This window comes from Phycodurus eques, chromosome 1 (assembly GCF_024500275.1).
Source record: "Phycodurus eques isolate BA_2022a chromosome 1, UOR_Pequ_1.1, whole genome shotgun sequence".
Taxonomy (NCBI): domain Eukaryota; kingdom Metazoa; phylum Chordata; class Actinopteri; order Syngnathiformes; family Syngnathidae; genus Phycodurus; species Phycodurus eques.
The window spans coordinates 10,013,254-10,085,342 of NC_084525.1; the positions used below are offsets into that span (position 1 = coordinate 10,013,254).

Sequence of the window (72,089 nt, forward strand, 5' to 3'; positions counted from 1 at the left end):
AGCCACCAGAAACAAAGGTCATGTTAGACAGCTGAACACAAGACAAGGGAGTGCTCGGAATCAAAAGAAAAGCAGTGTGTATGCACAAAGCATAAATGGTTTGAATGAGGGGAGGGAGGCTTCCCACTCCTCAGCAAACATGAACCTTTATTTGTTATAATGTGAGTGAGCAGCCTACCTCTGTTGGTCTGTCTCTGTCTCACACACACATTATAGGTATGTAAAACAATCACACCCTTCCTCGACTGCCTACATGCTCCACCCCAGCCCTCGAGGACACGCTTGACCCAGGAGGAGGGGATACCAGTGGGAGGCAGGGAAGGAGGTGGGGGAGGCAGGAGCTCAAATTCATTTGTACTGGTGCAGCTGAAGGCAGAGCACATTGGAAGAGCATTTACAAGTGAGGCACAAGCTGCTGTCGCTGCTGCCGGGACGCACATGGCTACCACCGGGGATTACAAGCATTTCTGAAATACTACAGCATTAGAAGAGAGGCAGCCACCTACTTTGTCACCTACACAGGGAAAAAACACTTATATAAAGATGCGGTGACATTGTTATTTATTTTGCATCCAACCTGAGTCATCGGAGAGCTGATGTTTTTTTTTTTAAACTGACCTGGATTGACCAGTCTATCATTTCTTCTTCTGAGATCTCTCAGACTGTTGCACAGCCAAAGTGGATCATACGTGAGTGTCTTTCATGTACCCCCCCCCCCACCCCCAATTATTATTATTATTATTAATTCGTTCATTAAAATATGGACTAAATCTTAAAGTCTGATTACTATAAGTGTTGGGGTATGGTTCAACTGTTCAAGGATTAATGTGGGTCATCACTCTGACAAACAAACTGCAGCTGACGTCTCCACGGGACACACACACATGCTTTTATTATGGGATCAATAATTCTGCCTTTTATTTTGATATTCAAGTACACAACACTCTTACTATTAAGAAATACAAAAGTATGCTCTGTCACCTGTGTGTAGTTTAATGCAAATTCCAATAAAAAAAATCACAAAAGTGTTTATTATCTTTCTATTATCTTTCTACTGTATGTAATGATCATTATTTCTTTTTTTATAATCACAGGGAAAAAAATTCTGATATCAAAGGAGACTTGCAAAATATTTACCCTCATAACACGAGCTTTGTTCCACCAATTACTTTTGCTGTCATTCAAGACGATTTTCTGCCTAGATGGAGTATGCAGTACAAAAATTTACCTTTTACACGGACCATCTAAGGAGAAAACAGCTGTTTTAAAAATTCACTTGGATTGATACTGTAGATAACAAACACACAGTTTGTATTGAACTATATTAAAACATACTAGAAACATCCCTCACCATGCTACAGCAGTCTACAACACTGCAACCACAAACACATTAATTAAGCCAATAAAATCCATCAAAAAATAACATTAAAATAGAAATGGAACAAAAATGAAGTGAAATGAAAACAAATCCAAATTATTTTTGTCAAGGCAGTCCTGATCAGCAAAATATTAACTATGTCTAGCATGGATGAGTGATAATGTGTTTAATGGCAGAGGTGCCTCAAGAGGGTTTGACTTGATTAGACGAACTCCAGGAAAGTGTCAGCTTATTTCTGTTAACCGCTGAAGCCTGAAATGTTAATGGCCTGTAAATGGTGACAGCACTAAAGCTTTGTCTAGCAGCCGCGGTGGCAAAACACACGTGAGGAAGAGCAGAGCAAGGTGAGAGGCAGCCCGTGCATTCGCAACAGGGTTGGATGTAATAATCGATGAATTCATCATTAAGAATTTTGTCAAATGGCAAAATGGACAGCGTGACTATGCGTGATTATTTGTTACTTCCTTGAAGTGAGACATGGAACACAAAAAATACATTATTCTTGTAAAACTGTGACTTTTCCCCTCAAAAAGGACTTTGAAATGAGTTTTTTTCTTTAATGTACAACTTTACTCAAAAATGCATTTTTCTTGAAACTATTCTTGATGGTACAATTTTATTATTGACTAAATAGGGAGTATACAGTAATTAATACAATGACTTTTTCATTAAAAAAATAATTTACCCTATCTTTCTCGCAAAAATATGACTATGAATACAACATGACTTCCATCCATCCATTTTCTGAGCCGCTTCTCCTCACTAGGGTCGCGGGTAGTGCTGGAGCCTATCCCAGCTGCCATCGGGCAGGAGGCGGGGTACACCCTGAACTGTTTGCCAGCCAATGGCAGGGCACATACAAACAAACAACCATTCGCACTCACAGTCATGCCTACGGGCAATTTAGAGTCTCCAATTAATGTATGTTTTTGGGATGTGGGAGGAAACCGGAGTGCCCGGAGAAAACCCACGCAGGCACGGGGAGAACATGCAAAGTCCACACAGGTGGGGCCGGGGATTGAACCCGGATCCTCAGAACTGTGAGGCTGATGCACAACATGACTTTTAAAGACTTAATTCATGTAAAATTATGACTTTTTCATAAAAAAAACTACTTTAATAAAAACTGATTACAACTTTATTTTGGTAATATAATTATTGATTTTCATTCCAGTGTAGCCCTACAGCTGTCGTGAGAAGCTGTGTTCTTGGTTTCTTTTACACTGACATGTAAGAAAATTGTATTTTTAGCCTGCTGTGTGCTTGCAGAACTTTCCAGCTGGAGTAATGGCAATTAATCCCAGAAATATCTTCAACTTGTCTGCTGAAAGAACACATAAAAGTTTGAGCGACTGACTTTTATTTTGGTGTGTTCACTAGATCATGCCTTCACCATTTTGCCTCACCCCTCCGCTGTAGTAAAGTGTTTGTTCAGGGCACGTGTTTGTGGTTAATGATATATAACCCCCCACCCCACCCAAAAAAAAGTAAACTTATTCAACTGGTGTACTGTATTGTGGAAATACACTGACACTGTTTGCGCCTGACACAAAGCGCAGGTGGCAGTGACAATGTGGGTGACTAATGAGGTGTGGTTACACACGATTAACATTTAATGAGCTGTTTTGGTGTGACAGTGAAAGAACAAATTGTTTACTTTTATTCATCGTGGCTGATGAATAAATCACAGGCTGATCACTGCTAATCCGCATTCATGTGTCAGAGCGTCCGCCTACCTGGCATTGAAACGCCTCATTCACATAGTGTAATGTGTTTGTGCTGCATGAGAATCTAATTTAGTCACAGGCAAAGCTTCAAGAAGAAAGCTAGGTCATGCAGGCTTTATAATGCACTGGTGACTCACGCAGCTCTTTGTAGTATTGATCAGTATGTAAATAAAGTCTCATGCCATGCTGACAACAGCAACACAAAGCTCACCACATTGTGCATCACAATAATATACTACTACCTACTCTCGGATAAATGCCATTAATCCGTTTCACGTAATATTTCCACAGAGCTGGCAAAAGTACTCACACTCAGTACTTTAGCACACATATGGGTAAGAGTAGAAGAACTGATTCAACTACTGTACTTAGTTTGCCATTTTCAAAAAACAAAACAAAAACAACACTTTTCGTCACATTTGTTCAAACCGTCATTCAGAGACAGAAGGTGTCAATCATTGTCGCACACTCGCAGGCATACTCATTGCAGGCGCACCGCAGCGGCCTCGCGTTGACTTGTTACCTTGTTACCCCAGATAAGCACCTTTTTCGTAATGGATTGTTAATGCAACATCAAATGTTCTTCGTTTGAAGTTTATTTTTTTGTGTGATGCTGTGGGGTGTGCCATAAGTACAAACACCAATTCCAATGAGGTTGGGATGTTCTGCAAAACAAATACAAAAAAAATATTTAATTGAATATAGTACAAATACAAGATATTTAATGTTCACATCTTTGCTGTTTGGTTTTGCAAACATTCGGTCATTTTAAATTTGATGCCTGCAACACATTCTACAAAAGCTGGGATGGGCAAGTTTACCACTATCTTTCATCACCTTTTCATTTAACAATACTCAGTAAGCCTTTGGGAACTGGGGACACTAATTGTTGAAGCTTTGTAGGTGGAATTCATTCCCATTCTTGCTTGATGTATTGGGATGTTTAGATTAGGGGATGTTGTCAATCATTACCAACTGTGGGCCTATGAAGCCCTTTGAGACTCTTTTGTAATCAAGGGCTATACAAGTAAACTTGACTTGACATGTACAACTTCAGTTCACTTCTTGCTCAACAGTCCAGGGTCTCCGTTGTCGTATTTTGCACTTCAAGCGCCCCATGCATTTTCAATGGCCATGGGCATAAACACACCACTATACCATCACAAATGCTGGCTTTTGAACTTTGCACTGACAACAGTGCAAAGATGGTCCTTTTCCTCTTTGGCCCGGAGGACACGATATCCATAATTTACAAAAGTAATTTGAAAATGTGGACTTGTCAGACCACAGCACACTTTCGCACTTTGCGTCAGTCCATCACAGATGAGCTCGCGCCCAGAGAAGCTGCCGGCGTTTCTGGGTGTTGTTGATTAAATATACATATATTCACTTTGCATGGTAGGTTTAACTTAAATTTGTAGATGTAGCGATGAACTATGTTAACTGACAAAGCTATTCTGAAGTGTTCCCGAGCCCAAGTGGAAAAATCCTTTAAACAATGATGCCGGTTTTCAATGGAGTGCCACCTGAGGATCGAAGGTCATAGGCATTCAGTGTTGGTTTTCGGACTAGCCGCTTACGTGCAGAGATTTCTCCGGATTCTGTGAATGAATCTTTTGATGATATCATGGATTGTAGGGCTGGGCAGTTAATTTTGATTTTAGCTTTTCCCAATCACAAAAATGTTATAATCAAAGAAAAATTATGAGTGTGCCGCGGCACATGTTGTGTATGTGTACGTTCCTGCGTTAAAAACGCACCTTTGTTTCTAGCAGCAAGTGTGTGACGGTTTACCAACATTAATTCTATTTGCTAAATGCCAGATTATTATTGAGAGGATTTTTTTATACAACTATACATAACAGACAATACAGTCACCCCACGTGTCCCAGTGTTTTTCGTCATGACTGTATTTATTTTAATTGTTTTTATTTCTATTGTTTATTATGTTATTATTTTTACTTGTTACTAATTTATTTTGGTTGGTGGTTGTTCTTTTAAATTATATTTAGCTGAGTTTTGGTAGTTAAATACCAGGTTTCGAAATCAATGAATAATTGTATTTATTCATCGTGATTTCATTATCAATCAAAATACTCGTGATTATTTTTTCCCATAATTGCCCAGCCCAACCATAGATTATAAAATCCCTAAATTCTTTGCAATTTACATTGAGAAATGGTGTTTCCTCAACTGTTGGACTATTTGCTCATGCAGTTGTCCACGAAGTGGTGCACTTTGCTTGTGAACAAGTGAACCTTTCGGGGATGCTCTTTTTATACCCAATCATGACACTCAACTTTCCCAGTCTTTTTTATTGTCCCTGTCCCAGCTTTTTTGGAATATGTCGCAGGAATCAAATTCAAACTGAGAGAATATTTGCAAAAAAACAATAACGTTCATCAGTTTGAACATTAACTACTGTAGCTTGTCTTTGTAGTGTATTCAATTGAATTTGGATTTGCAAATCATTATATTCTGTTTTTATTTACGTTTTACACAATTTCCCGACTTCATTGCAATTGGGGTGTGTATGTACTAATTTGAAGTCATAATAAGTGTTTTAACAACTATGACAAAAATGATCTTTTTGAAAATTGCAAACTCTCCTTTAAGTACAAATAAAAAATAATATACTCTGAAATGTACTTAAGTACTTAAAGTATAAGCAAATTTTTATATACTATACCCGTTGTGATAACTTGACACAACAACAACAAAATAATTATTTTGTTTTTCTCAGCCAAGAGCTAGCTAGCGTTGGCTCAGGCTTTTCATTCTATTAAAACAATGTGTTTCCATTGCTTTGCTAATTACACAAACTGACTGCTAAATTAGCTAATGAAAAAAATCCACTTTGTAATACAATGTATGTTTTTTCAGATCAAACCGCACATTTTTGAACATCAGAAATGTGTGGTATTTATGCTATCGCAAGATACAATGCATTAGCTACATATTATTCTTGGAGCCGACAATGTCAAACAATTCTCTTAAATAGGGCCATGGATAAGGAATATCTTGCTTCTCCAAGCCTGTTTCCACTGTGCTCAATCCTCCCTGGTTCACCTTTGTCCATGTCACTGCTTTAACTGTGTTTTATTTTTTTTTACCTTATAAGGTCCAATGATCTCAATTAACAAGGATGTCAAACACAAACGTCATTCCTTCTCTCTATTTTTGTCTTTTTACATTGTGCTGCCATCTGCAGAGGTTGAAAACAGTAATGATCCTATTTTGACAAAGTAAGTGGTAGAATGTAAAGTTATCTATGTTCAAATACAGGGGCAAAAAATAAAAAAGTTGTCAGAAAAAAGTAATCCAGTAAAGTACAGATACAACAAATCAAAATACAGACACTGTACTTAATAAAATCTACTTCATTACTTTCCCACCACTGTATTTCTGATGCTTTTTTCTTGACAGTTATCATAATTGACAAGGAGTTCTTAGGGACGACAAGAGAGAAGGAGTAAGTTAAAGTAAAAAACGGGAAGAAGATAAGAAATAAAGGGGAAATTAGTTTTAAGGGAAGCACTGCACTGAAGTGAAAATGTGCAGTGGTCCCACCACAGTCAGTTCCCACACACAAAGTGGTCCACTTTCACTAAATAAATAAATGGTCTCAACTTCCCGTTGTTGCTGCCATGTTGCACTTCTTCAGACCAGTGGTACGCAACCTTTTTGTGCCACAGAACAGTTTTACATGCCGGCCCGGCATAGAAACAAATAGAAACAAATTATTCAAAGTACAGCTCACCATCACGCTGAATGTAAGAGAATGTTGACTTAAAAATGTATCAGTTGTGCTTTTAACATAGAGCAATTTAGCATAGCGTAAATCTAAAACCTTTTTTTGCTATATGTCTTTATTTTGTTCGAGCTGCTCCGTTCATATTTAACTGATGGTCTCAGAGAGCTAATGGTGTTTGGCTGTGTGCATAGTTGGCTGATGACATCCTTTTTAGGGCTTTTGACCCAAACGTGTGCACAACATGTAAGCAGGACTGACATGCTGAAAGATTCTCTCGACCTGTAATATTTTATTGCGCACCTTTACTACCTGTTTCATGAAGCCTGAGGCAGCGTTACCAAGTCTGCCGAGCTCGGAGAGGATGAGGATGACATGGAAATTGATGGTTCGCATCAGTTTGCCTCTGGAGAGATACATGGGGAATGAGCAGACTCCTTCAATAATCTGAGTGAAAGCCTCAAAGAGAGAATGCAATGTAGTGCGGCTAAGGACTAAGAGCGATGTCTGCAGTCCATCAAATTAATCAAACTTATTTCTAAAGCACTTTTAAAACAACAGATGTCAAATAAAAGGGAATTATAAACTTTTAAAACAACAGATGTCAAATAAAAGGGAATTATATATAAAAATAAGGAACGAAATCAACCAAATTGAGTAAAATAAAAACACACAAAGGACAGACTCGTCATAAATAATAGATAATTTTTTTTATTGAATCAGTAGGACAGATATCATGACTGCGAAGGAAGTAGAGGAAAATGACTTCATTTAATCACAATTGCTTGTGCAGATGACAGGACATGCAAGCAGTTTTAAACTATGCGCGGAACAGTTGTAGCTGTGGAGCCATTTGAAAATCACCAGTCTTGATTTCCAGGATGCACATGGAATACAAACTATAGTATATTTTGAGGGGGGAAAGGAGCAAGCACAAAAAAGGCATTTGCAGTACACCTTCAACCAGGAACTACCAAATTTACCAGTTATAATATTGTCATTCCAAGATGGCGCCTACCCGTGTGGAAGCCTCAGTTACATCCTCTCGAGTATTGTTTTTGTGTTGTGTTTTTTGTTCGTCTTTGGACATTATGCGACTCACTTATACAAGGGGAGACTTGCTAAACATCAAGGAATCTACTCCGGACTTTCTTTCACCAACTTTCGCAAATCCGCTCAGTTTTTTTCCCCCCCGAGTTACTCACCGGAGCAGCGACTGCGGTCTTTGGCGCATGGAGACGAAGGCGTCACCACAGAGGGAAGCGCAAGAGAGGATACAGATTGGCGTTTCCGTCAATCCACCTCGCGAATCTACGCTCTCCAACCAACAAAATGGACGAGCTTCATCTTCTGATAAAGACCAGTAAAGACTTCGGACGTTCCGCCGCCCTGTGCTTTACAGAGACTTGACTTTGTGAGGCTGTACTCGATGGCGCCGTGATGCTTCCCGGCTTCCGTCTTCACCAGGCAGATCGCAACATCGAATCATCGGGGAAAACAAAAGGCGGTGGGATATGCTTCTATATCAACGAAAAATGGTGTACGGACGTCACGGGGCTCAGCACACACTGCAGCCCGCAATTAGAGTCGCTGTTTTTGAACTGTAAGCCATTCCACTCGCCTCGTGAGTTTGCATCATTCATTCTCGCCGGTGTCTACATTACGCCTCAAGCTAACACGAACGGCGCACTGCTAACGCTCGCTGAACAAGAAAACGAAATTGAAAAAAAATACCCGGACTCCCCCCTCATTATTCTCTGGGACTTTAACAAAGCTAAACACAACCACGAACTCCCTAAATACAAGAAGCACATCGACTGTCCCACCAGGGAAAATAAAATTTTAGACCACTGCTATACTACGCTACATCACGCATACTGTGCCATACCTCGTGCAGCCCTGGGCTTGTCTCTTCTTCTTCTTTTCCTTTCGGCTTGTCCCGTTAGGGGTCGCCATAGCGCGTCATCCTTTTCCATGTAAGCCTATCTCCTGCATCCTCCTCTCGAACACCAACTGCCATCATGTCTTCCCTCACGACATCCATCAACCTTCTCTTTGGTCTTCCTCGAGCTCTCTTGCCTGGCAGCTCCATCCTCATCATCCTTCTTCCAATATAATCACTATTTCTCCTCTGGACGTGTCCAAACCATTGAAGTCTGTGCTCTCTAACTTTGTTTCCAAAACATCGAACCTTGGCTGTCCCTCTGATGAGCTCATTTCTAATTTTATCCAACCTGGTCACTCCAAGAGCGAACCTCAACATCTTCATTTCCGCCACCTCCAGCTCTGCTTCCTGTTGTCTCTTCAGTGCCACTGTCTCTAATCCATACATCATGGCTGGCCTCACTACTGTTTTATAAACTTTGCCCTTCATCCTAGCAGAGACTCTTCTGTCACATAACACACCTGACACCTTCCTCCACCCGTTCCAACCTGCTTTGACCCGTTTCTTCACTTCCTGACCACACTCACCATTGCTCTGGACGGTTGACCCCAAGTATTTAAAGTCCTCCACCCTTGCTATCGCTTCTCCCTGTAGCCTCATTCTTCCCCCACCAGCCCTCTCATTCATGCACATATATTCTGTTTTACTTCGGCTAATCTTCATTCCTCTTCTTTCCAGTGCATGCCTCCATCTTTCTAACTGTTCCTCCAGCTGCTCCCTGCTTTCACTGCAGATCACAATGTCATCTGCAAACATCATGGTCCACGGGGATTCCAGTCTAACCTCATCTGTCAGCCTATCCCTCACCACTGCAAAAAGGAAGGGGCTCAGGGCTGATCCCTGATGCAGTCCCACGTCCACCTTAAATTCTTCTGTCACACCTACAGCACACCTCACCGCTGTTCTGCTGCCCTCGTACATGTCCTGTATTATTCTAACATACTTCTCTGCCACTCCAGACGTCCGCATGCAGTGCCACAGTTCCTCTCTGGGTACTCTGTCATAGGCTTTTTCTAGATCTACAAAGACACAATGTAGCTCCTTCTGACCTTCTCTGTACTTTTCCATCAACATCCTCAAGGCAAATAATGCATCTGTGGTACTCTTTCTAGGCATGAAACCATACTGTTGCTCGCAAATACTCACTTCTGTCCTGAGTCTAGCCTCCACTACTCTTTTCCATAACTTCATTGTGTGGAGCATCAACTTTATTCCTCTATAGTTGCCACAGCTCTGCACATCACCTTTGTTCTTAAAAATGGGCACCAGTACACTTTTCCTCCATTCCTCAGGCATCTTCTTACTCACTAGAATTCTATTGAACAAGCTGGTCAAAAACTCCACAGCCACCTCTCCTAGATGGTTCCATACCTCCACAGGAATGTCATCAGGACCAACTGCCTTTCCATTTTTCATCCTCTTTAATGCCTTTCTAACTTGCCCCTTACTAATCATTTCCACTTCCTGGTCCACCACACTTGCCTCTGCTACTCTCCCTTCTATATGATTTTCCTCATTCATCAACTCCTCGAAGTATTCTTTCCATCTAGCAAGCACACTGCTGGCACCAGTCAACATATTTCCATCTCTATCCTTAATCACCCTAACCTGCTGCACATCCTTCCCATCTCTATCCCTCTGTCTGGCCAGCCTGTATAGATCCTTTTCTCCTTCTTTAGTGTCCAACCTGCCATACATGTCATCATATGCCTCTTGTTTTGCCTTTGCCACCTCTACCTTTGCCTTGTGTCGCATCTCAATGTATTCCTTTCGCCTCTCCTCGGTCCTCTCAGTGTCCCACTTCTTCTTAACTAACCTTTTTCCTTGTATGATTTCCTGTACTGTGAGGTTCCACCACCAAGTCTCCTTCTCTCCTTTCCTGCCAGAAGATACACCAAGTACTCTCCTGCCTGCTTCTCTGATCACCTTGGCTGCAGTGGTCCAGTCTTCTGGAAGCTCCTGCCGTCCACCGAGAGCCTGTATCACCTCTTCCCGAAAAGCTGCACAACACTCGTCCTGTCTCAGCTTCCACCACATGGTTCTCTTCTCTGCCTTTGTCTTCCTAATTTTCCTCCCCACCACCAGAGTCATCTTACACACCACCATCCTATGCTGTCTAGCCACACTCTCCCCTACCACTACCTTACAGTTGGTAACCTCCTTCAGATTACATCGTCTGCACAAGATGTAATCCACCTGTGTGCTTCTACCTCCGCTCTTGTAGGTCACCCTATGTTCGTGCCTCTTCTGGAAAAAAAGTGTTCACTACAGCCATTTGCATCCTTGTTGCAAAGTCTACCACCATCTGTCCCTCCAAGTTCCTTTCCTGGATGCCGTACTTACCCATCACTTCTTCATCACCCCTATTACCTTCACCAACATGTCCATTACAATCTGCACCAATTACGACTCTCTCTCTGTCTGGGATGCTCAGAACTACATCATCTAGCTCCTTCCAGAATTTCTCTTTCTCCTCTAGGTCACATCCTACCTGTGGGGCATAGCCACTAATCACATTACACATAACACCCTCAATTCCAAAATTCAGCCTCATCACTCGATCTGATACTCTTTTTACCTCCAAGACATTCTTAGCCAACTCTTCTTTTAAAATAACCCCACTCCATTTCTCTTGCCATCTATACCATGGTAAAATAATTTAAACCCTGCCCCTAAACTTCTAGCCTTACTGCCTTTCCACCTGGTCTCCTGGACACACAATATATCAACCTTTCTCCTAATCATCATGTCAACCAACTCCCGAGATTTTCCTGTCATAGTCCCAACATTCAAAGTCCCCACATTCAGTTCTAGGCTCTGTGTTTTCCTCTTCTCTTTCTGCCGAAGAACCCGCTTTCCACCTCCTCTTCTTCTTTGACTTCGACCCACAGTAGCTGAATTTCCAACAGCGCCCCGCAGGTTGACGGCGCCGGTGGCGGACGTTGTTAACCTGGGCCACGACCGATCCGGTATGGAATTCTTTGGATGAACGCTCATATTTTTTTGGCAAGGTTTTAAGCCGGATGCCCTTCCTGACGCAACCCTCTGCATTTATCCGGGCTTGGGACCGGCCTACAGTTTGCACTGACTTGTGCCACCCATAGCGCTGCATTCCCTGGGCTTGTCTGATCACTGCTTAATTCACTTCTTTTTCTTTTTTTTTTCCTGTTTGGCTGTTCGGTCAAGCAGAATGGAAAATCTGTATCCCTTTTATGCCGGACCAGTTTTACAGTGTCACAGTGGAGTTTTTAAGCTTCCGCTGTGGTATTATAATTGAGGTTTATTGAGAATCAGACTTGATCAGTCGAACAGAACAACGTTTTTAGAAGGGAGAGAGAAACAAAGACAAAAGACAAAGCACTAATTGTAAACAGGATGAGAGAAGTAAATCTTTACATTATCTACAACAATGAAACATTAAATATGAGTGTTGCATGGGGCTATAGTGCTACACCCTGGGAGGGAAGGACAGGACAAGATAGAATAGGACAAGGACAGGAAAAGAAGCATGCAAGACAAGGATCGTGAATGATTCAGTACAACTGAAGTGTGGTGGCATTAATTATGCAAACTATAAAAGTCTACAGGATGAGAGTATAAGTGAGGGGATACACAAGCGATTTGCATATTAATAAGTTAATTGTTGCAGTAAGTGAGTGACCCCACACCCAGTGAAAGAGTCCTAGGGGAGCTGTGGTGCGGCCGACACAACCTGGAGCTACACACGCTCAAGACTGTAGCGATGATTGTAGACTTCAGGAGGCATCCTTCCCCACAGCTTGCCCTCACGCTGTCCAGCTGCCTTCTGTCAACTGTCAAAACCTTCAAGTTCCTGGGAATTATAGTCTCTCAGGACCTGAAGTGGGCGATCAACATCAACTCCGTCCTCAAAAAGGCCCAGCAGAGTATGTACTTCCTGCGGCTTCTGGGGAAGCACGGCCTGCCACAGGAGCTGTTGAGGCAGTTCTCCACAGCGTTCATCGAATCAGTCCTGTGTTCTTCCATCATGGTCTGGTTTAGTGCTGCTACAAAAAAGGACAAACTCCGACTGCAACGGACAATCAAAACTGCTGAAAAGATTGTCGGTACCCCCCTACCCACCCTTGAGGACTTGCACGCTACCAGAACTAAGACAAAAGCATGCAAAATCCTCTTGGACCCTCCACATCCTGGTCACCAGCTCTTCCAGCTCCTTCCCTCAGGTAGGCGCTATGGACAATGTAAACTAAAACTAGCAGACATTCCAACAGCTTCTTCCCTCTTGCCATCAACTTCTTAAATAGCCAACTTACAATTCCATTGCAACATGCTGCCAATTTTTTGTTTTGAGTTTGCTGTCACACACAGGCCAATTATACATTACTCGTACACTCACTGTAGTAGTCTCGCCACGCTGCACTATTTGCATATCTGTTGTTGACCAATACTGGCCACTCATGCCAGAGTAGCATCCACAACTTGCCCACTGATTGAGGAGTATCTGCAACATTTGCACAATCGACAATGTCCCAGAATATCGCACTACTAGTCACTTTAAACTGCGTGCATTCCTTGAAGCCTGGATGCCCTTTGCACAATGGTCATTGCACCACACTATTGTTATATTAGTCAGTCAAACTGCTCTAATTGCTAGAGGACTTTTTGCACAATTGTCAAAAAAAATAAAAAATAAAATATATTGTACCGGCATTACCAGATTACTAGCAACCTTTTGTTGCTCAGTGAGTGTTTTTCTCAATGTCTTTATGTCTCAAAAGTATTCTCTGTCTTTTGTCGTACTAGAGCAGCTCCAACGACTGGAGACAAATTCCTTGGGTGTTTTTTTGGACATACTTGGCAAAATAAAGATGATTCTGATTGTTAGCTTAAAAGCATAGTTGCCTGAGTCATATTTCAATGTTTAAAAAAAGAAAAAAAGAAAAACCCCACAGCATTCAAAAAACAAAAAGAGTCTAGTTGTGTCGATTCAAGAACAGATTAGAATTAGCTGGATGACTGAGAATCTATATAGACATGAAGAAAAAAAAAATTTAATAAATAAATAATTTTTTTTAGCAAACACATTGGTATTTTTTTTTATTGCTCTTGTAACAGTAAGTTAAATGGGATTTAGGCAATTGTACTATAAGGCTAATGATAAGGTGATTCAGCAAAAGTGTACGCCATTTTCTAAATTGAATTTTGAAATTAATGTGCACATTTTAATTCATACTTCGTGGTTTTGTTTCTGTTGTTGATGTTGACATAACACTTTCAGCTGGTATTAAACACTTTTTGCAAAAATAATTTTTGCAAACAAAGGACTGACTTGTCAATGACTTTGAGTCCGCCGCTTTGTGATGTTTGACCAGAAGATGCGCTGGGTGAAAATGCAGACTGTTATGTAGCGCCAACTGGCTTGCTGCCGTATGCTTGTCACATGTTTTATGTGGTGTTCTAATATTTGACATGACAGTGGTTGATTTTATGTTGTACTTGTGTTTTGTGTCACTGATGATGATTTAAAAAAAAAAATAATGTGTGACATTTATTACACCTCCTCCTCTATTAAATTTAAGAGGGTTTAAAGAGTGTTTGATTGTTTTTGCTCTGTAATGTTACTTGATCTGCTTCTAGGCATTAAATGTCAGTTACATGGTCATACAGTTGCCTACAGAGACCATAAGATGATACTGTATTGTAGGAACAAAGAATCCTCTATCGTGTAATTACAGAGAGGGGAGCAAGACTCCGAGTTCAAACGAAGAGAGCCCCGGAGTTCCCTTGAAGAAAAAATAAGACCTCCTTGTACCATTAAACCTTAATTAAGAAAATATAAGGACAGTCACTTACGTCACACTGTATCTATATGCAGGTATTGAGTCACAAAAGGCTACCTAAGCTGAATGTTGCCTTGGTGTGCCATCCATCCATCCATCCATTTTCTGAGCCGCTTCTCCTCACTAGGGTCGCGGGAGTGCTGGAGCCTATCCCAGCTGCCATCGGGCAGGAGGCGGGGTACACCCTGAACTGGTTGCCAGCCAATCGCAGGGCACATACAAACAAACAACCATTCGCACTCACAGTCACACCTACAGGCAATTTAGAGTCTCCAATTAATGCATGTTTTTGGGATGTGGGAGGAAACCGGAGTGCCCGGAGAAAACCCACGCAGGCACGGGGAGAACATGCAAACTCCACACAGGCGGGGCCGAGGATTGAACCCGGGTCCTCAGAACTGTGAGGCAGACGCTCTAACCAGTCGGCCACCGTGCCACAAGGACAAAATATATCAACAGCTAATAAGAACATTTAATATCAAAGGAGAGGTTTAATGGAAATGTGGAGTAATGTTTAACAAGAGAAGAGTCCCGTTCTCCCCGTCATACGCATGGTTCTGCCTTGGTGCTGGTCACAGAAGTCCATCTGGCAAGGCTTCTCACTCATTCCTCTGTCAAAGCCAGCATGCGACACTTGACAATATGTCATGTGACACTATTAGCAGCTAATTGGCCAGCACGTTCCCAGTGGAATAGTGAGAACCTCCCCCTACTAAGACACTTTTACCTCCCTATTTATAGCCAAACAGGATATTTCCAAACACCCATTCAATGCAAGACATCATGTTGAAAACATAAACTAGCTACAGTGGTACCTCCAATTTCCATTTAGTAAACTCTCTAAACAAATTTCCGATTGGAATATTTAAAACCTATATTTATTTTTGTTAGCAAACGAGGGATGAGCATTTTTTTTTTATTTTCCAATGAGAGCTATTCAGTTATAGTTTCAGAAAAGCACCTGAAGCCCAGGGTAACATGACACTACCGCGAGGCTGTGGGGGTGTACTCGCTTTGAGTGTGTCCACAAGTGCACGGCAATTGATTGACACCTCGTCAGTCATGCCTTCTGCCTGATCTGATTGCTTTTCTTCTGCCATTCTTCTGATTTATTAAAAATCAAATTACAGATACAAGATGAGACTAGAGAGAACAAATATGACCAAAAAAAGTGATTTTTTTCTTTTTTGGTGTGGAAATTTGCAAACTCCCATTTAACATTTTTAACAGTAACTGTCACATGAGTGTGAAAATCAATCACTAATGTAATGCTAAACGTGACAGTAAGTATCTCGTATGAGTAACTAATGTAGAAGTCTACATCTCAATGCTTCTTCTTGACAAACATCCCAAACAGATAAGGACTCAAATGCACTACACTGGACTGGACACACAAGAGCCAAATCAGAGCTTAGTTCACAAAAAGCTGATGGTAAAGGCAATGGAACCATTTTGTCACCTTGGATAGTTTTTTTTTTTTAAGTATTGAAGGTATTTCATCAATAAAATAATAATTGATTGATTGATTGATTGAACCAAACCAGAAAGTAGAAAGCCAGCAAAATAAAGGTGGTAACAGCGTTAAACATGTATTCAGATCAAGAGAGATCCACATGATTACTGGCAGCCCCAGGGAGACAAGCGTCACACTGTTAAATCCGTTGCATTAAAAGCAACCAAACTCAATATTTAGCCACCCACTCCTTTCTTATCATCATCTCTGACTCTTTGACCTGATCTGTGTTATTTTCTTTTCCTGGCATTTTTTTCCCACAATATCCTCCTCCTCCTCCCGGACTTTCTTCTATGGTCACGTTTATTTAAGCAAGACATGCACCCAGGCTCCAATCCTCAAATTGTCATGTCATTCATCTCTCTTGTAACGTTTGAGCAATTTATTTATAAGGAAAGAAAAATAAGCATGCCATTTATTGCACTCAAGAGTGACATGGGGAGGAGAAAAGAATCAGATGTACGCGATGAAGGGAGAGAGAGGGGGGCAGGGAAGAAAAACAAGGAAAAACAGCAATGCCCGGGGTAAGCATGGGATGATTGTGTGGAATGGAGGTAATGGGATAAAACTGGAGGGATAGAGGGAAAATCTGTCGATCAACCTTGAAAAAGTATGAAAGGGAAAATAAACCGCGCTGGACTTGCGTCAAACCGAACAGAAGAATCTGAGTGGTGGACAACCACACAAACACAGACACACACTCTTGACTCATTAAAAACAGCATGATTGCTACACGTCTGCCTTTTGTCTGTCACTCTGTCAAATTTGATAAAGTTGAGGCTGTTTGAAGAAAATGCAATCAGTGTTAATCAATCTCAAATATAAGGCTCAGGTGCTTGCCTTTCCATTGAGGGCAACTGTCAGGCCTTTGGAGAAAGGCAGACAAGATGTCAATCAGGTTAGAATAAAATAATGTGAAGATAACAGCGATCTCATGACCGTGTACCACCACACACCGAGCAACATTTTCATCACGTTTGATACGTAGTACACAAAAAAATAGATTTTCCTCCCCACATGACCATGTTGTTTGTCTTACAGGAATGGAAAGCATCAATGTGGAAACGGACTGGGATGCTTTAACCCTCTCCTCTCTGATCCTGACGGGAAGGAACAACCACTCTTTGTTTGAGTTCAACACCCTCAATGGCTCCCACAGCAGAGGATCTTTCTTTGGGATCTTTCCAGAGAATGGCTCAAACACCACCCCTTACCCATTTCCCCAGCCCAGGGTGAGGGACCAGGGCCTGGCCCGAGCAGAGATCGCTGTGCTCGGGGTAATACTGGCTCTTACCACCCTGGGAAACAGTTTTGTGCTTTGGGTGCTGCTCAGGAGGAGGAAGCACAATGCGCCGATGCACGTGTTCATGGTCAACTTGTGCGTGGCTGACCTGGTGGTGGGCTTCTTTCAGGTGACCTCATGATTTTTTTGACCTAATTACTTACAGTAGCCTATGACCTGCGTGTACTATAAAAGCCACAGTCTCGCTGGAGTGACAGGTATATATACATTCCCCTGGGGTGACTGTTCTCAGACGTATTTGCTAGGCTTCTACAGTAAAAATAATATAAACAATCTTATTTTGGGGTTACTTGATCCATGCATCCGCCATCCATCTGTCCATTTTTCTTAACTAAAGTTAGGGTAACCTCTCAGTATGAAGCAGCAGTGTCAATCCATCCATCCATTTTTTTCATGTTTCGGGGGCAGCAGCTTCAGCAGGGAAGCCCAGATTTCCTTTTCCCCAGCCACTTTGTCCAGCTCATCTGAGGGGATATTGAGGTCCCAGGCGAGCCGGGAGACAGTCTCTTCACTGTGTCCTGGGTCGTCCCAGGGGCCTCCCCCGGTGGGACCTTCCTGGAACATCTCACCGGAGAAGTGTCCAGGGGGCATCCTGACCAGACCTCTCGGTATGCATGAACAGTGCCTCACATCTGCACTCCTCCTGGATGACCGAGCTTAAAAAAAAAAAAGCTTAAAAACAAAATTTTTAAGCAACACCGACAGTATATTTTATTGAATCACAAAGCAAAAAGCGATTTGCCCTGACCGATGTGTTGTAGCTTTACATTTCTCTGTTAGCAGGGAAATACAAAGAGAGGAAAGGGCGAGAAGAGAGGATACAGTGGATAAAGTCCCACATATATTTTTATGATGATGAAGTGGAATTTTTCAACCCTATCACCAGGTTTCAAGATGGTGATCATGTATCCTTTGCAAATTTCACCAGAATACATCCAGATACTACATTGCAAAAAGTATTCACTCAACTGCCTTGACTCGCATATTAATTTTGTGGCATCCCTGTATACCCCTTAATCACAAAAGAATCTAAAAAACAGTTGACAAAGATTGACAACATCCCCTGATCTAAACCCCCCAACTGGGCAAGGAAAAACTCAAAAACCAATTTGGGGATCAAAGAAGAAACCTTGATAAGGAACCTCAGATGGAGGATCCCCCTTTCAGGATGACCAGGCTGCAATGGATGAATAAATGAAACTGAAATGGATGTTGAATGCATGAATAGTCCAGTTCTTTTTCAGTCTCAACTTGCTGTGCGCTCCAATATATATATATATATAAACTTGCTGTGCCCGTGCCTTCAAAGTCCAAACACAAGGTCACTCACTCACTCACTCACCCTGCCGTCCGTACACAGACCCTACCCCCTGACTCATTAATCCAATCACATTCAGAAACTCGCTCGTCCAATCAAATTCAGATACCTTTAATGTACAGTTAGAATTTTTACAAATCTAACACCAATTCATGTAGCACAACTTCATGGTTGAATGGTGTCCTTGAGTTCAGAGAAATGCACCTATGTCTAATATGTATTCTTATTATTATTATTATACAGTAATTACTATCTACTTATTTTATTATAAAACAAGCCAGAATATCACATTCCGTGTGCCTTCATCCTATGCTGGCCCGTAAGTGTGATCACTCACTCAACAGACAATAGGAAAGCGACAGGTTTGTCTAAACACATACTGTATGTTACAATGATACTTAAAACCATAGCTCCACAGGACTAACTTCTAACATCTACAAATAGTTTTTAACATCCTACATATGTCTGGCTCACTATTTGGGAATTTCTTGCCGTGAGCTAAAATAATCAACATCATCAATATCAACTTTGTGAAGCAACCCCAGTTAATCAAAGATATGACTCACCAGCATCAAGAGTCATCTCTCACAAATAGGAGTGATCAAGGCTCACTGCCAAACAGAGATCTGTTTTCCAAAAGTTCAATACTTGAGATTTAAAAATCTTGAGACTTTAGACTCAAGTTAGCAGCAGATCATCAGTCAACAGAGGCAAACAATAAAAAAGTGAGGGTTGAAATGAACATTGGAATGATAAACTGGAAATGGGATTTATATAAAAATAATGTGTGTGCGTGTGTGTGTGTTCTCAATGTGTGTACAGGTTCTTCCCCAGTTCATTTGGGACATCACAGATAAGTTCCAGGGACCTGATTTCCTGTGCCGCTCCGTCAAGTACTTGCAGATTGTGGGCATGTTTGCTTCCTCCTACATGATAGTCGCCATGACAGTAGACCGGCACCATGCCATCTGCTGCCCGTTGCAGGCTTACCGTAGCGGGGCAGTCTCCCGCTGGAACACCCCTGTCATGGTGGCTTGGGGCTTGGCCCTTGTCCTCAGCCTACCACAGGTAAGGGCTGTTGACATCATCTCTCCAACATAGACATACAGTATGTTCAGACAGGAAATGAGAGGCCAGGCTATGACTACATACCAGAGAACTCAATCTATTTTTAGTGCCATGAGGTCATTGCCAACGTAACATTCATGTCTGTCTGTTTGATGACCATCGCGTCTCTCTCGTCATTCTGTCAGGTGTTCATCTTCTCGCGCTCAGAAGTGAGTCCCGGGGAGTTTGAGTGCTGGGCTAACTTTGCTGCGGAGTGGGGACTCAAGGCGTACATCACCTGGATGACGGTGGCTGTCTTTCTACTGCCTGCCCTCATCATCACCATCTGTCAGGTAAAACTGGTTTCGGTTTTCATGCAATTTCTGGTACATCGACAAAAGCCAGTATATAGACTGATGCAATGAAGATGACGGTGATGTGCTCTCCATCACTGAGTCCATACACATCTCAATACTGGATACCTTTCATTTAATGTGCCCTGATGTGATACCAGTCATTGATCGTGTAGTGATACACTCGCCTGACTTTGGTGCAGGCAGCATGGGTTCAGTTCCCACTCAGTGGCGGTGTGAATGTGAGTGTGAATGGTTGTCCGTGTCTATATGTGCCCTGCAACTGACTGGCGACCAGTTCAGGGTGTAGTCCACCTTTCGCCCGAAGTCAGCTGGGATCGGCTCCAGCGTCCCGTGACCCTAACCAGGATAAGCGGTGTTGAAAATGGTTGGATGGATGATGTGATACCATCCATCTATTTTGTAAACTGCTTACTCTCATTAGGGTCGCAGGTAGGGATGGAATTTAGTAATTTAGTAATTCCGATTCATTATCGATACTGCATATTCCTTATTTTGTAATTATAAGCCTTTACATTACTGGGAGAAAATGTTTAATAAAAACTAGAGTTGCTTTTGGAAATTTCCATGATTACAGTTTTAATTAAATTTAACAAATAGTCGCTCAATTTTCTTTCTTTTCCTCCTACTAAAGGAGGAAAATATTTTTTCTTTCTTTTCCTCCTACTAAAGCTGACGCCTGGGATTTGCTTTCTCTGGTCATGTGCCCTTCTGCCAAAGTCTCAAACATGACATATTTTTCCAAATATCACCTCAAAGTGCCATCATGTGGTGCAATCTATTAGTTTTTCTGTGATTTTGAAAAAGTTACACTTTTGAACACATAATACACAACATAACAGCAATTAACTAAACACAACGGCAAAGTTAAAAACACAACAGCAAATAACTAATCACAACGACAAATAACTAAGCACAACAGCAAATAAAACAGCACAACAACAAATAGATAATCACAAAAAATAACTGAACACCACAGGAAATCAAAAAAAGACAGCAAGTATCTAATCACAGCAACAAATAATTGAACTCAACAGCAAATGAAAATTCACTATCATAAAATGAAATTAAGCTACCGGAAAAGGTAGGAACTGGTGGGTGTGATAAGATTCATCGATGATTGGACCACGCCGTCTGTGCAGCCATAACCTCTTTTAAACGTTTTGTCAAGCGTGCCTCTACTTATTTGAATGTCGTGATTAGTCTTGAGCATATCTATCCAGTATCACCTCATATGTAATGCAAGAAAGCTCGGCTGTGTGGATCTACGTGAAGAAACCCCGGTCCCCAAGCCTTAAGAGGGTGCTGGTCGCTGAATTATGCAGCCCAGACACTCGTCTCCCAATACATGACACGGTAGAAGTGTGGTTTTGAACCCCAGTGTGGTCGACCGCACAGGAAGTGTCGCTATAGTTACATAACCTAGAACACAACAAAGAGGCAAAAAATCAGATGAGTTACATACAGTGCCACGAAAAAGTATCGACCCCCTTCTCAAATTCGTATATTTTTGCATACTTTCACCACTTTGTTTAAGGTCATCAAACAAATGTAAATATCAGACCTGAACACTGACCTTAACTGAGGCAAGGGAGGCCTGCAGTTCTTTAGAAGTTGTGCTGAGTTCCTTTGAGCCTCCTGGATGAGTCATGTGCTGTTCTCTTAGGGTAATCTTTGTAGGCTGGCCACTCCTGGGAATGTTCACCACTGTTCAATGTTTTCTCCATGTGAGAAGAATGGCTCTCCCTATGGTTTGCTGGAATTATAAAGCTTTAGAAATGGCTTTTGTAAGCCTTTCCAGACTGATAGATGTCAATTACTTTATTTCTCGACTGCCAATCGCAGGGCACATACAAACAAACAACCATTCGCACTCACATTCACACCTACGGGCAATTTATAGTCTCCAATTCATGCATGTTTTTTGGGATGTGGGAGGAAACCGGAGTGCCCGGAGAAAACCCACACAGGCACGGGGAGAACATGCAAACTCCGCACAGGCAGGGCCGGGGATTGAACCCCGTTCCTCAGAACTGTGAGGCTGACGCTCTAACCAGTCGGCCACTTCTTCTGGCCATTTGTCAAGTCTGCAGTCTTCCCCAGATTGAACACAACTGAGACAAATTAATCAAACTGATTAATCAGTTTGTCCTGTTGATGCATTCATTCAAAATTAGGAAAAGTCATCAAAATTAATTCGCTGTAACTTATAACACTTATTAATTGAAATAGTTTCACTACTATTAAATTTTGAACAATTAAGTTATAACCAGCTACATTTCCAAAGTAATCTTCCCAACACTGAATGTCAGTGTGGCGTCTAAAGTTTACCTTGTCACACAAAAACTCACAAACCCATACACTCTTGGAGCGAATGCACGCTGCATGGACTCCATTTATTGTCCGCAAATGACCAGCTTTAGTATAAAATCCGTGCACCCTGATCTCCTGGCATGACCAGTCATCCCATGCTTAATCCACCTGTTAAATTAGTGTACAAGATGTATCCAGGGTAAATAAATTCTTCATGCCTGGAGAGTGAGCGCTCTGCATATTGGAAGTATTCCCCCCTTCGATGAAATTAAAGCTTTAAAACTTCAGAGTGCTTCTGCCTTGACGCCATGTTCAGAAGCAAAATATACTTATTGCGTGTGACGTCATATCCCATTTACGACATAAGAGGAATCCATAAACGGAATTGTCATGCAAGCAAACAAACGACTCATAAGAATTGGATTACGGAGGATAGGATCTTAAAAATAACCAGTTTTCAATTCCCATCGCTAGTCACGACTTGCGGGTGAGCTGGATCCTAACTCAGCTGACTTTGGGTGACAGGAGGAGCATATGCTGGACTGGTCACCAGCCAATCGCAGGTTCCATAAAGAAAAACAACCATTCACACTCACATTCAGATCTATGGACAATTTAAAGTCTTCAATGTACAGTGAATAGGTGAATTTGTGAATATCGACCCGCAAATAGGTTGTGGTTCACTATACTTGTCGTCTTGTCCAAATTGTTTTTTTTCTTATTAAATCCAAAAAGTAGACAAACACTGGGCTTGTGTGCACTTCTTTAGGACACGAAGCTCCGCCTCCACCATGACAGTTGCGCTTTGTTGACACTCACAGTAGTGTGGGATTTGGCTCAGCCTTTGATGCAATTTGAGTGCCAAGTGACAACAAACAAGAAGGTGATTTGAGATACAACAGATAATGAAGCAATCATAAATGAAATTATTGGAAGCGAACTATTTGTGATTTTGCAAGTCATGAAGCCAGAGGGTCTTTAATTGAGTCAATTACACATGAAAAACGTGCTTTACGTGATGCATTGCCATCTCAAATTGTATATGTGATGCAGGTTTTCAATTTTAATAACGCATCAATGCATATTAATTATTGGTCACATCTGTAATGTATAAAATAAGTTAAAGGTTGTGTTGATTTCATGAAGGGCACATGCGGAGGATTCTGTTCGATAACCTACAGGGCACGGTGGTCGGTGTTATGTAACATCCATTGTGAGCAGGCCTCTTGGGCTCTTTTATTTAAGGAAACATATTTTCAGAGTCTAGCTATTTCCATTAATTAACACAACACTTGGACGACCACAACTGTGAGAACTGCTCAAAATGCTGCCCACACATAGAGCTTCTTGCCAAAGAATGGAGATTGCAGCCAAACAGAATCGCTGAGCCTTTTTTATGATCTCATTACAAATTTCAGGCTTTTTTTAATGTGACAATTTCTGTAAAAGGAAATCCTTCTTAAAGTTTCAATGTACTTGACTGTTCAGCACCATGTCTTTTACAGAATGGCGTGGTGCTATATTCTGCAGTATATTGTTGCAAACTTTATGTATGTAGAATAAACCCCTTCCCGTTTGGTTTGCGCTAACTCAGTCCAGTTTTAAATAGGTAAAAAAGGTATTTTTTAAAGACAACTGAGTGAGGACAACAAAGGATTGTCAACAAACCAGCATATCCTCACTAGGGTCGCGGGCGTGCTGGAGCCTATACCAGCTATCTTCGGCCGAGGCAGGGTACACCCTGAACTGGTCGCCAGCCAATCACAGGGCACATAGAAACAAACAACCATTCACACTCACATTCACACCTACGGGCAATTTACAGCCTTCAATTAACCTAGCATGCATGTTTTTGAGATGAAACCGGAGTACCCGGAGAAAACCCACAAAGGCACGGGGAGAATATGCAAACTCCACGCAGGCGAGGCCGGGATTTGAACCCCAGTCCACAGAACTGTGAGGCAGTTCTAACCAGTCGGTCACCGTGCCGCTGGTATCTTTTTTAAAAAAAAGAACAACCCAATATAAATAATTTATATAATTTGTTATGCTGTGCCAAGTTTATTATTATTCTTTAAAACATATTCAATATGTGGATAAAAATGTTAGTCGAGTCAATCCAGACACCCACATATTTATACTTTGTACTTATCGACTTGCTGTTAGGCAGCAGTGCCTGGCAGCCCTAGCTAAGCTAAACTAAACTAGGCTACAACAAGCGCTTCCATACAAAAAGCGTCTCGTTACCATGGATATTGTCAAAGTCATTATGTCACTCAACATTTGCAACTACCGCTACATTCCTTTACACCAGTAAAAATGTAAACAATAAAAGCCAGGCTAAGACTCAGCCAATTTAGCCGAGTCACTTACTGTATTTAGTAGGCCTACCTAAACTAGCCAAAACTGCAGAAGCACCAAAGACTATCCATAACGCTAACATAAACAATCAATAAAAAACTCCAACTTAACAGTGATGTTGAGTGGATAAATATCAACATAGCAGAGAAGAAAACAGCAGCAACTCATTAAGTCCACATTAAGTCCCCGACATCAGCAAACTCACAGAAACTACAGATGGAGGAGAGGGTATGAAGGGCATGAAGGCACGTTCTGGATCCTTTTGAATGGAAAAGAGATAAAACCTACCATCAACCATAATACTAAATGTGGACAGGTAACTGAGGGAGAACTTGTAGTTTAGTTCATGGAGTTTTTTTCTTAAAACTTTCAAATACACAGTGCATCTTCAACAGATTAGGACTAATGTAAAAGTGTAAACAATATCCATTGTAGATGAGCGCATTGTTAACGTTTCCTACTGGCTGGACCGCAATGCAGAAAGAGAGCATAGAAGGTATTAGTAAAAGTCTTCATTCCTGAAAAGTTTCAACTTAAGGTGCTACTGATGAGTACATCAATTAGTAATGCATGTCCCAAAATAACAGACTAATTAACATAAAACACAAGGAATATCTTTTCACGCCCCAGAGTGCAGGAATCAGTTTGAACAGAAAGGTAATGTCATTGTAGACTTCTGCCGAGTCAATACATGAATGAAACGGAGGTTTCAAGATCAGCTTTGATTGATGACTTTCTCGACCAGGTAGGCATTTTGTTCCTCAAGTTGCTCAAGTTAAGTCTTATGATCTTCAAGATCATCTTCTTTTCAGCTGACTTGTTTCTCCAGCTCATCGGCTATGATTACTCAAATTGTTCAAGGGAGACTGTAGAGCAGTCCAATTGGTCTGTTGGGATCAATCTTCTCAGTGATATGAAGTTTAATGCCTTGTATGGCAAACAGCTCATTGAGTAATTTCTCTGGGATCTGCGCCATTGTGTCAGCGTCTGTTTAAAAACAAAAAAACAAAAAAAACTCATTTGAAAGGAACACATGTCAAAAGAAGCCAAAATTCAGCAGTAGAAGTTAGGATAAAAGAAATAAATAAGCTTGTAACGTTATTTTAAAGCTAGTAAGTCATGACAGACATGAGCGCTTGGTGCCTCGACCATCTTGATCATATACAGTATATAGCGTTTGGAATAGCAGATGCCCTAAAGTGTGGTGCGAAAGGGCTATGAGTATGAGTACTGAGCAATCGTTCTGTGCTAGTAAATGTTTATTGAGTCCATTCTGAACCCAAAAGAGAGAATAACAGAATTAAATAATGGTTGGCTGGTGTATGGCTGATGGTGAAGGCCAACACACACTCCTCCTTTTGTTTCAATTTCCTGCAGCACTTCAACCAGAAATGCTAGCAGGATAACTTGCAGCTGAATCTGGCATGTGCCCATCTTAAAATTTAATCCGGAGTCTTTTTGCATGAGCGAACGTCTTGGTGATGTAATTTCAACTGTACTAAATTAAAAAAACCAAACTATTGCCATCTTCCAGATAAGAATCTTCCGGGAGATCCACAACAACATCTACCTGAAGTCAGAGAGGATGGTGATGGCTGAGTTGAAGAGGAATGAAATCCTTTTCCGTTTCCACAGCTTTAAGAAGGAAGAGGAGCGGCCCAGGGAAAGGGGTCAGCGGGCGTCCGGAGGGGGAAGTTGGGCGGGGCTGCACTTTGAGCCAATGACCAACATACCTCCCAAAAACACTTACAATAAAAGTCAAGTGGCAGATGTGACAACAACAACCACACCACCTACAGATCTGCAGCAAGTGAGCAGTACTGACTGTCAGGAGTCCTGCACATCCTGCGAGATGGCCTCAGGTTCAGCTTGGTGTAAAGTCGACTATGCACCGCCTCACACACCAGCGGCACCACCACCAAGCATCACCACAGCCATGTCCAAAACAGTCCGAATGACACTGGTCATCGTGCTGGTCTACACCGTCTGCTGGTCCCCTTTCTTTATTGTCCAGCTGTGGGCTGCCTGGGACCCCAATCCTCCCAATCAAGGTCAGAAACATTAAACACTTACAAAGAGTTAGGGATATTTGGCTTTCATTTCTTTAATTTGACCTTCTCTAAATTCTTGAATGCACATGTCTAGGCCTGTCATGATTATGACTGTATCGATTTGAATGGACAGCCCATTTCCGAGCACTGGTGACGACACCACGCTTCTCCTCTTTTTGTTCTTTTTCTCCCCCAACACAATACACTGGTGCGATCCATTGTTGTTATCGTCGCCATGGTAACAGGTGTATCCGGACGCGTTCACCGGTGACATGTTTTCTGGTTCCGCCTCTCCAACAGTGTTTGATTTGAAAACATAATGCCCACTGATCGTAAAAGAAGGGATACGGTGCTATTGGAGTTGCCACTGTCTGCCCAAGATACGGCAAGATTTTATGGCAGTAGTCTGACGTGCAATTGTGAAAGACCAAATTTGTCTTGTAGTCTGATCCAGGCATACGTCACAGCTTTTCCCATCTGGAAGCAGTAGGGCGTGTTCTCCCGGGATACAGAAGCCAATCATAGCGTAGTAGCGGCTGTCTTGGAACCAGTAATATTGGAGCAGCGCGTGTCCTGCCTGAAAACTACTGTATGTGGAAATCCTAATAACGCACCACAGAGTGTCATCAGCAGGCTGCAGCAGAGATAAAAAGAGACTGGAAGAGTCACAGAGAGGCATAGTAGAGAAAGAATAAAAGGTTCCTTGAAATTCTGGTGGAACAGATTCACGGCTTATAATACCATTGTAAGGAAATATTCATTGCAACTACCCTCAAAAACACTAAAAAAAAATTTTCATTGTTTTAAAGAGTGCAGATGATAACTGAAGCTCTTAGTTTAGATCAACGAATGCCAACCTTTATTGATCTAATGCACATATTTTACATGAGAAAAATGTCATAGCACATGACCAAATACAAATGGCACAAAAATTACATACTGTATACTGAAATAATGATGATCTTATCTCAATGTACTCACAATTTTACTTACTGAGTGTGAAATCCTGTGTAGTTGAATGCAAAACTAAATGAATGTTGTTAACAGGTGGGTTGCCCAGGCTAGTTATGGAAGACCAATGAAGTGAAACTGGATCATTTCGCGAGGCACACCTGCTAAACAGTTGGCACACCTGATACACCCTAACTATTCCTGCTTTCGATGCATTTTTTTGGGAAAGTTTTGATTTTAAGGACAAAACAAAAGCAAGGTGAGCGTATGCAGCTTCAAGACGAGCCCAATAATATACAGTAGATGGTGTCCTGTGATCTGAAGCCAAAGACAAACAAGAGACCCCAGTAAATAACCTGTTTATATTCCCCACTGATTTTGCAACATGATCAGATGTTGAGATTTCATCAACAATGATCGGTGCCAGCAGCCTGCACACAGTCAAAATTACAGGCGGACACAAAGAGGACATTGTGCTCTCATGCATGCCTCACCTTTGTTTTGGAATTGACTTTTACTTTCAACGAACTAAATGTAATCTATTTAATGTAACCCCCCCGTCTCCCCACTATACACCCCCAAACCCCCCCACACACAGGGCTGATGTTTATTGCTCTGTATTCACAAATCTTTTTTTTCTTCATTGTTATCCACGGTGATTGCGCATAAGCTTGTTTCAGTTATTGCATAATACTTATTATTAGAACCAAAATGAAACAGGATGTGTGGTTTTGCCCAACTGTAATGTTTACAGTACTATTGGGGGAAAGTTAATTATAATGCTGGCTGGTCTGTATTTGGGGTTGAACAGACTGGTTGACAATTTGATGAGTCGACTTTACGACGCCGCATTGACATTTAAAACTCGAAATCAACTAATCGCTAATCACGTTTTTAGCATCTCGTAGTCCAATCGGCCAATTTACAGAAAACTTCGACTTGCCCATCACTGGTCAACACGGCAACCCATTCTTTATACATTTGCGCGGGTCTGAGAGTACGATCGCCGCTTGTCTTAAAATATTCATACTAGTGAGACCACGGAACTGGGCGAAGAACGAGGCCAGCCCCGCAAAGTGAAGCTCCATGATTATCGCCAAAATGTTATGTACAATGACACGCTGGCAACAACTTTGGCTCGACTTTCGTTTCTTTTGAATCGACTACAGTCGGCAGTTGTACAACCCCTATTCTATAATCAAATAAACTAACAATGTGATGTCCCCGCAATGACTTGATGCTGTTTACAGGAGTGGCCTTCACTATCCTCATGCTGCTGGCCAGTCTCAACTCGTGCACCAATCCGTGGATCTACACGGCCTTCTCTAGCAGCGTGTCCAGAGAGCTGCAGAACTTGCTGCATTGTCGGTCGCGACCTGGACGACGGGGCTCGCTGCCTGATGACTCAACTACCACGCACACCTCCACCACCAAGGACACCCAGTACTGACTGACTGAGACAAATGTGGGAAATTTGCATGTGCCCTTGCCCTGTCCTCTGAAGAACACAGGTGGCCTGCTTCCGCCAGATGTTCCCAACAACAAATGACAGCTAGGCCATCAACAGGAACTCCATCTGCATTGGGCCCCTCCATACAAACAGAAAAGGAGCGTGTTATTGGACGTGTCAGTGCATGACAGAATGCGCAGTGACAGTAAGTGCGAGGCATGGTGGCCACACCTCAGCTTTTGAGTGACACGTTTCTTCCCACATGAAGTTCTGTCAAATAAAGATGAGAGGGAATGCAAGGTGTGAATCGCAGCGGACGTAATCGAGGACGAAGGGCTTGCCAACATTCCAACATCAAGCCAACATTAAAGATGGCGAGGTTGCTGCTGCGGGACTGACAACAGATAGTGGATGTGGTGAATGTTCCATGGGAAGGTTGTAGTGTAAATCAAATAATGTGAACAAACTTTGTTAAATCAGAACAAGTGAATTAGCGATGGATGAATTTATATTTGCTCAGGAGGAACCCAGTTTCTCAGAACAATAGAGAACTGTAAGCGAGCTGGAGAGAGACTCATTCAAGAGCACAGCGCTAATTGAAACACACACTCACACAAACAAACATGAGTCCAAACAGCAGGTTAGGCTCGCAAGATGAACAATCCAAATTTCCGCAAACAACTGAGACACAATGATGTGATTTTATTACATGTATACACAGCATGTAAAGTATACAAAGTGACCTTCCTGACTGTGAAACACGAAGAATTACGCTGAAGAAACAAAAGGAAACATTTCAAAACCATTCCATGCATGAGAACGAACCATTTGAAACACAGTGTATTTATTTAAAATGTATCACGCACATTAGACATGATTATATTTCTTGCAATGTAAATGTTGTCAGATGTCACTCATAAGGTCGTAATGCTTCATAACATGGACGTTAGTAAGCCAATCCAAGATAAAATCGTGGTCTTCTTCCCAAAAAACACATTTCAAGGATATCAAAAGAAACAAAGAAAGTGCATGCCAGTCAAGCAATGAAAGTAGTCGTAGTCTAAAGCAAGTGTCTTTGATGCCCATGTACATTTTTAGAGGGGTCCCCCTCTCTGGTTTAATCACACGCTGATGTCAGCCATGTTATTTTAGGAGGCGCTATCAGCAGAGGTGGGCTCTTGTGTTCTATTTCACCAGCACACTTTCATTTTTCAATTGTGTTTCTCAACAGTTTCTACCCTATGTCCAACCTCACACTTTGAAATCGGTAATGCATTCTGCCCCTCAACTGCGTGAACAGACATCAAAGTACACGTATTATAATTTTTTTTTTAAGTATTGCTATATAGCATCCTGAACATGCAGTAGATATGAATGTGTATTAACTGAGATCCCACCCAAATGTACATTCACGGACCACAGCATTAGGTACACTTGCACAAACCAATGAGAACTTAAAAGACTGTAATGACACTGCAGGTTTCTGTGCCTGATTCTTACAATTTGCCCCCAAGTGGCACAATAAAAATCATATTTTTTAAATTTCATTTAATTTATTATACTCACAAATCCCTCAAGGGGAAATCCAACTCATCCATGGCTGTATACAGTACTGTGTTGATCACACACATGCAGACATGCAAGCGGACGTGTCAGAGTGATTAATCGTACATCTGGTGATGTGAATGCAATGTAAACAAACAAATCCGATCTACTTCGTTCATGTGAGCCTGACATCATCGGTAAATCCACAGTTAAATTATAATAAGTCTAATACTGTATGTGTAAATATGATATATTAGAGGTGCTAAGACGATTAAATAAGGAAAACGACTGCCAACAGCAGTCAGTGGAGAAATATTGAGGTGGTGGAAGAGTCGTTTCAGGCCAAGAAAATATTATGTAACATTTAATATTTGTATTGTATATACTGTATGTTATTGTTTGTGTGTTGTCACTGCCCTATGTTAACACTCACACACGCAAGTTGTTTCAGGTCTAAAAGTAAACACAGAGCTATTTTATACATTAATTTATATGTACAGTTCTGCTCATTGGCGGCATGGTGGGCGACTGGTTAGCACATCTGTCTCACAGTTCTGAGGACTGGGGTTCAAATCCCGGCCCCGCCTGTGTGGAGTTTTCATGTTCTCCCCGTGCCTGTGTGGGTTTTCTCCGGGTACTCCGGTTTCCTCCCACATCCCAAAAACAATGAATGGTAGGTTAATTGAAGACTCTAAATTGCCCGTAGGTATGACTGTGAGTGTGAATGGTTGTTTGTTTTCTTTGTGCCCTGCGATTGGCTGGCGACCAGTTCAGGGTGTACCCCGCCACTCGCCCGAAGATAGCTGGGATAGGCTCCAGCACGCTCGCGACCCGAGTGAGGATAAGCGGAACGGAACATGAATGAATGAATGAGTTCTGCTCATACACAACTTGCAAGAATTTGTGAGGTGTACCATTCTTTAAAGAAAACAAAACACATTTCTCTTATTTTTAATGGGATTCAAATAATAATAATAATAAAACATGTCAGAAATGCACAATCATTAAACAAAGCATAACAATAAAGAAAATAATGAGATGGTCCCGGTTCAGTCATCAGTCGTATTTTTCCCAAAAATTACAAATATTTCACCCTGAGCACAGCTGCACATATAAATAGACAGTTCAAAAACAAAATCACAATTGGGCACTTAGACCTGCAGTGTAAATCCAGTCTAATAAAATACCTGTATCTTTACAATGATACTGATTAATAAAAGTGTTAAAAAAATTTTTTTATGTTGGCTCTCAGAGGATGACACAAGACAACAAGAGAGTGCCATTTTATATTTGGCGCAGTGGTAACAGCTCCACCATGATTCAAAACGGCACAGGGAGAGAATGGATGGCTCTTTCCAAAAATATTTTAAAAAACCATTAAACACTGTAGTTCGTTTTTGTCTGTCTGTTTGTCCTTTTAACAGGCAAATTCCTCATTCACTGAGTATGGCATAAGGTCTTATTCTATTTTGTCACACGCCACATTGAAGCTACGGCTGCCCTCAGAATGCCGTTATGACCATAAACCATATAAATGTATAATTGTCTCATCGCATTATTACATACTTTATGCCTATATATATATATATATATATATATATATTCACTGGAGAGGCTGACAGACGCACCAGACCCCTTCCTTTTCTTCTGCCTGTCTATGTAAACTATATGTCGTGCTAATACATGCTGCTCTGAAAGTGCCCCAAAAAAATATTTTCCAGGTTGAAACAGGCCTTACATTTACAGTACATGGAAACACATACAGTAGAAGCTTAAATCTAATTGGACAATAACATCTATGTCACGATCGGATGGAGACTGGACTCAAGAGCAGACAGAGGCTGAGAGGTTGTGATGAAGAGTTTATTGAAAGGGAAATGAGGATGGTCCTTGGGATGCGCTGGCGGGTTGTTGAGGCAGAGAATACGTGGCAGGCAGTGACGAGGGCGGGCGGCTGGCTGGACGGCCAGGTGGCAAAGGATCCACTTGACGAGGGACACGGAGGATACACTGAGGACAAGGAGAGACACGGAGGTCAGAAAGGAGATGACGAATTGTGTAGCTTCCGTGGAGACTGGGGAGCCATTGTACCGTTTGGAAGCTTCAATACTCCGGCGAGAGTTTCCAGGATCTGGCAGGCTATTATGCAGGTGGCAACGAGGGCTGATTGGTGACAGGTGCACGGCTGAGGACGGTGCTGGAAAGAGAGAGGGGAGGGGTGAGAGAGGGCACAAAGCGCCACCCAGGCTCCAACCATAGTACAGCAGGGTGGCTCATGACAATCTACTTAATACAGTACAGTACATGACTGGAAGCTGGGCAGCCAAGACTGCACGCTATGAAATTAAGACAAAAGGCTGTTAGAAATGAATTAATATTGTTATATTTTATATATTATAATAAGCAGCACGGTGGACGACTGGTTAGCACATCTGCCTCACAGTTCTGGGGACCGGGGTTCAAATCCCAGCCCCGCCTGTGTGGAGTTTGCATGTTCTCCCCGTGCCTGGGTGGGTTTTCTCCGGGCACTCCTGTTTCCTCCCACATCCCAAAAACATGCGTGGTAAGCTGATTGAAGACTCTAAATTGCCCATAGGGGTGAATGTGAGTGCAAATAGTTGTTTGTTTCTATGTGCCCTGTGATTGGCTGGCGACCGGTTCAGGGCGTACCCCGCCTCCCGCACCGAAGATAGCTGTTCTAGGCTCCAGCAGCCCGTGACCCTAGTGAGGATAAAGAAAATGGATGGATGGATGGATGTTATAATAAATATTATAACTAACTCATTATAGTTTAATTAAGTTGTAATTGTAGGTCAGTGCTTTTGATCGTGTTTACTGTTTAGGCTAGCAGAGAATGCTCTGAAGGCCCTTAGTGCACACTACTGCTGTATATACAACAAACTGATGGATAACGTACAACACAGAAGTTTTAAAATCTGAAATCAAGGTAAATACTTTCTCTTGTTCAATTGATTCATACTGTAGTTGAACAAACAGTTTGTACTGGCTTCTGATTTAAAAAATAATTAGCCATTAATTTGTGTATATGTAATAATATGAGGGTTTGCAGCCATAACGGCCCTCCGAGTGGAACCATAACTGCAATGTGGCCCGTGACAAAAAAGAGTTTGACATCCTGCTCTATATGGTGGAAGTGAACTCAATTCAACTCACTTCCCAACAAAATGCTGTTTGGCAGACAATGAATAATGATTCAAAAAATAAGCTTCAAGCTTTTCAGTGCAATTCCCAGTTGAAATGTTCTGTCAAACTAACCAAACCAAATGACACTTTGTGTATTTAAAACAACTACATAGCTTTGCCTTTAGAAAGTCTGTATACTATACAAAACGGCCATAGACGGGTCATGCATAGCGTAAGTGTGAAGGTGTTATAGTCCTTCAAGAAACGAATATTTGAACGCAAACGGTGGAGCAACATATACAGACATAACAATCCTCATATTCAGATATTTTTTTATCCTTTACAAAAAATGACTAATGTTACTGCAGTTTACTAAGTCAGTTGTGAAACTCTTCTCTTGTGTGTCTCTATTTCTGTATTATACTCCCCCTTGGTGGCCAAGGAGCAGACACCAGAAGGAACAGTACAATATCCATTGAATTGAAGCAACAAGAAATGTGGAAAAACAAGATTCCTTTTTTACATTCTATTTAATTATGTTGTTACTGTATGTTTCTGTAGAATGCAATATTATGGAGTGAGTGCTATTATAGTCCTATTTTTCTTTTTATAAACACACTACAATTATTTGTTGTGTTTTTGGGAAGGTGGAATGGATTAATGGCATTTCCGTTCATTTCAGTGAGGAAGGATGACTTGAGATACAAGTGTTTTGAGTTATGAGCGTGATCACTGGAATGAATTAAACTTGTATCTCAAGGTATTACTGTAATATCAAGTTCTGAGTACGACACAGTGCACTACCAACTACAAGCAAAATAATAAATATACAGTATTGTTACAGGAATACCTCTCTGACAGTGTCTCATTAGATTGTGGAGATCTACCCATTGAAGAGGCCACTGAGTGTAAGGGATCAAAGCAGACATTTCAGATGTTCTGTTTTTGTGTCCAAAACACAAAACGCTCAGGACAATGCTGGGATGCTTTCAAGATGTCTCTGGAATCCTCGTTCGTGTCGAAGGAGAAGCCTCACCTTTTCCTCTCGTCCGGCGCTCCGTTGTGCATTTGTTCCCCAGACACAAGGCTCCACTTTGATGGTTTGCCAGATGAAAAGTTACATCAACACCCTGTCGTGTCCTACTTTGTTACATCAGGAAATTGATGAACTTCTTCGGGTATTAATGTATGTTCCTCTTCCTCATAGGAAATGGCGAGGTCAATAGATGGTTCTTCAGCCTCTCAGATTGATAAGAGATGTCACACATACATTACTTTGGTACATTTGCTGTCAGTCTGTACAGCCATTAGTGGGCATTATAGTTGCTAAATTATACACATAAGAGCTCACAGACACCCAACTATACACTCTGAAGTCAGCCATCTTCACAGCAAACGCTGGAGAAACCGTCAATGCTCCCCTTCACAATCATCAATCAGAATCAGAATCATCTTTATTTGCCAAGTATGTCCAAAACACACAAGGAATTTGTCTCCGGTAGTTGGAGCCGCTCTAGTACAACAAACATTCAATTTACAGAACACTTTGGGGACATAAAGACATTGACAAAAAACAATTGTGCAAAAAGATGCAGAGTCCTCTAGCACTTAGAGCAGTTCGAACGACTATGGGGTGTGATGTGATGTGGGGCCCTATGCTCGTAACTATGCTCGTAACGCACACCCTTAAATAGAAACTCAAAACAAAGCCCATTGAAAGGCATCATGTTTAAATGTGTAAACAGGATCCAGAAACAAAATAATAATAATGATGAAAAAGAGCTACCACCAGCTAGGCAAGCACAGATTGTTGATTTTACTTTGTAGAAGAAGAAGGCTGACTGGCAGTGGCTGAGGTGCAATTTCGGCGCCACATTTGTGTTTTGGTTTGTATTAATTTGAGTAAATGTCCAATTTCATTTAACATTCATTCATTTATTCATCTTCCGTTCCGCTTATCCTCACTAGGGTCGCGGGCAGTGCTGGAGCCTATCCCAGCTAACTTCGGGCGAGAGGCGGGGTACACCCTGAAAGCCGACCAATCGCAGGGCACATAGAAACAAACAACCATTCGCACTCACATTCACACCTATGGGCAATTTAGAGTCTTCAATTAACCTAGCCTGCATGTTTTTGGGATGTGGGAGGAAACCAGAGTACCCGGAGAAAACCCACGCATGCACGGGGAGAACATGCAAACTCCACACAGGTGGGGCCAGGGATTGAACCCCGGTCCTCAGAACTGTGAGGCAGATGTGCTTATCTTTAGATGTATTTAATGTATTTAGAAACAAAACACTGATTTCTGCTTAGTGCCACTTTAAGATTCTTAGACAATAGCCATTCATTCATTCATTGTCCAGGTGACTTGACTAAGGTCTGAATGCTGTTGTGCGTACTCTGCAACTTTGTGTGTGTGTGTGTGTGTGTGCTTGCTGAATATCCTGATGGTGATGCTTTTCAGGCTGAAAAGAGGCTGCTGTCACAAGTCAAGGTCATGCTGTTATGCTGGAGTGGCGTTTCCTGCCAAGCAACGCACTATAATGGCAATGAATGGCTCCACTTGGAGGCTGTCGCAAGGTCAGCAAAACAGGTGAACCTCTCTCTTGAAATCAATTCAGGTCCAGCAGAAAGGTGTGGTGTGATGGGGCCTCCAGGGTTGATCAAAGTCAGTATAAATCAGACCCACCAACCAGGATCTCTGCTTAACCCAACAGAGCTGCATTTCTTCACAACACTTCTCACCAGACTGTGAGCACATCTGCAGGCAACCTAGTCTACCATTTGTGTTCTGCAGCATCATACTCACGAAGCAGAGGAAGCCAACAACAAAAACAAGAAGAGCAATCTGTCATGACCTTTAAAGATAAAAGCTTCTCTTTTTTGTTGTTTTAACAGTCCCACAAGTATGAAATTAAACCATACATAAATGTTATGTGGGCAGAGCGATTAAATTTTGGTTCCGGGTTTTTATCTCGGCTCTGGTCTTCCTGTATGGAGTTTGTGTGTTCTCCCCTTGTTCGCGGGGGTGTTCTCTGGGTATTCCGGCATCCTCCCACATGCCAGAAACACATATGTTAGCTACATTGGTGGCTATACAAAGATATGAATAGATAGATACAACACCCTTCTTTTTGAGCTGCGTGACTACAGCAAGTCCAAGCTAGGAGGGTCAAAGTCGTCTGCGTATTCCATGTGTGTGGATGGCAAGAAAACCAAAAAACGTTGTGCTGCGTACGGTTGCGTACAACGCTGTACAATTACAACAAGGGAACTGGTAGTAAACTTTCAAAGGTAAAAAGGCTTCTTTTTAAAATTTTATTTATTGATAGTACATGCTCTGGCATTGAGAACAAGAAAAAGCAAACTTCATGAAAATCGATTGAGAAATGAGCAAGTTACCTGTTTTGAGGATTTTCTTGATGGCGGGTTGTGAGTATTTTCTAATGTAAAATATTTGTCTTGTTTCAATAAAGGTTGGGAAACACTGCTTCAAATTCTCCAGTGTGAAGGCTTATTTGTCGATATGGCCAGGATGTAGCCCTTCTCCTGCCCGAAGTCAGCTGGGACAGGCTCCAGCTCACCGAAACGCAACCCTAATCAAAATGATGTAAGGTATTCAAACAACAAAACACACACATAAAACTCTCTCCTTTTGACCGCAACTGACAAGAGTTCTATGACAAATAGCCAGTCGATGGCTACCAAGCTAGCAGCTAAGCTAACATCGCTGAAGTTCCTACTGTAAGACCAAATGGAGAAACAGCAAGTAGAAACCTACCAATACAAGTCGGAAAAACTGCTAAAATGGCTTACCAAGAACGTATGTGTCACCCACATGACGACTATGATCATCTCCGACTATCATGATGCTGAAACACTTGCTAACGCCGGACAAAAGTATTTTGACATGTTTTCTTGTGAATATTCTCCTTTTCTTACCATCGTCATAGTTTGAGACAAAGACACAAAATGTCACAAAAAAACCAAAGGAAAGAGCAAAACACAAACACGGACCTGAGTCATGTATGATGTGGTTTGTAGTCTGCAAAATGTTAATCTTTGGAGTATTTGTCACCAACATTCTGGTCCAACTTTTGAGCCATTCTAACTTTAAGGTTCCACAGTGAAGATTTTCCAGTTAGTTTGTCCAAGCAACTGGAAAATGATTTATATACATCCACATTACTTATGAGTATGGTTCATCTGTAGCTGTTTTCAGGTTTTTACCAAATATAGCCGTACTTATATTTGTATTGTTTGTTTTGTAATTCTTGAGAAATTTTAACCTGCCATTTTACAGACAGCGACAGACAGGATCAAGGTGAGCTTTCATAGTGTTCGCCCACCTTGTTTTGATTATTTAGAGGGCAGTTGTGTTTACGCCTCTTCAAAACAGGCATGTGAGCGACGTCTGGTAAAAGGCATTTTACGGTAGATGATTGAACATGCTTTCATTGGATATATGACAGTGAAACGCTTTGACGGGCTGCGTCTGCTCCCATTTCATCTCCAGTATTTCATGGCTGATGGCCAGCGGGGAGCAGTAAATGGGATCACACACTGTTCCACTGGCGACTGAATGAAATAGGCTCCAGTATGATGGCGGAAAGAAAAGCAGAATGAAAGAAGAACCCAAAGAATGGGGATAGCTTCCTTATATGGTTCCTTTTTAACAAGCAACTGGACTGACAGACAAAGTGGATTAGTAGAAGCTCAAATAGGACAGGAAGAGCGAGATAAGAGTGAAAGGAAAGCACAGAGGCTTACATGGCTCACTCACAGTTAATGCCCTCTGTTGCATTAGCAGCTGGTCTACCGTACATACAGCATAAGTCAGAGCCTGCATGCCAGGACATCCATGAAATTACCACAACAATCAATGCGACTGGAGTGTGACAAGAAGCCAACCGTGGTGTGAAAAGATACAGAGTGTGACTTCATGCGACAATCATTTGTCAGACGCGACTTTCCAAAATCTCACTATGGCCGCCGTCAGTCAGAGCGGGAGATGTTGTTATGCACACCTCTGTCAAAGCAGCTTTACTCAACCTCTCACACACGCATCCGCACGCATACACACAATCACACCCACACACACACACGCACTCAATGTGTCGTACAGGCACCCTCTAGTGGTATGTGAAATAATCGCTGAATTAAACTTTCAAACTGCATGTTAGAGTTCAGTTGTATTTAACTATAAAGTACAATACCTTTGCATTCTTTCAGAATTGATTTTTTCACACATTTATTTAGATATAGCATTTATTTAACTGTTGTTTACATTATATTATGAATAAGCATTTATTAAAGTAAAGTATTTTTTATATTCCTATATTTAAGCGCAGTGTTAATATTCAAACTGTGCATAATTTTAATTAAATATACTTTTTAGGAATAAAACATCTGCCATATTATTGATGAACACTGAGGCCTACTATGCTACTCTATTTTAATGTTGGTCATAATGGTGGTACTTTTTGAAGAGCTTAGCATTTATTTATTTATTTTTTTATGAGTGGGTACCTTGGTGTAAACAAATTTTTATCTTCCATAAGGAAAATTAAAAAAAAAACAACTATCTCTCCAGTGGATTTTAGCCAGCATTAAAGGATTGTGTGTTTGTTTCGCTTCTTAATTTTGGACTTTTTGTGTGGTTTTTCTGACAGGATGACAGTGGTGAGAGAAGAAATCTCAAGAGTGTGGGCATGTCCTTGGGTTTTGGATTTCGTGCAACCATTGACTACACGTGATGTTCATACAATTTTTCTAAAAAAAAAAAAAAAAAGTCACTAATGATATTAGTGGTTTCAGGGGTGTCAAAGTCATTTGTGTTACGGGCAACATTGTGGTTACGGTTTCCCTAAGAGAGTCGTTATGACTTTGAAACCATGTAAATATTTAATCACCTCATTCTATTGTTACATATACTGTACACAACTAATTGATGGACAACTAGTTTTGAAATCAGAAGTCAAGGAAAATTGTTTGTTTAACTGTTGTTCAAGTTAATGTAAAAAGGGGGTTGTTAAAAAAAAATTAGCCCAGCCTTATTATTTATTACAAATGACGATTTGAAATTTTGGTCCAGATTTTAGCAAAAATCATTGAAGTTGACAGCACAATTTGCTTTCGCAGGCCACATAAAATGATGTGGCGGGCCGAATCTGGCCCCGAGGCTTTGAGTTTGACACCTGTGGTTTACTCACTTGACTTCCATGTGTGAGTTCAATTCCCACTCAGCGACCATGCAAATGTGAATGGATGTGTGTCTCCGTGTGCCCTGTGGTTGACTGGTGACCAGTCCAGGAAGTAGTGTACCTTTCAGCTCCAGCTCCCTGCAACCGTGAACTGGCTGAGTGGTATAGAGAATGAATCCATGGATATTATAGGGGACGAAATGGATGTGAATTCCCAAATGATCAATGCTGTAAATGCAATGCAAATCCATTGTAGTGATGTATAGAGCCAAAAGCCTAACAACTGTATCATGGTCCAAATACACAACTTTGCAGCGCGAAATCCATTGTAAAACCCTGGCTATATTCTAATAGTTTAATATGAGCTTTAGCTAATCCAACAGACAAACAATAATAAAATATAAATTTCCCATGGTTGTAATTACAATGGAACAATAACAAAAACCTCAACATACTGTATTTGATTTCTACTCCCGCAGTGGTGTGTAATCATGCCTTGGAACACCATCACATAACAGCAAGTAAGAAAGACAAGCCTGAGGCTTTTAACAGTGTTTGTTTATTCTATCAATTCAGTGATGCACCACTTCTTCCCACAGTCTCAAAGGTGACTCCTTCTGGGAGTGCTTGGATTCCCTCCAACTCATGTCTCCTCTTTATTATCAACACTGGGACATCGCCATTGTCCTCTTGTCAAGGTGATTGCACACAACGAAGGTTTTACATGTTCTTGCACCACGATTGTGCATGAACAAAGCCGGGGGGCGAGACATTTCTTGCACTTTTGTACAGGTAGCCTACTTATTGCACATTTTACAGTGCCGGATCGTGTTGCACATACCAAGTTTGAATGAGTCTCATGGAAGTTTATAAAAATCTACAGTTCGCACTCCCTCTGGTTGAGTTCTCATCAATACAAATGTTCTCCATTGTAATGCAGAAAAAACAGGTTGTTGTTTTCAGCACTAAAATTAAAAGGTCAAAAGGTCAAGGCTCAACTTGGCTGAATGTCATTGAAAACCACAAATGAAGTGAAACTTCTTGGTTTCATTCTCGACACAGACCTTAATATTAAAAGCCACCTAAAACTGTAGCTAAGCCCCACCACACACCAAGCGAGAGAGAGAGACTGTTGGCAATGATCCATTACCCCATCAACTGACTGCATTCTTGTATTTTGGTCCTTTCTAGAGACATGTACATATGAAATTACAAATATACTTAAGTTTGTGTGTATATATATATATATATATATATATTATTTAAAAAAAAAAAAATATTTTTTATGTATGTGAAAACTCATGGACATTTTTGATTGGCTATTATAGCTCCAATGTTGCACTGCCATTTACCTATTAAATGCCAGTGGCCAACAGTCGACCACTCAGGAAAGGAAAACTACTTGCTGAACCCTAGGCGACAGTTCAGTCGGTTTCAGTTGCCTGTCTCAGTGTCCGGCAGGCATAAGTCTGCTTATTACTACCTGAAGAATATTTCTTGAAATATCTTTTGTCCAAACAAGACACAAAAAAGCTGGTTCACATGTGCAATATCAGTACATTGGACGATTGTAGCATGATTTGTACAGGTCTGAACAAAAAAAATCAATCAGACAGCTGCAACTAGTCCAGAATGCTGCAGCTCAAGTTTTTACTGTTACCAGGAAACTGCATCTCACACTGGTCCTAAAATATCTAGACTACCTACTGTATTACCTGTGAGTTAAAGAAAATATTTGTTTATTGTTGGCAGAGAAAGCTGTGAGTGGTTTTGGTCCTAAATATAGTATATTGACAACCTTTTAGTTCACTAAGGGACTTCAGGATCAATTAAATCTGGCCTGAAAACTTTATTGCTTGCTGCTGCTTTTTCATAAATCCAAAATATTATTTCTTGTTTTAACCATATGGCTTTTATATTTAGTGATTTTAACTTAATAATCCATGTGTTTTGTCATTTGATTTTTGTTTTAGCATTTAATTTATCACGCTAGATGTAAGGATTCTATCTGGAATCGCTTTTTTCATGAACTTATTTTTGTACTTCTTATTTTTTAGCCTCTGTAAAGCAATAAGATTTGCCTTGTGTTTGGTATGAATGGAGCTTTAGCATTTTTTTGGTATGTTTTGCTTACCGTGCATTACAGTTGTGTTGCTTTGGAGGTCACAAGGTGAGGGGGACACACACAAACACATTAAAAAGAATCAGATGCTACTAAGTTTGAATATCAGGAGCAAAAAAAAAATATATATCCAATAATTATTTTAATGAGAATCTATGAAAGGTCAAAGGTAACGAACCTTGACGTAAAACAGGGCTTCTGAAGGCATTATGCAATGTGTTGCATTTGCATTACATTAACGACAACTTTGTGAAAAAGTTCAAGACCATCCAATGACCACTTGATCGCCACAGGACTTGTGTAAACTGCATAACCCTGTCACCTTGTGTTAAATTGGTGTAACTGCACAACAGCCATGATAATACCGTAGCCAGTCATTGACCCTGTATATTTGAACAACGCGTAATTACTAACCCTAACTCTAAAGAAGTGAGAAAGCAGTTGAACTTGGGTGGAATTTTATAACCATAGCCATGTCAAATAAATATAATGTTTTATTTTCTGGTACATGAATACAATAAAGTATTGTAGCAGCAAAGGTCACCGTCGAGAATTCTAGAGTTCCGTCTGAATATTAAAGTACTAAAACTTTACGACCATCCTGTTCTGAGAAGGCCCAATCTTATCTGATACAAAGCAGGGTTAGGCCAGTGTGTAGTACTAGGAGGCTGACGATGAATACCCATCCTCTAGATATGTTGTAATTTTTTTTTCGATAGGCATTTAAACTACATCCTTGTACCTTGTGCAGAGCCCCTCAGTGTGTGTAGAGCTAAAATTTTTAAAGTGGATTGCAGGTAATGGGATATAGTCTGTCGTATTAAATGCAAATGTTGTATCAACAAATGAATATTCTTTTATTGTTAGTTATATCGTTGGCCACCTGACTATTTTGTATTTATTTTTTGCAGAACAGGCGAGTTTGAAGGTGTGCTTCGACTCTCTAGTGTAGTGATTTTAAATTGATCCCAAAAATGACTAATTATTCATTTAATAATATACTCCAAATATGTACTGTGCACTATATTGCCAAAGGTATTAATTTGCCCACCTGCCTTGACTCATATATGAACATAAGTGACATCCCTTTCTTAATCCATAGGTTTCAATATGATGTCGGTTCACACTTTGCTGCTGTAGGAGCTTCATCTCCTCTGGGAAGGCTGTCCACCAGGTTTAGCAGTGTGTGTGTTTCTGTTGGAATTTTTGACCATTCTTCCAGAAACACATTTGTGAGATCACACACTAATGTTGAAAGAGAAGGCCTGGCTCTCAGTCTGCACTCTAATTCATCCCAAAGGTGTTCTATGGAGTCAGCACTCTGTGCAGGCCAGTCAAGATCATCCACACCAGACTCTGTCATCTATGTCTTTACTGTCATGGTCTGTGTTTTGGTTTGTGTTTAGTTTTGTTCCATGTTTTCCTGTGTGTGCTCATAAAGTTGTTGTGTCCACCTGTTCTCGTCTACTTTGTGTCGACCAATCAGCTCTCTCCAGCCACTCATGTCTTGTCCAGGTGTTCCTCGTTGTCTCGTCTATCTGTTTGTATTTAGTTCCCTGGTTTCTTTCAGTTCTTGTCGGTTCATTGTCGTTGTCACATGTCTTTGCCATGTCATAGTCATCAGTTGTCTTTATCATTGCGGTATGTCATTGTCAGGTGTCATTTTCCCTATCTATTCCACGTCTTACTCACAGGTCATAGTTTGTTTCCAGTTTTAGATATTCAAGTGTTTCTTTGTTACTTTGGTTTGGTATCTGTTGTGGGACTTTGTTCAGTTTTCCCTTTTTGAAGATTAAATATTATTTTGAGACTCCTGCCTTGCCTCCCTGCTTCCCTGCAATTGGGTCCACCATGTTCTTGCCTTGCGTTACTCGGCCGCGCCCTAACAACGTACGTGACGTTTACGGACCTTGGGGCCATCTCCAAACTGTTGCCATAAAGTTGGGAGCATGGATTTGTCCAAAACCTCTTGGTATGCTGAAGAATTCAGAGTTCCTTTCATTGGATCGAAGGGGCCAAGCGCAGCTCCTGAAAAACAACTCCACACTATAATGCGAACACGTCTCCACTGCTCGAGAGTCCAGCGGTGGCATGCTCTACACCACTGCATCCGATGCTTTGCAATTGCACTTGGTGATGTACGGCTTGGATGCAGCTGCTCGGCCATGGAAACCCATTCCATGAAGCTCTCTGTGCACTGTTCTTGAGCAAATCTGAAGATCACATGAAGTTTGGAGGTCTGTAGCGACTGACTCTGCAGAAAGTCGGCGACCTCTTCGCACTGTGCTCCTCATCGTCCACTGACCCTGCTCCTTCGGTTTACCACTTCGCGACTGAGTTGCTGTCGTTCCCAAACGCTTCCACATTCTTATTATACAGCTGACAGTTGACTGTGGAGTATTTAGGAGCGAGGAAATTTCATGACTGGACTTGTTGCACAGGTGGGATCCTATCACAGTTCCACGCTGGAATTCACTGAGCTCCTGAGCACAACGCATTCTTTCACAACTGTGTGGAAAAACAGTCTGCATACCTAGTTGCTTGATTTTATATACTTGGCCATGAAAGTGATTAGAACACCTGATTCTCATTATTTGGCTGGGTGAGGCTCACAGATGGTGTAGTGGTGCACTCGCCTGACTTTGGTGCGGGCAGCGTGGGTTCAGTTCCCAGTCAGTGACAGTATGTGAGTGTGAATGGTTGCCCGTGTCTATATGTGCCCTGCGACTGACTGGCGACCGGTTCAGGGTGTAGTCCACCTTTCGCCCGAGGTCAGCTGGGATGAGCTCCAGTGCCCCGTGACCCTAACCAGGATAAGCGGTGTTGAAAATGGATGGATGGGTGAGCGAATACCTTTGACAATACAACGTATCTTCATGTATCTCTCTATCAATGCCATTCACGTATAGGGACAGGCAGAACAATTAAATGCTCTTCCACTAGATGGAGGACGGTACCTGTCTATCCACCACGTGCCTTACATACGCCAGCTTTGTGTTTAATTAAACGAATTGCGATTACTCACAGCTGGAGTCAGCAAATTAGTTCGTAAACTGAGATGAGATCATCACTATTTCAGTATTTACTTTTTTGTGACAATTTTGTTTGGTGGTTTTCTATGAGATTTTTGGAATCATACAATGCAAACAATTTGCTCAATAGGAAATGTTGCTGTCATGTTACAGCCAAATACGGTTGATTAAGGAGTCATCTTACATTGACAGTGGATGCCACGTTTAATTATTTTTTTTCAATAACAGTACCCCAAATTTCTATTTAAGTTAACGAAGTATTTCTACTTTGTTACTTGACACATCTGCGTTCTATAATTACATATACGTTAATGAGTTCAATATATGTTGTCTGTTTTTGTGTTTAACCAGCTTCTCAATGATACCAGCCTTTTGAAAATAGGATAAAGATGAAGAAAATTATGGAATTTTGAAGCTCAGATTCAACACAAAAAGGGCACAAATAAAATCTCGACCTCTTATTGTCTTTGCATTAAGACGTTGGCCAGAAATAGTCACTTTTTACCGGTTTTAAAGATTAATATAACAGAGAATAAGTATATATACAGTGGGTATGGAATGTTTTAAGACCCCCTTAAATTTTTCACTCTTTGTTATATTGCAGCCATTTGTTAAAATCATTTAAGGACATTTATTTCCTCGTTAATGTACACACAGCAACCCATATTGGCAGAAAAAAACGGAATTGTTGAAATTTTCGCTGACTTATTAAAAGGTTTTCTTCTGATCATCCTTAAGATGTTTCTACACCTTCATTGGAGTCCAGCTGTGTTTGATTATACTGATTGGACTTGATTAGGAAAGCCACACACCTGTCTATATAAGACATTACAGCTCACAGTGCATGTCAGAGCAAATGAGAATCACGAGGTCAAAGGAACTGCCTGAAGAGCTCAGAGACAGAATTGTGGCAAGGCACAGATCCTGCCAAGGTTACAAAAAAATTCTGCTGCACTTTAGGTTCATAAGAGCACAGTGGCCTCCATAATCCTGAAATGGAAGACGTTTGGGACGACCGGAAGCCTTCCTAGAGCTGGCCGTCCGGCCAAACTGAACAATTGGGGGAGAAGAGCCTTGGTAAGAGAGGTAAAGAAGAACCCAAAGATCACTGTGGCTGAGCTCCAGAGATGCAGTCTGGAGATGGGAGAAAGTTCTAGAAAGTCAACCATCACTGCAGCCCTCCACCAGTTGGGGCTTTATGGCAGAGTGGCCCGACGGAAGCCTCTTCTCTGGTCTGATGAGACCTAGATAGAAATTGTTGGCCTTAATTCTAAGTGGCATGTGTGGACAAAACCAGACACTGCTCATCGCCTGTCCAATACAGTCCCAACAGTGAAGCATGGTGGTGGCAGCATCATGCTGCAGTGGTGTTTTTCAGCTGCAGGGACAGGACGACGGAAAGAAGAATGCGGCCAAGTACAGGGATATCCTGGACAAAAACCTTCTCCAGAGTGTTCAGGACCTCAGAGTGGGCCGAAGGTTCACCTTCCAACAAGGCAATGACCCTAAGCACACAGCTAAAATAACCAAGGAGTGGCTTCAGAACAACTCCGTGACTATTCTTGAATGGCCCAGCCAGAGCCCTGAATTAAACCCAATTGAGCATCTCTGGAGAGACCTGAAAATGGCTGTCCACCAACATTCACCATCCAACCTGACAGAACTGGAGAGGATCTGCAAGGAGGAATGGCAGAAGATCCCCAAATCCAGGTGTGAAAAACTTGTGGCATCCTTCCCCAAAAGACTCATGGCTGCATTAGCTCAAAAGGGTGCTTCTACTAAATACTGAGCAAAGGGTCTGAATACTTATGGCTGTGTGATATTTCCGTTTTTCTTTTTCAAGAAATCTGCAAAAATTTCAACAATTCAATATGGGGTGTGTGTGTACATTAATGAGGGGAAAATGAACTTAAATGATTTTAGCAAATGGCTGCAAAATAAAAGAGTGAAAAATGTAAGGGGGTCTGAATACTTTGTGTACACATTGTATATCACTGGAATCAAAGGAGGTCTCTGATAATTCTGGTCTCATGCAAATCTTTGAAATTTTGATTTACAGCACGGAATGGGAATGCCGATGCATGTCCATAATGTTGCAGTTGCATACAAATACCACATGAGGGCGGTATTTCACTTTAAATGAAAATGCCAGGGTACTGTACTGTACTGTACTGCACTGTACGACCAGTTTTTCCACCCCAAAAAATAAAATGTTAAACGAATTCATTTCTTGCATGTTTTTCCTGTGCTTGTGTGTGTTTTCTCCGGGAACTTTGGCCTCCTCCCACAGTCCAAAAAAATGCATGTTAGGTTCATTGAAGACTAAATTGCCCATAGGTGTGAATGGTTGTTTGTCTGCATGTGCCCTGAAAAGAGCTGGCGACCAGTTGAGGGTGTAGTCAACTGGGACAGGCTCCAGCACAACCGCGACCCTAGTGAGGACAAATGGGACAGGAAATGGATGAATAGAATTGAATAGAGAGAGAGACTCCGGGGTCATATGGGTCACACTTGCAGCCTTTAATGTGTTTCTCACAGAGAAATTGAACCTTTTACCTCGGTCAGACAGTCATGGAGACAGAGGTTGCTGGAAAAAAAAGAACCTTAACAAAAGAGTTCCACACAGGCTCTGTAATTCCCCATCCTTCGTCCTTAGATTCGATGCTATTTAAAGCTGCTGCATTCCTCTCTGAGAAGACGCTGATCTCTTGGAGGCACAGTACAGTGCCAGAAATAACAGGTTTGGACAAACACATAACTGAGGCGTGGTGGGCTTGGCTGACCATGACTGAGTTCCACTGTGGTTTTTGGGCCACTGTTCTTTCGCCCGCCTCTATTCGTCTGTTTTTCTCACAGACAGCAGGGTTTGCAATGGGGGTAGTAGTATGTGAATGTTTGTCAGCTTAATCATTGAAAGTGGCAAAAAAATAAAAAAAATAAAAAGTCTGGGAATGCAGGTGACTGTAGTCAGATGCTATTGTGTGGTCCATGTGTTTGAATTGCAGGGCGTCATTGGCCAAGGTGAGCGTTGGTGTACTGTATGGCGACGTTTGGTGTCTTCAACGATTAGTTGAGAACTAATCGATCATCAAATTAATTGACAACTATTTTGAAAGTTGATTAAACGTTTCGAGCCATTGTTTAACTTATAAATGTGCAAATCCTCTGATTTCAGCCTCTCATCAGTGATTATCCTCCATGAAACCAGACGGGGCGGCACGGTGGATGACTGGTTAGAGCGTCAGCCTCACAGTTCTGTGGACCCGGGTTCAATCCCCGGCCCCGCCTGTGTGGAGTTTGCATGTTCTCCCTGTGCCTGCGTGGGCTTTCTCTGGGCACTCCGGTTTCCTCCCACATCCCAAAAACATGCATTAATTGGAGACTCTAAATTGCCCGTTGGCATGCCTGTGAGTGGTTGTTTGTTTCTACGTGCCCTGCGATTGGCTGGCAACCAGTTCAGGATGTACCCCGCCTCCTGCCTGATGACAGCTGGGATAGGCTACAGCACGCCCGCGACCCTAGTGAGGAGAAGCGGCTCAGAAAATGGATGGATGGATAATAGTTTAACCTGTTATGAAAATAATCATTATTTGCAGATGTAGTATGAATAATCTGTAATTGACAGGTAGGTGAACCCGAAACAGCCTTAGAAGTGTAGAAGTAGTGGTTGTGTTTAATCATTAAGCAATAACAAATAAGCAAACAATAATCAGTTCATTAACAGAAATCAGAAAAATAAGATTTTGGAATAAAATTTACGGCAAAATAAATTTTCACATGATAAATTCTAAAAATATTTACACTCGTACCTCAGTAGAATTACAGATGCTTGTGCAAAACACTGGTAAAAGTATCAATATTCATTTGACTAATTTAATTAAGTAAATGCAAAAATGTACAGACTGAAATGTAATGTAAAAGTACAAAAGTAAAAATGCAATTTTACTGTACAATACCCATTTTGATAACTTGGCCAACCTAAAAGAATTTTTTTTTTTAAACCCAAGAGCTAGCTAGTGTTGCGTTGGGCTTTCATGCGATCAAAACAATGTGTTCCCATAGCCTTGGCAACTACATGAAATGACTAAAAAAAAAAAAAATGTAATTAGCTAATGATATAGAAATATCATTTGCTAATAATGGAAAAATGACACCTTACCTGAATGTGTTTATTCTGATTAGACGAAGGATTTTTGAACACCACAATCTTAGGCTGAGCCATTTGCCACGAATCAAACTCAATTCCCTTAAAAGGGAGGCTTGCAGTGTTAAAACATGCATTACTTTCCATGCTGCTGCCTTACATGCAGATAGTGTGGGTTCGATTCCCAGTAAAGCCCCGTTGCCCGGTCACTGCTGGTGTTAACAAAATAAACAAATAAATAATGGATGGGTTGCATCAGACAATGTATCCAGAGTAAAAATAGTGGCTTTGTCAGCTTGTTAACTTTTTTCAACCGCTGCGTTTAACGACGTGACGTTAGAAAGACATAAATACAGAGAGGTAAGCCCAGCTGCAGTTAAAGGCTGCTACATTGGTAACATGACTTGGAGTGTTACTGTAACACTAAATTATCACTTTGAATTTCATTTTATCAGAAAGTACAGTCAATTAAAAAAAAAAAAAAAGCGGTGAACCCGTGTGGCTTCTGAATCATCTCAGCTGCTTAAGGTTAGTCTCATGGCCATTGTTGGCAAACATGGGATGAGCATGAGATGATGGGATATTTTTCGAAGGTGGATATTCCGCAATAATTTCAACAAAGTACCTGAAGCACAAGCTAACAGGTCAGCAAGAGACGACGGGAGTCTGGCGGCTAAGAATGTGCCCGCGAGTGCATGACAAATGATTAACGCCTTGGTGGTCACCCCTTCTGTCTCTGATTGGTTGTTTTTCCTCAGGTGCTGTAGTTTCTTAAAAATCAAATTAGCAGTACAAGATGGGGCCAGAGAGAGCTGATTTTTCTTAAACGATTATTTTACTCACATACTGCTGTCAGTTCAAACAAATATGACAAACAGCTATTTTGGGCAAAAGTGCAAAATGCCCATCTTTAAATAAGGCCATGGAGGGGGAATATGTTGCGTCTCTCAATCTTAAGCGTCATGGACGTTAATGCTCCCTCGTTCATGTATATTCATGGCGGTGCTGTCCCTGTTTTTTTCTGCCTTTTAAGATCCCAACATAGTGATCAATGAATCAACATCTCAAACACGGTTGACTTTATCGCTTTCTATTTACTTTATTTTTTTTTTTACACTGTGTCATCAAGCCTTTTGATAAAGTAAGGAAAGTACATATATCTGTGTTAAAAGCTAAGCAGTAAGTAAAGATACTTGAAAAAAAAAATCTACTTAAGTACAGTAACAAATTAATTATTTCCCACTTTCTTATTTCCCACCACTGGGTGTCATAAATGGGGTCCTTGCTATGGTGTACTTAGAGGCCATACACATGTTGGCATATATTAAAAACACACACACACACACGCACACACACCCTTTATTGATCAATTGATCCTTGTTGCTATCGTTGCTTTTCTGCTTTGCAACTGTGCCTCCAATTAGTCCTTGAAGTCAGCTGGGTTCAGGCCTGTTAGCTGCCAGTTGTAGTTGCACTTATTTACCAGTTTCTACTCCATGTGACATTTTGAATAAAATATCATTCATCAGGGAGAGTGACAACAACTGTGGTGATGACGTGGAGTTGTGCTGTCATCCTGGGATGTGGTATCATGCATTATTTGGCAGGAAGATAACACTAATTTTGCATTAGATTCATGGCCCAGCGCACCTGCCTTTTTTTTCACCCCTAACACACAAACACGCACACACATGCACATTTGTCGCCTCTCTCTACACTGTGGACAAGAATGTAGGTCAGATACTGTATGTGAGCGTTGGTGTTTGTGTGTGCTGGGGGTGGATGTACACACACAATCCAGCGGTAGGTCAGTTTAATATTTAATTGGGCTGATGGACGGTGTCTGTTGCTCTGCGAGACAAACATCATTATGACACACAAAGTGACTTAAATCTAATTAGAGCTGAAAATCACATTATAGCCGCTCAGTGATATATGAAGCTGCTCTTCTTTTTTTCTACACAGCACCCTGTGGTCGCAAACAAGTAACTGGTTAGAATTATAATTTTAAATCAATGATTATACAGAAGTGATTTTTAAACAAAACAACAACCAAATACTCATAATCATCACCCTTCTTATTTGACACCAAAGCAAAAATTGTGTGTGTGTGTGTGCGTGTATGTGTGTGTGCGTGTATGTGTTTGTGCTGTAACTTATGCACAATGAGGGCGCAAACAGCTTCCATTTTTGGGTTACATGCTTTTGCACTTTGTGTGTATTTGCGTGTGAGTGTTGAGCTCTGGTAACAGCTTTGTTTTTATTTTGAAGTATCTGCATCTGCATTGGAATTTGTTTGTTGTTTAATTTACGCAGGTGAAGTGTAAAGTCAATAAGATTCAGCGTACAATAGGATTTTGCATCATGTGTGAGAACTAGGGATATTGATGGGGGGGGGGGGGGGGCATGGGTGGGAGGATGTTCACCACAATTCTGAGTAGCAAAATAAACCACAAAGCTGTAATTTGGCCAATGCCTTTGGGTAAGTGACTAAATGCATGCAATATGTGACAACAATGAAAATGCATAGAAAATCATAGTGCCAAAGCCTCCTAAATTTAGTTTATTACAGGCTTTGGTTTCCCTGTTGGGCATCTATATTTTTGCTTGCTTGTATCTGAGATGTCTTTTTTATTAAAGGCCTTTCTTGTCAGAATTTCTGCTCCTTGAACCACATCCTCTGATCTTGCTCTGAGATGAAACTGTCTTCAGACACAACCGCGCTCCGCCCCATCACAGTGCCACGCTTCAGCCTTGGCGATAGGCGGTATGTCCTTGTTCTCTCCTTCTTCCGTTCCCTCTGTTCCTCGCTGTTTGTACTGAACAGATGCCAGCGCTGGGTAAAGCCCTCTCCGAAGGGGCCAACAGCAGCATATTGGTTTATAATTCATGAAATTAGGGCCCATGTCAGCCGAGAAGGAATCAGTCCCATCGTACGCTAGACTGCTCCCTTCAAGAAAGCTGATGAGAAGAAACAGACAGCTGGGTCACATGCTGCTTTACTAAACTCTATCAAGACAAACACTATGAATACCATAATTTAAAAAGAAAGAAAAATAAGGCCTAAAGTCATGTAACGTGTTGCCTTCAGATTATCAGTCCGACATAAACCTGACACAAAATACACACAACCATTCACATTCTTTGGAAACGTGGAAGTACAACATTGGGTGTACTCGTAAAACAAGTATTTATTTCGAGTAAAAAATGTCTCTATGGTGCCTCAGTTAACGTGAAATATGAATTAAAATCGACCACGCATTCCTGAGTTCTAGACGTTTTTCTGCCGAGAGGCCTGAAATCAGGTCATTCAAATTTCTCGAGCTTATCTACGTCACTAGCGAAGATCTCCGCCTACCTCTCCGATCTGCAGCCAGTGCTGTCAGCATAACAAACATGTGCTCCCACAAGTGGGTCTTCTACACGGAGGCAACCAATCAGAGGAAAGGGGGCGGTCAAGAGGATACAAAACTGGGTCAAACAGAAGTAGCTGTCAGAGGGGCCTTTTCCCATATGACAAAATCAAGGTGTTTTTTAAAATGAAATTTACACTTTGATACTAAGTCAATGTTAGGGAATCACTCTATGGAGGTCTAAATAGCCAAAATATGGGACCTTTAATGAATCCAGAATTTAACCCAAACTTTGTGCATGCTAACCATTCTTCCAGACTTAGCTGGTAGGTATAGTGGGTACGGAAAGTATTCAGATCCCCTTAAATTTTTCACTCTTTACTATATTGCAGCCAGTTGCTAAAATAATTTAAGTTCCTTCTTTCCTCATTCATGTACACACAGTACCGCATATTGACAAAAATACTGCTGCACTTCAGCTTCCTAAGACCACACTGGAGAGCCTTTGTGAGAGGTAAAGAAGAACCCAAAGATCACTGTGACTGAGCTCCAGAGATGCAGTCGGGAGATGAGAGAAAGTTCTAGAAATTCAACCTTCACTGCAGCCCTCCTCCAGTCGGGGCTTTATGGCAGAGTGGCCCGACGGAAGCCTCTCCTCAGTGTAAGACACATGAAAGCCCCCATGGAGTTTGCTAAAAAACACCTGAAGGAATCCAAGATGGTGAGAAATAAGATTCCCTGGTCTGATGAGACCAAGATAGAAATTTTGGGCCTTAATTCTAAGCGGCATGTGTGGAGAAAACTAGGCACTACTCAGCACCTGCCTAATAAAGTCCCATCAGTGAAGCATGGTGGTGGCAGCATCATGCTGTGGAGGTGTTTTTCAGCTGCAGGGATAGGACGACTGGTTGCAATCGAAGGAAAGATGCATGCAGCCAAGTATAAGGATATCCTGGACGAATACCTTCTCCAGAGTGCTCAGGACCTCAGACTGGGCCGAAGGTTCACCTTCCAACAAGGCAATGACCCTAAGCACACAGGTAAAATAACCAAGGAGTGGCTTCAGAACAACTCCGTGACTATTCTTGAATGGTCCAGCCAGAGCCCTGGCTTAAACCCAATTGAGCATCTCTGGAGAGACCTGAAAATGGCTGTCCACCAACATTCACCATCCAACCTGACAGAACTGGAGAGGATCTGCAAGGAGGAATGGCAGAGGATCCCCAAATACAGGTGTGAAAAACTTGTTGCATCCTTCCCAATAAGACTCATGGCTGCATTAGCTCAAAAGGGTGCTTCTACTAAATACTGAGCAAAGGGTCTGAATACTAATGGCTGTGTGACTTTTCAGTTTTTCTTTTTCAAGAAATCTGCAAAAATTTCAACAATTCCATTTTTTTGGGCAATATGGCGTGTGTGTGTGTACATTAATGAGGGAAAAAATGAACTTAAATTATTTTAGCAAATGGCTACAATATAACAAAAAGTGAAAAATTTAAGGGGTTCTGAATACTTTCCGTACCCACTGTAGCTAGGATGCAGTGGCTGAGGGCAGGCGGCAGACGGGCCGTCTTTGATGCCGACAATGAACAGCCGCTGTTAATCGTCCCTGTTTAAATGCTTCAGCAGGCTGTGTATGGGAACCAGCGAAGGAGGGAAGGTGGTGTGAAATCTCAGACACCTGGTGGCGCTTCCTACAACAGAGTATGCAGCTGATGCGGAAAGAGCATAACCGCCTGGGCAGCTGCGGATCCCCTGGCAGTGCCCAAGGCTTGGAATGGACTGATTACATCACCTTATAGACCTCTATGTTCATTCAATTCAAAACTAAAATGTTAACTAAGGTTTGGTGTGATATGTTGCTCGCACTTATTCAGCAAGCATGAAGCCTGCTGCCTTACGTAATCAGTGAGTGCCTCAACAGTACATTGAGCATCAGCTGAGGTCAAAGGTCAGGGAGGCATTCATTTAGGAGCCACGACACTGTCCGATTCAAAATCCCTGGGAATGCATCCACATTTGTCTTTCAGTGAATAACAGCACCACGGTAGACTAATTCTAAGCGGCATGTGTGGACACTCCCCTCGTAGCTCCCATCGTAATTAGCGAGTTTAATCCTCAGCACAGCAATTATTAAACCGATATGCATTGTAAAAAGTTCACCAGTTATTCTGGACCCTCAAAATAAGCTTTTTCTACCAAAACGTAAAATTGTACTCCTCAAAAACGAGGTGCAAGGTGCAAATCAATTTGTTTGATTTTATTTTGCATTCGCTTTGGCTTTCTTTTCATCTGTGTTTTACCAGCTGTTCCACCAGCTGTTCCAAGCTTAATACAACATCCTATTTAAAGAAAGACGAAATAAAGTAGAGCTGCCGTAATGAAGTGTTCGTACTCAAATGAGATCATTGCTTTGTGACAGGCTTGATCTTTAGTGTTGCGAGCTCTAGAGCCATGTGTGCATAAGCTTGTTACAAACAGGGAATGTTGATGTTGTTCTTCAACAATGAAATGATTGTATCTTGTTGAGCTTGTTTTCTGAGGCAGCCAACTGTACATATTGTTGTATAGTAATCACCCATTGTACTAAAAACTCATCTATTTTCACTTCTAAGTGAGCGGACAACATTCAACATGCAGCATCAGCAAATGAGCAAGTAAAGTTGTTTGATGTGAAAGAATGTCCATCTTAAAGTACACACATGCACTTTGGCTGTCGGTTGCATTGTGTCGTGCTCAGCGGTTTATAAAGTTCTGTCGCTCTGTGTATTAGCCTGTTTATCAAAGTGTGTATTAACATGCTCTACCTCAGGGGAGAGTGCGATTGTGTGTGTGTGTGTGTGTGTGTGTGAGCGAGAGACAGACAGACCGTGTGAGCAGAGGATCACAGGTGTGTTTGCAAGCTCCACAGAGAGCCTCCTTCCTCCAAAACCCCTCCGCCCCCAGCCCTGAGCATCCTGAGTAATATCAGCCCGAGAGCACCTGCGTCCTTATCCCACGACATGCCTGCACACACACGCACACGCACTTACACGCACACACACACACACACACACACACATCTAATGGGCCTTTATCAGTCTGCCATACGGCTCTAATAGCCAGCTGTGTGCAGAGAGCAAACGGAGCGTGCCAGCAGTCACTGATGCAGTTGTAATGTTATATGAGAGCAAATTTCACATGTACCTTTACAAAACTTCAAACCCAGAGAAAACTCGCTTATATATACACACACGTTTCATGCTCTGTGTGTGACTTTTGTTCCAAAATGTGAAATGTAAGCCGAAGGAGATGTAACTTTTTTCTCTGTATCACATCTACAAAGAGCCATTGGAAGGATTGTAAATGTTTATTTACTCCAGTAAATATAAAGATTTTAAATATAATAATAATAAATACTGATGTTTATTGTTGAGCTGTTGAGTTTCACTAGAAAAATTCAGTTGGTACAGCAACAATGGAAAAATAAATTAAATGTAATTGTATACAATATGTAACTGTGGCTCCAGTTCGTGTGGAGTTTTTGGTGTTGTTGTGCCCAAGTGGCCCAAAACAATTACATTAAAAGTGGGACTAATAAACCAATATTGACACCATAGGATGTAAAATCTCATGGGGGCTTTTCAGTTTTTTCCTGTTGTTATCTCTGCTGCCCTGCAGAATTGGGGCTGTCCAGACTGCTATATGGAGACAAGGTTAATGTTGTTGGTGCTGAGGCTTTTCCATCATCCCTCTCCTTTCGATCCATTTCTGGCTCTCGCTCAGTTGCAAATGTGTCTACTGAAGCTCTCCCATCTTCACTCGAGTCCACAGACACGGCGAGCTGCCCCTCTTCTCGTACTACCTCGGATGGACACTCCCGGTTGTCATCATCTGGGCCTGACTCCCTGGAATTGTGGTGCTTAAAGTTGTAGCGCTGGTTCTGGAAGAACTTGACAAGAGTGTGCTTCGGCAGGTCCAGCTGGGCTGACAGGGTGTGGATGGCCTCCTGGTCAGGGTAGAGCCCGACGTCGCCAATGAAGCTCTGCAGGATCCCCAATGCCTCGAAGGAAATTCGGGTTCGTGAACGAGCCTTTTTTGGTTCTCCAAGGCCAGGGCTCATTCCATGCTGAGGCCCGATTTCTGAGCCACCAAGGAGGGGTGGGTCCACATGAAGAGGGGATAGAGCTCTCAGAGGTGGCAGGGGTGATGGTGTCTGTCAAAAAATAGGAAAACAAAAATAGGTTCAATATGTCACGGACCTTTAACTCCCACCTCTCGAGCCAATCTGCACCCCCAAATCTGCAGTGATATTAATAGAAATGCATCTAAGCAGAAGTGTGATTGGCCAACTAAATTCCCACACTCCTACCAACCACGTTTAAAGAGTGTATTACCGGGGTGGGGCGAAATGCACACCCAAACACACCAACCCGGCATAAAAAATCTGTGGGCCATCAAATAGAGAGGACCTAAATAGAGATAATGGAAATTCCTTCAATTTCTCTGCTTCAGAAATTACAGGCTGCGTTTGGAATAATACTGAGGTCAAGCCTGACGGGCAAGTATTTGGGGTTTTGTCGGGGTAGGTAGGGGAATGTTAAGCAGCAACTGTGTGGGCAGCTCATTCACCATGTCTATTTTCAATGACTTACGATACACAAACAAAACAAAGACGAGCTGCTGAAGGCTATTAAACGGGAAACCTGGCCCTCTAAAAGTTCTGTAACCGTATAACATTTGGTTTGGGTCCACAATTCTGTAATTCAATATGCTTGTACCTGCTGCTCCGGGTTGTGCGGGACAGCAGGGAGTTTATCAGCGTGCTGCTGCCTCGACTCCTCCTCATAAACCCGATCGCGTTCAGCCTGCGGGATGGAAAGAAACCTGCGGATTGTGCACAGGTTCTCCCACAGTGTGCGGTTGTCTTGGCTCGGGCTTTCTTTCCATCTGAGTAGCTCACACAGCCAACCCTGGCAGAGATGTGATAATATTTTAACATTTGCCCAATTAAAGTACAGAATCTTGCAAGAGAACAGCATGAAGAGGGGTTGGGGGAAATTGCCTTATTTTCACACCAGGCTTTATTTGGAAATTAATGCCAGTAATGTGATCATCCATCCGTCATCTCAGCTATCTTATTGTCACTGTGAGATAAACAAAGCTATTTACAGCAAACAAACCTCTAGAACTCACTTGGCTTTTGTTGGCGGAGACCTTGGCGAACAGACACTGGGAGACCTTCGCCCTCTTCATCTCCTGCTGGATCTCCTCGTAGATCCTCGAAGTGATGTTCCCTAACAAGTCCAGCTTGAGGGGAGTCTCCGCATTGGACTTAGTCTGCACACAAGAATTAAATCTAAAAGTTATTTTCAATGTATCGATTTTTGATTCTTTACAACTTGATCTTATACAGTTTTCATTTAGGTTTTTGGTGTAGTTATGCTAGTAATGTTCTATCTTAAAGCAGTAGATGTATAATGACATTTACTACTTGATACTGTAGTTACCAGCAGAAGGCACGAACGATTAAGGTCTTGAGTCAGAAAGACCTGTAGGGATCTGGCTAACTTGGGACGAGAGGTAACTAGCAAGAGAGTGGTCGTACAGTTCATCCATCCATTTTCTACACCGCTTATCCTCACTAGGGTCACGGGTATGCTAAAGCTGGAGCCTATCCCAGCTAACTCTGGGCGAGAGGTGGGGTACACCCTGAACTGGTTGCCAGCCTATCACAGGGCACATAGAAACAAACAACCATTTGCACTCGCATTCACACCTACGGGCTATTTAGAGTCTTCAATCAACCTACCATGCATGTTTTTGGGCAGTGGGAGGAAACCGGAGTACCCGGAGAAAACCCACACAGGCACGGGGAGAACATGCAAACTCCACAGAGAGGAGGCCGGATTTGCACTCAGGTCCTCAGAACTGGGAGGCCGATGTGCTAACCAGTCGGCCACCGTGCCGCCCGGTCGTACAGTATGGACCCATTATGCACAGACTGATTTTTTTTAAAAAAAAGAAAGGAGTGAGGTTCCCCTTGCTGTCAAAATGCATCGGTACTTCTGCCTCCTCTCAACTTTGGTACCTTGGATCAACTGTCACTCGGATACTTTATCATGTTGCCATATTTCTTAAGATCACACACCACTAGCAAATACCTGCACATCCATTTGCAACACACTCAGGACGAGTTATAGCAAACAAAGTGTGGTTGTTTGCTTCCAAAAACCATTGCAGCAATCGATTTATTTTTGTTTTGTTTATTTGTTTTGCTGCTCTTCCAGGTGTTACACAGTGATCAAACCCCTATTTGAAATACGGAATACGAGCTGTGTGCAAGTCCATCACAACAGAGACAACAAGTCAGGCAGCGGTCCTCCTCACCTACAATTCCCTAACAAACTGGCCTTACTGATATCAACAGTTCAGTCATCCCAAGAGAGCTTGCTGCTTGTCTGAAGCGCTATAGAGTATACACTTGAACTCAGCATGACAGGAGGAGAAAAACAGAAAATGTTTGGCTGATGCAGTTTGCTGAGAAAATCTTAACTAATAACTCATCTCATATCCGCTGTTTAGTTTTGCATTCAACTTGTTACCAATAATATGTACAATCTGTTAGAGTGAGTGTAAACAGAATTTAGCGCTTACTATTTTGGGATTTTCGTAAACGATCACAATCTTAGTAAATCACACGCAACATGCCCAGCAACAGCGTGAAATGTAGCGCCCACTATTTGGGATCTTAGTAAATTAGGCCCAAGTTGTTTAGTTTGGAATATAACATTATATGCTTGAAATGAATATTTAATTGCGGTAAACACACTGTATATGGTATTTTCTCAAATCCCAAAATTATTTATCAAATGTTTTCTCAATAATCGATAAAGGACACTTTTTTTTTAACAAACCAATTCTCCGCTCCATCTTTCAAGTAGTCTGTGTGTACCTGCAGGTGTCTGTGAGTGTTGTCATTGGAGATGTGATTGTGGTTTGTCTGAGTATTCCTCTCTCGCTCTTCTTGGTATATGCGGTCTCGTTCTCCTTCTGGTAGAGCAAGGAAACCCTGCATGGCCTTCAGGTTGACGAGCAGTGATTGTGAAGCTGAGCGGGGATCTTCCTCCTTGCGCAGGATCTCTGACAGCAAACCCTGCCCGTGTAGGAAGAAGCGTTAGTTGATGTGTTGTTTTGGATGACCTTTATTGGTCTTGCGAGCTGCTAAGAACATTTGGTCACTTTACCTGTGTGCGGTTAAAAGCCACCCGGGCAAAGACAGCTTGAGAGACACTGGCTCTCTTTAGCTCACTCCGAACTCGATGGTAGATGTCAGAAGACACTTCAGCTCCTGCATATGTGGCCCCGGGGACCTTGCATGTCTGTGAAATGGGTGAGTGGATGACGTAAGGCTGGGGGACTCCCTGTGCGGACTGCTGGGAGAGCAGGCGGTTGACGGCCAGTTGCTGGTTGATGAGGTGTGCCACGGCAAGCTGATGGCGCATGAGCTGCGGGGGCAGGAGGCCGCCATGTCCCAGATGAAGTGGAGCCTGGGGGTGCAAAGGAGGGCTTGAGGAAGGTTTGGTGGAGTGCAGCAGGGGGGAGTTCTGCTGGTCAATTAGGTGACTTTTGATGGTTCCAGTACCACCCAGGTAGGGTAAAAGAGAGGGAAGACGCTTGTTGAGGATACTTGGCTCCCATTCCCTCTCCACTGTGTAAATACATGTTGTAAAGTTCTTATTTAGCTTTCAGCTTGAAATCCGAGAGAGTAAAGAAAAGACTAAATGTACCGTTTACATCAGATTTGTCCTGGGACTGCCACATCTTCTCTCCATATTCACCTGAATGAGATATTATCAATAAATGAGATCATAATGTCTGTTACAGTCACAGGAAATGTTCAAAATCTATTTTCTCATAGCGCTTGTTCTCATCGGGGTCACAGGTAACTCGAGCCTATCCAAGCAGACTTTGAGCAAGAGGCGGTGTACACCCTGAACTGGTCGGCAATCAATCGCAGGGCATATATTGACAAACGTTCACACTCACATTGACGCTTAAGGATTTATTTATTTAGTTTTCAAATTAACCTGCCACACATGTTTTTATGATGTGGGAGGAAGCCAAGAACATGCATTCTTCACACAAAAATATTCCAGCAGAAATTTGAACCTGGATCTCCTGACTGTGAGGCAGATGTGGTCGCCACGATTCCACCAGTCAATAAATGTACAGTACAGTATATCATTTTTAAAAATCATTTATCATGTACCATCCATCCATCCATTCTCACAGGTGAGCTAAAGCCTAGCTCAGCTGACTGTGGGCTGAGGTGTAGTCCACCCTAGACTGGTCACCACTCCAAGGCATAAATAATAGAGGTACTGTATCATTTTGAAAATATAATTTTATGAGAGTGGTTCTTATTTCTGTTATTTATCTACATAGGAGGGGTAAAGTATTAGAAGCACTCACTCACACCACTGCAAATGACAACTTTAAATGAATACTTGAAACTCTTGTATGTCATTAGATTTTGAAGTTGGTAGTGTACCTAACATACCGGCCAGTGCATGCATTATTGAGTTGTAGATAAGATTTCTTCAGTTCTTTTTGTGGGGCAGTTTTGTTTATTGTTTGAGCAATGATCTGATAGCATTTTGTTGGGAAGTCATTTTCAGTTTTGCAGATTTTATTGGCTCATCCTCCCTGTACTGAATCTGTTTCTTGTTACACTAATGCTTGGTTGAGGGTCACATGGGCTATTAGGAGAATAAAAATGGGAGTGTGGTTTGGCAAGGCATCAAATTTGTACCCACCGTGTTATGTGTGTGTGTGTGTGTGTGTGTGTGTGTATGCGCTAGCGTGCGTGTGTGTATGGAGAAGGGGGTTGCTGCTGATGTTTCTTATTAGGATTTAAGATGGCTTAGTTCTGCTGTGTGTATTAAGGGTGACATTAATGTGAACCACGTGTGACGGTTTCTTCTGACCATGAGCCGTCACTGATGTTTGCCACACGAGCTCGACACTATAGCTCAAACACACTCACATACACATGTAGCTTTAAGGGAGAAATAGTAAATCAACGCCAAATGTTTGCATGTGAGCCGTCACCTTGGATGCGTTTGTTACGTTTGTACCAGCGTCCAAACTCCTGGCATTTGGCGATGGAGATGTTGGCATAATAGGAACTGTTGATGATGGCAGAGATCATACTCTGGGGGAGATGGAGACATACAACATTGATAGTGAGGAGAGGTGAATAAAATGTGATCACAGGGAAGTTCCAATAATGTAAATTACACTCCATTATTTTTTTTATATTTGCTTCTAAGAATTTTGGGTTGGCTTTGATGGTGATGACAACTGTATGTTGTGACGAAAAGACATTAAAAAAAGCTCTGAAAAAGGAAATGAGCTATAAGATCATCTTTTAATTGTTGATTTTTATGACAAGGGATGGGAATATAGTTTCCCATCAAAAATGACAAATTGACTTATTAGGAAAATGCTGAAAAATGCTTTATCCAAATACTGTTGACACAAACAGGAAGTCCACACTGGGTAGGTGTGTGTGCTCGTCCTACCGACCTGAGAGAGCGGACACTCCTTGGGCAGATAGTTCTGATTGGTCTCTCTGAGCAGCTCTTTGAGCGCCTTCCTCACGGTGGCATGCGTCCACTGCTTGGAGGGCAGCTCCTCCAGCCGCGCAAAACTGCGTGTATGGAAAGTTGCTTTTAACACTCACACACAATCTGAATTTTTGAGCACATCCGACGCTCAAGAATGGAGGACCTGTACAGCAGGATCCGTAGCGTGACCATGTGGTAAACGTCCAGCAGCATGTCAGCCACAGTGGCCTCTGGAGCATCTGTCAGGTTGTGGATGGGCATTGGCTTCCACTGGCCCACTTTGATGATGCCTGGATAAAACACACAGAAGACCCACACGTTTCATGTTATAGATTCAAAGCAGAGGAAAAACTCAAGGAAAAAAATTCATGACAATAACAGTTATGGTATGTAAAGTGATTTGCAAAGTTTGTCCTTCCAAAAAAGGACCTTCTTCAACCGTAACCAGAAGAGCAAAGTAAGGATTCCAATCATATTAATATCCCCTAACTCAAACACAGACCGTGTGTGTGTGTCATCGCGGCATGAGGTTGATGCTGATGTAAGTAAGAGAACAAAAGCATTGTTTCCCCAAGCCTGATTGGGCCGAGGAGACGTTTATACTCAGAGCGGTGTTTTGATGTGGAGGTGCTGAACAAACGCGTGATGTCATGGTTCTCCTATCTGACGGCAAAGGGGCCTCTTTGCATTACTCACAGCTTTTCTGCTTCCTGCGGCTGGCTTAATGTTCAAAGGAGTAGACAAAAAAAGTCAAAGGCCCTCTGTAAAAAATGTCAAGTGACCTGCTTGGAGAGAATCCTCAATATTTGTTATGCCTTAGAATAAAATACTTAAAGGTAGTTATCCAACTAGAAATCCTATATTTAATCCCACACACTGGAATCTTGCATGTTTAGAATAAACAGCTACTTTTATGACTGAGCCACAACATACAGTACAGCTTAATCAAAGAACCCCCTGTCCCACTTTAAAAATACTTCAATGAGCTAAGCTATGCCAAATAAAATGGAATCAAAAGAAAAAAATAGACTGTATAATTTTGGTTGTGACCACTTGCAGAGTGGTGTTGGGACAATGCCAGACAAAAAAAAATATTTAGATTGGGCGGAGGAGGGTCGCATACAGGGTGTTACCCATTTGGTTGTGCCCTGTGTTTAGGACACAACCAGGAATGTCAAACCCTATACTGCTTTTATATTTGTACAAAGAACTAGATCTTCGGCATTGAAAAAAAACAACAACATAATTTTCCTTTATTGTCTAAACGTTCTGGCACGCAGTGCACTTATGTGGTCTAGCCACCCATCTGGAAAACAGCTACAATCTATTCTTTCGCTGCTGTTAATAATTCATTACTCATGAATTACCAAACAAATTAGTGGCTGAAATATGAAGTGATGGAACATTTTAGATAGTTTCCCAGACGTGAAGTACCAGAGATATTTTTTTCTGTAAAAAAATAAATAAATAAATAAAAATTCTCACTTGAAATGAGTTCTAATCCCGCTAAATTCTACAGAAGTAGCAGACTGCTTTTACTTGCAAAGGGTGCCAACTGAGGAGCTCCGTGAAATACAAATAAATACTAAATTGTGGACAGAATATACTAACTTGTGGCCACAAGACAGGACGTAAAGTAGTGCCCACAAATTAGTATTTTATGGCCGCAAATTAGCATCTTGTGCGCACATTAGAACTATATTGTGGCCACAATTGATTAGTATTTTTTTTCACATCATGCCTAGAGCTGTGTAATTATCAATGAAGTCAACAACCATAATACACACACCTCGGGCCTGTACGGCCGAGCCTTGCGAGTACCCCAGGGACATCAGCGCAGTCTCCACTAGTTGTGTGAACAGGATGTCTTTCCGTATCAGCACAAACCCGGCGTGACAGTGACCATGCCGCTCGTCGTCACTAGCCATGCCCGTGTCCGCATATTCCACAACGCAGTAGACCGGGATTGTCACACCTAGTATAGAAAGATACAATATATGTTAGACTCAGAAATTAGTCTTTAAGAATACTTTTACAGACCTTATAATGAGCAAATAGCAGAAAACGCCTAAGTCACTAATTGTCACTCAGGGTCGAGATATCACAATAAGGGGGATAAACGAGCATATACATATCCATTCATCAATTTTCTACTGCTTATCGTGTTCAGTGTCACAGATGAGGTGGAGTCTTTGCCAGCTGACTTTGAGCGAAATGCAGGGTACACCCTGGAGTCAACGCCAGTTGAGCACAGCGCAGCTATAGCTAAACAACCAATCGCATTCACACCCACAGATAGTTCAGCGTTCTTAACTGACCTGATCTACCATTTTGGGGATGTGAAAGAAAACTGGAGTACCGTAGTGCTCAGCCAAGATTCAAACTCACAACCTTGACAACTGTGTCAAGAAATAAACTGATTTTGTAGTGTGTAATTACTGTACATTGGGACAAGCCAAAAGTCACAATTCTGGTATGATCTGTGTTGTCACAAGATGGTGTCAAAGCCCTGGCCAATAGGAAAATAGTAATTGGTGTCAAGGAGGTGTTGTTGAACTTATACTTCTCAACTGAGAGATGGAAATTTTTGCATGTCTAGGATGACCTAACTTTAACCTGGGTTGTTAGTGAAAATGACAAAGAGTCTTGCTGCATGTGGATGTACTACATGTGGAAGTGCACTTTCAGTGCATTTTTTTTCAAAATCAAATCTGTAAGCCATTTGTTTTTAAGAGTAATGTAGGAATGTATTACTTTGAAATAATATACACTATTTTGGGATTAAAGTTTGTGCTATATTTATGGTTTAAATTGTTAATATAGACAATTATAAGCATTTTTATCAGAGGCATTAACTACTCACGTTTTTTTCTTTGTTGGCGGCAAGGCCTGCCTATACCCTGCCAATAGCGGGGGTTTACCGGACGTAAGTTCACTTTACCTCAACCAATTTGGTGGAGCATGTTACACGTCCTTTGCATGGTCTCTCCTCCTGCTTCTGTGGAGAATTTTTCAGGTACTGCAGTTTCCGACCAATAAGTGTGAATGCGAATAGTTCTTTGTGCCCTGTGACTGAGACACTTACTCTATGATGTACCCCGCCGATTACCCAAAGTCTTTTAATTTTTAAGGTTTTAATTTGACTGTGACCTTAAAGGACCTTCCATTCCGAAACTTTTTCACCGTTCCAAGATGGTCCAAATATTACGTGATTGCCCAATTTACATTACATTTTATTACATTGTAAATCCATCCAATCAATCATTAAAAAAGCAAGACTGGAATTTGCTAAACTGCATGTTGACAAGCCACAAAATGTCTGGGAGAATGTCTTATGGACAGACAAGACACAACTGGAACTTTGAAGCTTGTGTTAGAGTACGTTTTTGCAATGATGATGATGATGATGATGATGATGAGGAGGATGATATGTTACCCTGTGTTGCAGTCGCACCTCCCGGCCTCAGAGGTGTTTCGCTGTGAAGTCGCGATTGTGGAGTATCTGGGCCACCATTGACCTCCAGAAGATTCATCTTGCACAGCAAAGGTCCACTCGGGATGGTACTCCCACCCCTCACGCCGCCCTCCTCTGGGCTGTCTCGAGGGCTATCCGTTCCACCTGCTCCGCCTGTGTCAACTGGCAAAGAACCTGGAGAACATGAAGCCACATTGAAGAGCTCATTTAGATAAGATGATGACTTCAAGTCTGTAATTTGAAGACATATTAAACAGACCACATTGCCATGGATTTCTGTTCATTTTGCTGTATTCCAGAAAGACGAATGAGACATCATACAATACTCCACCTTCTATATCAAGGGTTCTCACACTTTTTGGGTCCAGGGAGAGGGGAGACATTTTTCCAAGGACCCCCTCATAATCCTAATGCCAGTTTAACACAACTGCCACGTTTACCCCTAAAGGCCATGCGAATTATTTTTTGAACATTTCAACCTAAATACTCATGTCCTGTTTAATAGGAAGGAACTTAATCAAATTTGCTAATGCCGTGGCGGGATGTCATATTTATGTAAAGTTATGTCACAATCATTAAAGCTTAATTGGCCCAAAACTATGGTAGGGAGGAGTAATTGGTTTATGTTTGTTTTATTGGCCCGCCCCATACTGTAAGTAAGTATGCACTTTTTTTTAAATGATATATTTATTGCAAACTATTTTGCAGACACCTAAGCTACAGCTCGCCCACCACGCCCACCCACCCCCAACCCCCCGACCCCCCCACCCGAGGGTCTTGCAACCCTAGTTTGAGAACCCTTTTCTATATGAGATGAAACAGTTTGTTATTTACACACACATGTGCCAAAACTAAACATGGAACACATCTAGACCCAAAATCATCTTTCAGGAGACTATGTAGCCTAATATATATTACATGTCTTTAGACAGACAGGTGTTTGGACTTGGCACTGAGCCTGAACTGGAACTTAATTTAAAAATGGTAATAATGCAATGATCTAAACAGGCTGACCTGTAATGCAAAGCAGAACATATCACATTTTGGAGTCCGAAGAACTGAAAAGGCTGCTGCTTCAGGACTCAGGAGTAAGGGGTTGCATGTTCAAGCAAACCAAATACATGTGGATCAAAATATTGAGGTTGAGATTGAGTGTTCAGGAGATGCCACTTCCCATTCCTCAGCCAAGGTTCTTGTGATAAAGTCACAGAAAGACTTTTTTTTTTTTTTTTTTTTTTTACAGTTCCTGTGAATATTCTCATTCATACAGGTCATTTAACTCTGATGGCATTGAGTGGATCGCACCTGGAATTTTCTCGCTCAAAGTGTAATCTACAAAAAAAACTAACATTTGTACTTCTACTAATACATTACGGGAAGCATTGTTCAGTAGTAGCGTTTTACTGTCATGAATGAAGAGGAAATAAATATCTGGAGAAAAAAACAAAACAGCACCCTGAAGTGTTGTCTCTCCAGAATATCATTAAATATCTCCACCATTTAATTAATGATTTTAAACTTATCCGAAGATTAATTGGTGATAATATGTGTATGTGTGCGGCATATACTTACACAGCTGAACATATAAAGATGGAATGGCTGATTAGACAAGATTAAGAATGATCTCAATTTATGGTGTCTCTAAAGTATCTTTACAATTCAACAAAAGTATTAGAAAACCAAATGAATACACATATCTGTGGAAACTATTGTTTTTTTAGTTGTTGTCATATGAAGAGACTTTGTGGACACCCTGTCCATTAATTTTCATGTTTAATTCTAGGGAATTTAACACCACAATTAAATGTCACTGGTTTAGTAACTGCTATATACATAGATGAAAGTATAGATTTTTAAAATATATTAACAATCACTTACTTTTCATGATGCCACCTTGCTCACTCGTGAATAAAGTCAGTCCATCGGGGATTTTGCGCAACTCCAGTTGGACAGCAAACTTTTGCTGGGCGGGCTCACGTGCGCACACGAGATGTGAACACAAGCAGTGAAAACTATGTAAATGCTGCAGCTTTTGCTGCTGAGAGGAGAGAAAGTAGGATGGGAATTAAAAAGGGAGGGAGCCCAGCAGACACAGTGGCACTGAATAACTAATCCCATCCAATCCAATCCAACTTTATTTGTTAAGTACTTTTAAAGCAAGTACAGTGCAGCAAAGTGCTGTACAAAAAGATAAATACATAACACCATGGAAAGAGAGGTTGACATGGGTAAATTAAATACAATTAAAATGCACAAATGCCAGTGATAAAAGGAGCAATAAAATCAATCGGGATGAAAGGAAAAAAAAAATAAAAAAAGAATAAATAATGATAAATGAGTCAACATCTCACTGGGTGTCAAAGGCCAAGGAGACGAGATGAGTTTTAAGAAGTGATTTAGAAACAGGGAAAGAGAAGACATGTCTAATGTGCTGAGGCAGTTTGTCACATAGTTTTGGAGCGACAACAGCAGAGGTTTGCTGCCCTCTGAGCTTCAGCCTGACTATAGGGACAGTCAGGAGCAGCTGGCCAGCTGACCTGGGAAAGCGAATGGGCTCATGAGGGTGAAGGAGCTCAGAGAGGTAGGGCAGGGGAAGAGCATGTCATGATTTAAATGCAAATTTAAAAAATTCTAAATGAATCCTGAAGCGCACTAGCAGCCAGTGCAGTGAGGCTAAAATGGGGGAAATGTGCTCAAAATATATGCACCAGTTAAAAGGTGGGCAGCAGCATTCTTCTAGGGTGGAAAACCAGGGACAGAAACGTGAACCGGGGAGCATTAACGACAGCAACAAATTCAGAGAAGCAAGATATTCCCCATCCATGGCCTTATTAGCGTTAAAGTCGAACTCTTGTTTTAAAACAAATGTACTGACATAACACGTAAAGTGATTTTTGCTATTTTTCTTCGAGCACTTTATAAGTTAATAAATGAAGGAAAGAATTTTGTGTGTAGTGACGTTTTTTTCCATTGTGCCGTTATCGAAACATGATATAACTGACAGTAAAAAATTATTTTCACTTTGTGCATTTCAGTCGTTACTTTGACTTAAAGAGCCTGTAAAGTTAATTTGTAGATGTGTTTCCAAATACATCATACAAGTTCGAAGATAATTGCTGAAAACGTGCAAAGACTGGCAACTATGTAGTAGGCTACATGACTACTGTAATGTGCTCCATTACACAGTTGTAATTCTGCATTCAACAAATATGGCTGTTCAAACAATCCTAAATCACTAGCCACAACTGCTGAAAACAATTTTAATCAAATCTGGTCAAATTGGTAGAGCAGACGTAAACATTTATTTGAGGTTGACATCTAGTGGCAACCAGAAAAACACCACCATGGTGCTCAAATCCCAATTTTAGCACGATGACCTTTCTAGACATCTTTCTTCAGCTACATGTCTGTGTAGATTCACATTCATCCAGGTCATGGGAATCTGCAAAGGTTGAATCAAGGTAACTGGACTGTTCTTGTTTGTTGAACACATTTCACCTTTAATCCAAAAGTCTTTTTTAAATTCTAAAATTTAGGTGTGGAGTCTCCCTATTTATGCCTCAGTGGGTGTGTTCCCTGGGGGTGGTCAACAATAGGGTGTTGTTGTTGCCCGGCGTGGTTAGTGAAATGACCGTCCTGCATACCGATCCGTCGTTCACTTGTCTTGTGGTAAAACAGCTCTCTAGGGCCACTCTTCCCGTAGAATGAGGCAAACTTTTTGGGAAGAGATGTCAGGACATTTTTATACGCAGACAATAAGTGATGCCTGTTCAAACCTCCTCCTCTGTTTAAAGGTGGCTTTTGTAGTTTGACAAAGTATCACTTTAAAGCATTAAGAATAAACAAATTCATAAATGGCAGACTTCACGAGGTCCCTCCGGAGAGGCCAATAATCTCTGATTGTGGATTTATTGACTATCACTGACTATTATTTAAACCCACTAAAAATCACACTTTCCAGCTATCTAAAGGACAACTACGAGTTCATTGAAAAAGATTAAAAACGTCAACATTCCATTTTATTGACTATTGAAGCTGACAACCTTTACACTAACATTGGCATTAGGGAAGGCATATTTTGGCTATAAAATACCTTAATAAAAACAGAAACATTAAGAGACTGCACACAAAAAAATTCTACAGCTACGAGAAATTAACCTAATAAGGGTGGACTTTGAATTCAACGGCCAATAAGGGCACAGCTATGGGCAAGGAATTTGAGCCTACTTAGCCTACTTCATATAAAATGCTGTGCCACCTTCACACTGTGAAGAATACAGCTCTGTAAAAATTAATGCCTGCTGTAGAAATATTTTAAGACACTGAATATTGCAAAATGTCAGTCAACAGCCACAATTTGACAGAGGTTTTTTTTCATGCCGTGCCACAACCGTTATGTATTTTATGTATACATTCCCAATGTATGACGGATGTGTGATTAAGGATGGAGATGGGAATGTGTTATCTGGAGCCGGTACCGTGCTGGATATATGGAAAGAATAATTTGAGGAGTTGATGAATGAGGAAATTGAGAGAGAAGGAAGAGTAGAAGAGGCAATGATTAGCAAGGGGATGAAAAATGGAAAGGCAGTTGGTCCTGATGACCTTCCTGTGGAAGTATGGAAGCATCTAGGAGAGGTGGCTGTAGAGTTTTTGACCAGCTTGTTCAACAGAACATTTTTAAGAACAAGAGTGATGTACACAGCTGTGGGAACTACAGAGGAATAAAGTTGATGCGCCACACAATGAAGTTATGGAAAAGAGTAGTGGAGGCTAGACTCAGGACAGAAGTGAGTATTTGCAGGCAACAGTATAGTTTCATGCCTAGAAAGAGTACCACAGATGCATTATTTGCCTTGAGGATGTTGATGGAAAAGTACAGAGAAGTTCAGAAGGAGCTACATTGTGTGTTTGTGGATTGAGAGAAAGCCTATGACAGAGTACCCAGAGAGGAACTGTGGCACTGCATGCGGACGTCTGGAGTGGCAGAGAAGTATGTTAGAATAATACAGGACATGTACAAGGGCAGCAGAACAGTGGTGAGGTGTGCTGTAGATGTGGCAGAGGAGTTTAAGGTGGAGGTGGGAATGCACCAGGGATCAGACCTGAGCCCCTTCCTGTTTGCAGTGGTGATGGATAGGCTTGACAGATGAGGTTAGGCTGGAATCCCCGTGGACTATGATGTTTGTAGATGACATTGTGATCTGCAGTGAAAGCAGGGAGCAGGTGGAGGAACAGTTAGAAAGATGGAGGCATGCACTGGAAAGGAGAGGAATGACGATTAGCCGAAGTAAGACAGAATATATGTGCATGAGTGAGAGGGTGGTGGGGGAAGAGTGAGGCTCCAGGGAGAAGAGATAGCAAGGGTGGAGGACTTGAAATACTTGGGGTCAACAGTCCAGAGCAATGGTGAGTGTGGTCAGGAAGTGAAGAAACGGGTCCAAGCAGGTTGCAACGGGTGGAGGAAGGTGTCAGGTGTGTTATGTGATAGAAGAGTCTGCTAGAATGAAGGGCAAAGTTTATAAGACAGTGGTGAGGCCAGCCATGATGTACGGATTAGAGACAGAGGCACTGAAGAGACAACAGGAAGCAGAGCTGGAAGTGGTGGAAATGAAGATGTTGAGGTTCGCTCTCGGAGTGACCAGGTTGGATAAAATTAGAAATGAGCTCATCAGAGGGATGGCCAAGGTTAGATGTTTTGGAGACAAAGTTAGAGAGAGCAGACTTCGATGGTTCTGACACATCCAGAGGAGAGAGAGTGAGTATAGTGGTAGAAGGATGATGAGAATGGAGCTGCCAGGCAAGTGAGCTAGAGGAAGACCAAAGAGAAGGTTGATGGATGTCGTGAAGGAAGACATGAGGGCAGTTGGTGTTCGAGAGGAGGATGCAGGAGATAGGCTTACATGGAAAAGATGACGCGCTGTGGCGACCCCTAATGGGACACGCCGAAAGGAAAAGAAGAAAGGGACACAAATATACTGGTCGGGCCCACTTGAGATCAATTTGGAGTGAATGTGGGCGCTGAACTAAAATAAGTTTGACACCCTTGTTCTAGATCATTGATTCTCAACTGATGGGTTGCGGACAGCTAGTAAAAAAAAATATTCCTATCGTAACCTTTCCAGTACAGTACAGAGGCGTACCAAGTTTCCACATGTA

The 72,089-nt window shown here is 41.7% G+C and overlaps 2 protein-coding genes across 2 annotated transcripts; one reads left to right on the top strand and one right to left on the bottom strand.

The window, feature by feature from the left end:
- Positions 1-633: 633 nt before the first annotated feature.
- On the top strand, positions 634-31,039 carry avpr2aa (arginine vasopressin receptor 2a, duplicate a). Its single transcript, XM_061676356.1, has 6 exons — positions 634-689; positions 17,175-17,545; positions 19,577-19,822; positions 20,008-20,154; positions 26,384-26,900; positions 29,102-31,039. The coding sequence occupies exons 2-6, from the start codon at positions 17,177-17,179 to the stop codon at positions 29,299-29,301; spliced, it is 1,479 nt and encodes a 492-aa protein (XP_061532340.1). The 5' UTR covers positions 634-689; positions 17,175-17,176; the 3' UTR covers positions 29,302-31,039.
- Positions 31,040-56,348: 25,309 nt separating this feature from the next.
- On the bottom strand, positions 56,349-67,880 carry LOC133402996 (DNA-binding protein SATB2-like). Its single transcript, XM_061677464.1, has 12 exons — positions 67,809-67,880; positions 65,910-66,104; positions 64,245-64,430; positions 62,619-62,745; positions 62,415-62,538; positions 61,938-62,040; positions 60,614-60,664; positions 60,071-60,534; positions 59,779-59,979; positions 58,020-58,163; positions 57,605-57,796; positions 56,349-57,039 (listed from the first exon to the last, which is right to left on the bottom strand). The coding sequence occupies exons 1-12, from the start codon at positions 67,813-67,815 to the stop codon at positions 56,485-56,487; spliced, it is 2,349 nt and encodes a 782-aa protein (XP_061533448.1). The 5' UTR covers positions 67,816-67,880; the 3' UTR covers positions 56,349-56,484.
- Positions 67,881-72,089: the final 4,209 nt, after the last annotated feature.

Bases quoted from the DNA above. Each gene is read 5' to 3' on its own strand.
- avpr2aa (XM_061676356.1), top strand. From the start codon at position 17,177: ATGGAAAGCATCAATGTGGAAACGGACTGGGATGCTTTAACCCTCTCC. The intron at 19,823-20,007 runs GTAAGGGCTGTT...TCATTCTGTCAG, and splicing joins TTGTCCTCAGCCTACCACAG to GTGTTCATCTTCTCGCGCTC. The intron at 26,901-29,101 runs GTCAGAAACATT...TGCTGTTTACAG, and splicing joins CCCCAATCCTCCCAATCAAG to GAGTGGCCTTCACTATCCTC.
- LOC133402996 (XM_061677464.1), bottom strand. The intron at 60,535-60,613 runs GTACATTTAGTC...GTATTTACACAG, and splicing joins GGACAAATCTGATGTAAACG to TGGAGAGGGAATGGGAGCCA. The intron at 59,980-60,070 runs GTAAAGTGACCA...CTACACGGGCAG, and splicing joins TGGCTTTTAACCGCACACAG to GGTTTGCTGTCAGAGATCCT.